A 72,089-nucleotide genomic window follows, 5' to 3' on the forward strand; every position below is an offset into this window, starting at 1 on the left:
ATTATTGGACCCAAATTTTAAACTAATTTTATGTCCAATAATCGGTTTGGCACTCACAATCAGTTGTCATAATCTTCTGTTGTTTCTTGTAGCCTTATTATCAGATGGTCTAGATCTTCATTCGCCATGGGAATTTAGACCAGTAGGGTCAAAATTTCAACAGTTGAGATCAGCTGGTCCGGACAGTCGAACAGAGAAGTTGAGAGGAGGTTACGTTTTTGGAGAAGGAAAAAACCAAAAAGGCTGGGCCGCCCATAATATCTTTGCAACCAACAAATGGCTCCTATTAAATTTTTAGGTTGTTTGATTGATTGGTTTCGTCTGTAAAACATGGGTTTCTTTGTGTTATCTGTGACTCACCACACTCCTCACACTGTGCAGAAAGTGAATGAAGGTGGGGCGGGTGGGGCCCACTTACATTCAATGCCTCCCAACCGTATCCACCCCCCTCTATTAAATGAAAAGGAAGGAAGGAAGGAAAGATTTAAAAAATGAGTAATCGTTTTAACGAAAATAATAATTGTATCTTGGATGGGTAGGTTGTCGTTGGGAGGAAGAGAAGAAAAGTAGTAAGTAGTAGCAGTAGTACTGGTTTCATCTCTTCACACCAAAAGCAAACCTTTCAAAGCTTTCTCTGCATGCACATTTCAGTTTCACCCCATAACCTCTTCATTTAGTCAAACACACCCAAGTACGATTCCTTTTTCTCATACATATCTCCTCCCTCCATTTTCAGTTTCTCACACCTTTCTTCAATCTCCTCTCCTCCCCTGCCTTTTTAATTTGCTTTCTTCTTTGGGTTATACTCATATATATCTATCTGTCTATTTACAGTATGCCACATCTACTTTTCATAGTCCTGTAAAATCTTCTTGGTTTTCCGTTCTCCTTTCTCTCTGTATACTATAAACATTATCAGTTAGTTTCTCGTCTTAGTGTGTTTTGTGGTAAGGAAAGATGAGAAGCTCTCAAGATCACGTTATGATGGAGATAGAGTCGAATAAACCCACAGGGCATGGCATTGTTGTAGGGGGGTTGAGCCCTCTGAGTGAGACCTTGTGGAAGGAGAAGACAAACACAGAGTTCATCGGAGACGTTTCGGCGAGGCTTACGTGGAAGGATCTGACGGTGACTGTTACGCTCAACAATGGAGATATGCAGAGTGTTTTGGAAGGACTAACTGGGTACGCCGAGCCCGGTAGCCTAACCGCGCTCATGGGTCCATCTGGATCCGGCAAATCCACTCTCCTTGACGCCCTCTCTGGTCGCCTCGCCACCAACGCTTTCCTCTCTGGTACCATCCTCCTCAACGGCCGAAAGGCCAAGCTCTCATTCGGGGCGGCTGTGAGTGAAATTTTCTCCAGTATCATATGGAATTCCTCTGTTTTCTTTCTGGATAGCAACACACCTGATGCTTTTTCAAATAGACCTGATATCTGTTTTCTTCTGTTTTCCGGCTTGAATGGTAGCAATCAGAGTAAGCCCTGTGAATTAGCACTCCATTATTCTGTCAACCTGGTTGTTTTGGTTTCTATACTTTTACTCACTATTTTTCTTGGCCCTTTTTCTATCTGGTGTTATATTTCTTTTCCACTATTTTCTGGTATGATATACCTTCCATGCAAACTTCTCTTTTATCTACTTTCCTCTGTTTTTAATTCTTGAATGGGAAATTCATCTGTCATGAATGGGTAGTTTATTGAGAATTTCTGTAACTGCTTTTTTCTACTTGGAGGGTATGCAAATGATATTTACATTTTTGAGAAGCAATATAGCAACAGTAACACTAAATCAGAGGTAAGCTTTGGAGAATGAAGAACTTCAGTGAGCAGATCATTTCATGTTCTAAGACGCCTGCATCATTTTACATCTTATCTTGAAAGCGAATCAGTTTCTTTTTGGCTTAATGTTTGTTTCCAGCAACTGATACACATGATTTGTGCAATTCTCAGGCATATGTGACCCAAGATGATAACTTGATTGGTACTTTAACGGTGAGGGAAACAATATCGTACTCCGCTCGTCTCCGTCTCCCTGACAAGATGCCATGGTCGGAGAAGCAGGATCTGGTGGAGAGCACCATCATTGAAATGGGTCTTCAAGACTGTGCCGATACAGTCATCGGAAACTGGCATTTGCGTGGGATCAGCGGAGGAGAGAAGAGAAGAGTGAGCATTGCTCTTGAGATCCTCATGAGACCCAGACTGCTTTTCCTCGACGAGCCCACGAGTGGTCTCGATAGGTAAACACCAAATTCGTAACCAAGCTTTTCTGTTTTCCCTTTGGAGAAATGGAGGCAACTGCTTAAAGGTTTCACTGCCCTGTTACTCTGCCTTTTAAAACTGCATCAACCGTAATTTATGTTGTTTTTTATATGTTTTCATCCTGTTTTTATGATTTATTTTCTATATCTGGGTTGCCTTTCATTTCTATTCCTCCTCAGTGATTGCTGCTTCTATCGTCTTGTGCCTTTTCAATTAAATTAAATCTGATTTCTTTCGATATGAGACTGGTCTGATGGATCGAGTTTGGTTGTCTGTCATCTGTTTTTTATCATCTTTTGGTGGTTTGAATTTTTTATTACCTTCATGGTTCGAACTTTTCTTCTGCCTTTGGAGATTTTTGGCTATACTCTGATGACAATTGTTTGGATTCTTACCTGTTGTTGTGGGCAGTGCTTCGGCTTTCTTCGTAACTCAGACACTGCGTGCTCTGTCTAGAGATGGGCGGACCGTAATAGCGTCAGTTCACCAGCCCAGCAGTGAGGTCTTTGAGCTGTTTGATCGCTTATACTTGCTTTCTGGAGGCAAAACAGTATACTTTGGGAAAGCTTCAGAAGCATATGAGGTAAGCCAGTGGTCTTGATTTATGCCTCTTGATTTTATAGAAAAGTTACTGACATATGTTGTTATCCATAGTTTTTTGCGCAAGCTGGCTTCCCTTGCCCAGCACTGAGAAACCCATCTGATCATTTCCTGAGGTGCATAAACTCGGATTTTGATAAGGTGAAAGCTACACTGAAAGGCTCCATGAAATTGCGGGTATGAACAATTTCTTATTGTTTTCCATCTGATTACAATACCCCTGCTTGATCTTTGATTAAAAGGTCCAAGGCCTAAAATCTACAAACATGTGAACTTGGCTGCTTTTTTTTCAGTTTGTGATGACTGACGATCCTCTGGAGAAGACCAGTACAGCTGAAGCAATCCGAATGTTGATCAATTTCTATGCTTCTTCTCAATACTATTACACGGCGAAAGAGAGAGTTGAAGAAATTTCCAAAGTTGTAAGTGTTATCCTCTCCAATATTTACTATCTTTTGAGAGGTTTCCATGGGCAAGAGAGAGAGAGAGAGAGAGAGAGAGAGAGAGAGAGAGAGAGAGAGAGAGAGAGAACAGAGAGACATGACATGACTATTACTTAATCTGTTGCAGAAAGGAACTGTGCTCGATTCAGGAGGCAGTCAGGCTAGCTTCCTCATGCAGACCTTCACCTTAACCAAGCGCTCGCTTCTGAACATGTCGAGGGATTTCGGTTATTACTGGTTGAGGCTTTTGATTTACATTCTCCTGACCATCTGCATTGGAACCATCTACTTCGACGTCGGAACCGGCTACAATTCCATTCTGGTATTTCCTAGGTCTCAAGCATGATTTCTTTGGCACCACTTGAATCCATTTGAAGTTTTTTGGAGGCCGCCTGTATTTTTTACTCTCTTGTCTCTATCCCTTCTCACCACCTAGGGGAAATCTCTCTCATTCTATCTCTCTAAACTCAAGGACAAAGTAGAAGCACAACGCTTAAAACTATGTTACTCCTTAACTCCACTCTCTCTTCCCAGTCTTAAACTCGAGCAAAAAGTAGAAGTATAAGAAGGCTTAGAAATAATTCTTCTGAACTGTCAAACGTAGAAACCAAAGTAAGAAGGCATAGTCCTTCTGGTATTGGGGGCGTCCTTAGGGATGACCGGAAATCTGTTAGATGGAAATTTTCAAGACCCATAGGTGTGGCAGATGCGAATGAAGCCGGAGTGATGGCGGTTCACCAAGGAATTAAATTCCTTGAAACATTGATCTTAACAAAGTGGTGGTTGAAGGGGACTCTCTTAATGTGATTGGATGGCTTAAGGGTTCCCACTCGCATCCTTGGCGATTTGCTACCTTCTTTGATGAGATCTAGGATAGTGTGTGAAGCTAATTTATCATTCTGTGATGTCCGTCGATCGGCCAATGCAGTGGCCGGTTCACTAGCTAGAGCTGGGTTGACGAGGGAGGAGGTGGAGCTGTTTGATTTCCCTCCCCTTGATTACCGTTTTTATGTTCCTATATCTGCTCTTGCCCCATTGGGGATTGTCTTTGTACTTTCTCTATTTTTCTCTTTGTTCCTTGCGTAGACCTTCTTGGTCTTTTAAATCATGGAATGAAATCTTCTACCATTCAAAAAAAAAAAGGCATAGTCAAATTTTTTGAATCAACCAAAAGACTAGTCTCATCTTCATAAAAAAAAAATCCTAAATGGCTTAATTTTTTTTTATCTTCTATGGTTATGACAGCCATTGTCAAAAGTGGTCATGAACAAAAAATTCAGTGAAAAAGATGATGCCCTCACATGTGTGTGTGTGTGTCGAGAGAGAGAGAGAGAGAGAGAGAGAGAGAGAGAGAGAGAGAGAGAGAGAGAGAGAGAGAGAGAGAGAGAGAGAGAGAGAGAGAAGTGTTTGTGCGCTCGAGCGCATATAGTTCTTATGCGCTCGAGCACCAAAAACACAAGGGCCCACATTTTTAGGGATGATCCAAAGCATTCATTTGAAAGTCCCTTGCATAGATAGGGTGTGTACCAAAAATCAGCTCCATAGGATCATCTTACGGTGTCCGTGTGGAGGTTAAAATGGACAGACACTGTTTTTCCACAAATATGCCCTCCCTACACAATGGAAGGGTTAGGATGATCCAATGAAGCTGATATTTTGTGGACACCCTATCTATGTAAGAGACTTTCAAATGAATGATTTTGATCATCCAAAAAATGTGGGCCCCATATGTTTTTGAAGCTCAAGCGCATATAAGCTTATATGCGCTCGAGAGCACAAACAGTTTGCTCATATAGAGAAAAATGTTTAAACATAAACTAGTGAATCCAGGAGTGATTATGCACAAAAGATTCAAGACAGCGACACTTTGCCAATCCTAGTTAGAAAACTTGGGAGATGCTTTTAAATTAAATTTTGATGTTGTTCTACTGTTCCTGTGAATAACCTCAGAGATGTTCTAATGTTCCTGTGAACAACCTCAGGGCTCACATAATGATAAAAAAGCATACAATTTATTACTCGCAATCAATTGATCTCCATTTTCTTCTTCACAACTTGAAACAGGCAAGAGGTGCATGTGCTTCTTTTGTCTTTGGCTTTGTAACCTTCATGTCGATCGGAGGATTTCCTTCATTTGTGGAAGATATGAAGGTTTGTGTGAGAATCCATGCATTTAGTTACCATGAATACCACTGCAACTTAAGAAATGATTTGGTTGAATTCCATGATCAATCTGTGCAGGTCTTCCAGAGAGAGAGGCTGAATGGGCACTATGGTGTGACGGCATTTGTCATCAGCAACACCATTTCTGCAATGCCATTTTTAATCATGATTACCTTCATTTCAGGAACCATATGCTACTTCATGGTTAAACTTCACCCAGGATTCACTCATTATCTGTTCTTTGTCATCTGCTTGTATGCAAGTGTTACTGTGGTTGAAAGCTTGATGATGGCCATAGCAAGTGTTATCCCCAACTTTCTCATGGGGATTATCATTGGTGCAGGGATCCAGGTAACCCACATTCAGTCCCGCAACTTCGTTTGATCCTTATCCCTTTCACTTTTTGAGTAGAAAGAAAGCCCTCCTCGAGGACATTGATAGAAGTCACAAGAATGATCTTTCTTGAGTAAGCTGATAAACCTATGTAACATAGGCTCCAATTTAGAAAAAATTACTTCCTTCTTGTATTAGGCATAGGTGAACATGATTACTATGGGAAAACCTTAGTTCACATTTTCCTTTTTATTTGGGTACTATTTCATATATGCTATAATCTTATGCTTTATGTTTAGCTATATAAATGCTATGTCATCATCTGCTTTTCTTAAATAATAAAATCGTATATCTTTCAGTATCACCGTATACGGTCCTGAGTGGGGGCCCGCCTAGGTATGGGACTGGGTGGGACCCAGCCTGGTATGGGACAGGTTTAAAGGGCCTTGCCTAACCCGTTTCATCAGATCTAGAGCTTTTGGCGTATCGGTAAGGTACTTAACAGTGTGATTAAGTGCTACCAACACTTAACCATCTTATTTTTTCTATGGGAATAACAGGAAAGGCATTTGCCCATTGATGAATTTGTAACTACTAACCTTAATCTTGAGAAATTGAATTTGTGGTTGCAACTAGTAGTGTTTACCATCGAAATTGCAGGGGGGAACATATTGTATTCATGAACCCTATCACTTTCTTCAGAGATTCAATGGTGGGTTGTTATGAAAATGTTAGTAGATGACTACATCTTCACTAATCTCAATTTTCCAGAAGATAATGAAAAAGTTCAAATTAAGCATATTCATATGTCCGAGGTCAATTCCTTAAATCATTGAAAAAAACCTTGCTGCTTGACCCAGAAGAAGACAACTTGGTTTAGCGAGGCTCCATGTAGCGAGTCCAAAATCAGATATTTTATAAAATTGGGAAGCCTTTCATTGACTCGGCGAGGTCTAACTTGGACTGAGACCTATGCTAAAATCACAGCGAAGGTTCTGAATTGAATCACAGAAGCAGAATTTTTTGCTGAAATATGTTGAACATCCATTTAGGCAGTAGATCTTTTTCTTTCTTTGGTATTTAGACAGTAATAATGGATTGGGTATCACCTTTTGAATCAATCTATGAATCCTGAAATTTACGTTTTTGTACCTGTAATGGTCAATCTATCATGCATATCAGCATATTTCTTTCTCCATGATTAAGTCAAACTAAATATTTGTGTTTTACGGGCTGATGACTATCTCGTGTTTTGGGCATGGCAGGGAATTTTCATGCTGGTATCTGGCTATTTTAGGCTCCCAAAGGATATCCCGAAACCTGTTTGGCGATATCCAATGTCTTATATCAGTTTCCATTTCTGGGCACTTCAGGTACACAAGAACCAGCTCAACTCGAGTTTCTTTTAAATGAAGGATTAATTTTCCTTAGGTTTATAAAGTTCCTCTGGTGAACCTGACTATCAAGATTGTGATAGAGTTGGAGAGTATTATAAAAAATGGACTGACTCCTAAAAAACTCAAAACTTGAACTACAACATGAGCCTCTAAAACTCAAAAGGCCCGGGCTCAACATCAAGTCCGAGCTGAATTTCAAGTTCTTAAACCTTGAATTTTTATTTTAAGTCGTTTAACATTCAAACTGCTGCTTCTACTCCTCAGGGCCAATACCAAAATGATCTGGATGGTCTACTATTCGATAACCAGTCTCCAGATATGCCCAAGATCCCTGGGGAATATATTCTAGAAAACATATTCCAGATCGATGTGAACCGTTCGAAATGGTGGGATCTGTCAGTATTATTCAGCATGATCATCATCTACCGCATATTATTCTTCCTGATGATCAAGATCAGCGAGGACGTGACTCCATGGGTAAGGGGCTACCTAGCAAGGAGAAGGGTGCAGAAGAAAAACAGCAATCGAGGAACAACCGTAATTCCTGATCGTCTCACCCAATCGCCGTCCCTTAGGAACTATGCAGCAAACTGAGTAGAAGTTGGAATCCTATTCAAATTCAGTTCAATGGCCAGCTGAGAAGAGTTTGCTTATACAGTAATAGTAACAGTTCATTTTATTATAACCAATGCAATGAATGGTGTGTGCATTATTAAGTATTGCAGAAACACTTTATTTTTATCTACACCATTCAAAGAGATGAAGTGGTGGAAAGAAAAAGGCAAAACCTTGAAAAACAGTAGTGATTGAAACGGCTGTAAATTGTCACAGATGCTGTGTGGTAATTAATACCTATAGTAATGATGATAATAATAAAACAAAAGGGGTTTCCTGCAACCTTTTTTATCTCTATGTACATATTGGGTGATGATCAATTATAGGTAGGCATATGTATTTAAGACACATCTGCCACATTTTTATCACTGGAGCTGGATGTCATATGAACGTCTATTCGGAGCAGTTAATTTCTGGTGGGTTGGTTGGTGATCACAGTAATATAGAGAGAGAGAGAGAGAGAGAGAGAGAGATTTTTATAAGTAACTACATATATCTCACAAGCCATTAAACGAAGGCGGTAGTTGTGATTTAGGAGAGGGCACATGCCAAGATCACGTGGGTTGCTTGAAGATGGTCTACAAAAGCAAAGGTACTGACTGCACACACATGTTACCTACTGTTGATTGCTAGTAACATTGTCCCTGTAGTTTGACTTGGACTTGAGACATTCCGGGATAGGACAATAGGGAGTTGGGTTCCATTACAACCTCCTAATATATAATGGAAAGAAAAGATGAACTGTAAAATAAAAAAAATCACAATTTCAAGTCCCTTCCAAAAATTGAAAAACTCTTCTTTTTTGGATTAATATAAAGGAGGTACAGTGGCCTAAAAAACCGAGAAGCAGACAAGCACATACATTGATTTGTTAAAGGGAGATGATAAACTAAACAGTCACTGGGTAACCTTGAAAACTCTGCTAGAATCAGTTTTTGTTGAGCATTTTTGTAGATTAAATGAGGACACCTCTGGATCTTTTTCTGCACTTTTTTGTTCTCAAATCCCTTGTGCCGGTTTTTCTAGAAGATTTCTATAAGAAATAAATCACGTCTCGAGAGGTAGTGCTTTTCCCTTATATCTTTGTGTTACAAGTGTGAAGTTGCTAACATTTCACTCTTCCTAATGAATTCATTGCATAGATCGATGGATGAATTTCATCAAGGTGGGTTTACGAGAAAAAGATCACAATAGTTTAGAAACCACATTTCTCCTGTTTCGAATTTCCAAGCTTTTGGTCAGAGGGTCTCATCAGGAAAAGGTGAAATTTATCATCTGTTTGTTCAATATTTTATATTATGACAACTTCCCCCTAAACAATGATATTACAACAAATCCCCTCGGTCAGACGATTATCAACTGTTTTTTTCTTAATATATATTTCGGAAAATTCCGTTACTTTAATAACCTCATATTTGCACTCGACTGTCTACATGCTTTGAAATAAGGTGCAAACTTGGAAAATTAGATGCCAAAATTTTCACAAAATAACTAGGGAAATGATATCAGCACAGCCATGTTTTAATAGTTGCACGGTCCAGCTCGCCTGTGAGAGCTCTTTGGGAACTGTAATAACCTTTTGACAGCTCTTTTTAAATACTAAAAGACAAGATGCTTTAGTGGAAATATCAAAACATGGTAGTGCTGATATCATTTTTCAGTAACTATGATACCCTTTACTGTGCCTTTGCTCTTATAGGAGCGGCAACAACACAGCCAAGTGCCACTAGTAGCAGACCAGAAACAAGTCCCGGTTTAGCTACTACTCTTGGTTATATATACCAAAAGCAAGAGTCATAGACAACTGCTGATCACCATGGAGGGAGCGAGCGAGGGAGCAGGAACGTTTAAAAATAAACAAGAAATGCAAACATGAATGTCATTTAGAATATGAAAAGGCTCCTTAGTCTAATCCTGGCTGCTGCTTCCGAAGCTCCTCTTGTCATTCTGCCACCCATAAGCCTGACCCTCTGGACCGTTATCGCCAGACCCTGTAAACTTTCCCCATTTGAACTGTGACATCGGAGGTGGTGGTGGCGGCGGAAGGGGAAGAGGAAGTGGCAATGGCAGCGGCAATGGTGCCAAAACACCCTTGCTGCTATCCTTGTGATCTGCACTATTAGTCTCCAACCCTGCCTTACCGGGAGGTGGTGGATTCATAGGTAAACCCCGACTGTAATCACCTTGGAAAAAAGGAGCTCTTCCCTGAGTATCTGACGGGTTACTATAACCTTCTGGAATTCCCTGACCTGCAGTTGGCAAAGACTGTAGTTCATAAGACATCGCTGTGGGTCCCATGCCACCCCATGGTCGAGGGTAACTCTCTGGGAAACTACTAGCCACCCCTCCTGGCGGTGGAAAAACAAGCAAGGAGGCCTGTTCTGGTGCACCCTCTGACACCAATTCTGGTCGTGGCATCTCATAATGAGCAGTGTAGAACGGAGGAGCTCCATCAGCTGGAAAGGGGGGATAGCTGAACGATGGAATGGGAGTCGGCGCCTGGTTCATATTTGCAGGGGGTCCGGGAAAACTCGATGGCTGGTGGAGATGCTGAGGTGGGTAATCAGCAAATGGTGATTCAGGATGAATTCCTGGTGCTTGTTGTTGTTGTTTGTCTGCAAAATTATCAGAATCTCGTCGATATAGTAGGAGGCTGCCCTGGTTCTCGAAGCACTGTTGGTGATGGTGGAACTGGTGATTGTAGGGCCTGTCAAAGACCTGGTGTGGGTTGTTGTCTGACTGCTGCAGCTCAACCGGCGGGTGCAGCTGTCGGCCGTAAAATGGAGGGGGCTTTTGAAGTTGCACTGGCTTGAGGGGTGTTTGTTCCCTGGCCTGATGGCGACGGGATTTATCCTCACGATCGTGGGATTGAGAATTTGAATTCGGTGAAAATACAGGCCTTTGCTGAGCACGGGAAGTGGAAGAATCTACTGCTGGCAATGGTTGTTGTCTAGCTTGTGGCTCGGAGGCGGGCCTCATGATGTTGAAAGCATCTGTTTCATTCTCTTCTCTCTCCGCATTTGTTTGAAGAAGGTCCATATGGGTTTCATTGATATGGGCTTCAAATTCGGATCGCTTGAGGAAGGACTTGAGACAGTGAGGAGCTGCACAGATGAGGATCCCCTCTAGCATCTTAATGGTCTGAATTTTCTGAATACGCTCATCACAACTGCATGATTATTAAAACATCAGGAAAAAAGAAACTTCAATAATTCAATGAATCAATTCATCAACCAGGCAGACTTTCAAAAGATAGCAAGACACGATCGTCATCAATTTCAGAAACCAAACTTGAGATTTAGAGATTGATGAGTCTACACCCAATAAACCTTAAGCAGAAGCAGGTAAGATACCCAGTATGGATCCCCAAAAAGAGCTTCTTGGACATTTTTCGTACAAGCATAATACCATAGTTTCCAAGAGTTCGTACGACCTACCAAGGCAGAGAAGAAACAGTTGGTATGTGGTTTTAGGGTACCGTTGAGGTATGAATTTTGGTGTTCCTAAACCCTCATTGCCGACGACACCCTTATTTTTTTAGAGGAGAAGGCAGAGGGAACCTGAAGCAAATTTTTTGTCGGTTTCAAATGGCTTCAGGGTTGAAAATTAGTTTCTTAAGAAGTCTCTAGTAGAACTGAATGTAAAAAAGGCATTGGTCGCTCGTTATGCGGCTACTCTTGATTGTAGAAGTGGGGAATTACCATTATCGTACCTCGGATTACCGTTGGGACATGGTATTCCCAAAACCTAATAATGGGATCCGCTGATAGAAAGAATGGAGAAGAAAATAGCTACTTGGAAAAGGAACTATTGATCTTTTGGGGGGAGAATTACGCTTATCAAGGCATCCATGAAAAATATGCCAGTTTACTATCTTTTCCTTAATAAAGTCCCATTCAAAGTAGGGGTGTCAACGGATCCACTTCGGATCGGATCCACCTATGTCTTAGTCACGATCCATTCAAATCCCTTATCGGTCGGATCGGATTCGGAGTGTTCTTCGGATCCTACTTCTTGTTTCCCCGTCACGATCCATTTCAAATCGGACAGTCCAACTGAGTGTCCTAGTATGTCCTACTTAAAAAACAGCAAAAAATCTCAGCTTTCTTCATTTGAAATGATCTCCAAAACTTCCTCAATTCATAATAGAATTAGTCACTATATCTAATAATAACCCATGATTTTGATGAAGAATAGGATTTTATTGTTTATTAAAAGAACTCCAATGTTCAAGGGTGCGTGAGGATTTCTAGCAACTAATCCTTGTTGAGGGTGAGTGGCAAGATTACAGGAAGAAAAACCGATTAAGGAAAGGAAGAGAAAAAGATGCATTGAAAAGGGCGGAAGTGGGAAGTCGTAAGCTAAGCATTATTTAGTTCATTTTTTTATGAAAATACCTTCAAGACTTAATATAAGAAATATTTTGAGGGTATTTTAGTAAAAGGACTTCGGATTGTGACTATCCATCGGATTTTTTTGCAATGTCTTGATCACGATCCGAAATTTTTTAGATCTTTTTTTTTTGTTTTGAAAAGTGACAATTGTATTCATACCATGAGAATTACATTGGGGACAGGTCTGATAAAATTGAAGATTTTTCAGGTTTCATGAAAAGGATTCGAGGGAATCTCTAAAACAACCGTTTTGGATCTCCGGCGAATACCTCCGGCAGTGTGAGGGCCCAAGCCCTTCTTGATCCTCTCGTTCTTTTAGGGCCCAAGCCCTTCTCGATTTCCTACTCTAGGACCAAGGTATCAAAGAACAGGATGACGTATAAAGCCAGCCAAGATGAGGGAATTCCAAGGTTGGGGGACTGGACTTTTAAAAGATGCAGGTATATGAACTTTAAATGGAGCGAGGCGTGTAGAAGATGCAATGCGAAAAGGTCTGGTAGATTATCTTTGCCTCCTAAACTTAAAGGTGAACCTCTAAACCACGGCAGCTTGGAGGAGGTAAAGGTTTGGCCAGACTCTGGAAAGACCTCATTTTTTTATAGAAATGGAGCACCGATTATATTAGTAACTGGAGAGGAAATAGATGAGAGGAAGCAGATTTTGCACTCATGCTTAATCGGGAGGCCTAAACAGTATGAGTGGAACCTGGAAGATCTCTGGAGATGGGCCAAATGGTTTTGGGATATCCCATCTCTCCCTAAACCTTCCATACTTGCTTCTAACGAGGTCCTCTTTATGTTTGAAGAGGAGAGGAGAGTATGGCATCCAGATTACTGCAAATGGGGGGAACGCGTGTGGAAGCCAATTTTCATCCCTTAGAGCTTGGAATAAGGACTATCAACCAGGGTCTAAAGCAATATGGGTCAAGTTCCTAGGAATTCCTCTTCACGCATGGGCTGTTTCAACAGTTGAAGCTATGGGGGTGATTTTTGGTGAAGTCCTTGAAACAGACATGAAAGGACACCACTCCGATTGTATGAGATATGCGTCGGCAAAAATTCTTGTACCAAAATGGAAGTTTAGGTTGCCATTCGTGGACCTCCAAGTACAAGATTCGCTGTTCAAAATAGGCGATGAGGTCTTTCTCCCCCAAAGTGTGGACACAGACGAGTTTCGAGATCCTGCTAGGAATGCAGGAGAAGAGCCGGTAGATCCTCCCCTGCCGCAAGAAAACATTCTGCCATCATTACTCCATTTGGAGGTTCCGAATCAAGCTATGGTTTCAAAGGAGCACAAGTCGTCGGCGGTATCTGAGATTTCACCCTTCGATGGCTCGTCGGCTATTGAGAAGATGACCGTTGGTTCTTTGGCCACGCGGCAGCTTGGTAATACGATCCAGGGTGGATCAGATCTTTTGGCCCCTATGTGGGCCCAGAAAGAACTTTTAAATTTCAAATTTCAAAAGCCTCTGACAGGACCGGTTAAAGCGGTCTCTAGACCGGACATCACTAGTAGGGCTTGGAAGGAAACATCGAATACGCCAAGGGGAGCGATTTGACAGTCTTACCCTTACCCTCGGTAAGCCTGCAGGAAAAAGTTGCTAGGGCCCTGCAAATTCTAAAACAGGGAATGAAAATGTCAGGAGGCTCGAGACATTTAGTAAAGGGACAAACACAAAGGTGAAATCCAGCAAATCAGGGGAAGATATCTAATCAAACACTGTGGGAGATACTTATCAAGGAAGCTCCTAAGGAAAAAAGCCATATTCAGTTTGGGGAAAGTGGGTGTTGCTTCTTTGTGCGGCAACCACCGGGGAGTTCTTATCTAAGAGAACGGTGAAGCTTCTGGGAGTCCTGGACCCCGCTCCCAATGAAGCTAGCATTTTGGAACATCAGGGATTTAAGGGAGGATAGGAAGACTCGGGCGGTAAAAAATCTAATTATCCAGAATAAGCTTGACTTAGTGGCTGTCATCGAGTCAAAATTAATGGGGGTAGATGATTCAATTATTAATAAGTCTTGGGGCCGAAATCAGAGAGAATGAGTTGCAAAAGACTCGGTGGGTACAACAGAAGGCATAATTGTAATCTGGAAAGGTCGTTTTCATCGGGAGGCAGTGTGTATGAGGAGATTTTCGATATCGATCACCTTTTCTTCTTCTGACTGGAACGAGAGGTGGATGCTTACAACTGTCAATGGGCCAGCTAGAGCTTCTGAACGAAGTAAACTATGGAGTGAACTAAGGACTATCAGAGAAAATTGGCAGGGTCCGTGGATTATTGGTCGAGACTTTAACACAATTCGTTTCCCATCAGAGAAAAGTTCCCATACCAAAATCACCACTAGCATGAGGAACTTTTCAGCCTTCATCCAAGACCATGAACTGATAGATCTCCCTCTTCACAGAGCTAGATTCACATGGTCTAATAACCAGGATCGGCTAATAATGAGCAGAATCGACAGGGTTATTCTTACTCGAGAATGGGAGGAATGCTTTCCCCTGCTATCCCAGAGGGCGCTTCTAAGAACGGTGTCGGATCATAATGTTGTGGTATTGGATATTTCCGTCTTCTCTGGGGGTCCTCGACCTTTCAGATTTGATTTGGATCTCTTGGAAATACCAGGCTTTGATGATAAAGTCAAACAATGGTGGGAGGAGTTTGAGATCAGGGGATGGAAAGGCTATATACTGTGCCAAAAATTGAAGGGGTTGAAATCTAAAATTAGAGAATGACAAAAGATAGTAGATGAGGAGACCATAAAAAGTAAGGAGGAGATCTCCAACCACCTGATTACTCTAGAAAACAAAGAGGAGAATGGGATGCTAACAGCAGAGGACAGAATGATGCGCCTCAAACTCCTGGAGGAGCATGAGGCAACCTTACGAAGAGAAGAAATCCGGTGAAGACAAAAATCACGAACTTTGTGGCTCAAAGCAGGAGATAAGAATTCAAAATATTTCGACAGAACTGCAAATTTGAGAAGGAGAATAAATTCTATAAATTGTCTAAAAGATGAGAATTCCATTATAGAAGAACAATCAACCATTAAAGCAGCAATTGTGGAGTTCTATTCAAGGTTGTGTACTCTACAGTTTCGGATTGGCGACCTAAGTTGACCGGAATCCAATTCAAGTCCATAACCCTGGCACAAAAAGAACTGTTGGATGGGAATTTCTTGGACAAGGAAGTGAAACAAGCTATTTTTTCAATGGCGGGGGACAGAGCCCCTAGGCCGGATGGCTTCCCAATGGCCTTCTTCCAACGGTTCTAGGATGTCCTCAAGGGGGATATTATGGTCTTCTTTTATGAATTTCAGCAAAGGGGCATCATTAGCGAGGGTGCTAAAGCGACTTTCATTGCCCTAATCCCCAAAAAAGTAGTTATTGGGATTAAGGATTTCTGCCCAATTAGTTTAATGCACAGTGTGGCAAAAATCATTGCAAAATTGTTGGCAAGGAGGGTGAAAAAGGCCATGGATGGGATTATTTCCCATTTCCAAGAAGCCTTTGTTTACTGTTCAAGATAGACATCGAGAAAGCATACGATCATGTGGATTGGGATTTTCTTGACTCTATCCAAGAAAGGATGGGTTTTGGTCCACAATGAAGGATGTGGGTCAGATCACTCATATCCTTCAAGTCATTCTCAGTAATTATCAATGGTGCAGCCGAGGGATATTTCAAGGCTTCCAGGGAATTCGTTAGGGGGACCTCAAGCCCCGTACCTTTTCATTATGGTGGTCGAGGCTCTTAGTCTGTTGTTGACTATGGCAAGTAACTCGGGACTCATTCGGGGCCTTCAAGCAGGACCTAATGCTGAGGAAATCACCCATCTTCAATTTGCGGATGATACACTGGTATTTCTGCAGAATAGCCCTCAAGCTATTCCTAATATTATGAAGATATTCAACTAGTTTGAGGCTACTTCGGGTTTAAAAATCAACTTCAGTAAAAGCATGCTTTTGGGTATAAATATGGATCCGTCTGAGATCCAGAGGCTTGTAAGGACAATTGGTTGTAGTGCTGGTTCTTTCCCGGTGTCATATCTGGGCCTTCCCTTAGGGTTTGGAGTCCCATCTCCTGCCCAATGGGACCCAGTGGTAGAAAGAATTGGGAGAAAACTGGCTACATAGAAGAGGAGATACATTTCATTGGGGGGCAGAATCACTCTAATAAAAGCGGCGTTGTTTAATATGACGTTCTACTTTATGTCCCTTTACAGGATTCCGGTGAAAGTTGCTTTGTGAATTGAACAAATTCAAAGGAATTTCCTTTGGGATGGAGGGGGTGAAACAAAAAAGCTGAGACAGCTGGTTAAGTGGGAGAAGGTGACCCAATCCAAGAGGAGCGGAGGCACTGGGATAGGTAAAATCAGACTGCGGAATAAATCGCTTCTTGGTAAATGGCATTGGAGATATGGGCTAGAAAAATCGGTTGGTAAATGGCTTTGGAGATATGGGCTAGAAAAATCGGCACTATGGCACCAAATAGTAGAGGCAAAATACAGATCTGAATGGGGGGATTGGAATGGTAAAACACCAACTGGAGGGAAAGGATCGGGAGCATGGAAGTCCATATGTTCCGTCAAAGATGCGTTTGATTGTGAAATTAGATATAAAGTGGACACTGGTATGAATGTGAGATTTTGGCTAGATCTCTGGTGTGGGAAATCCCTCCCGAGTATGGAATTCTCGAGATTATTCAGAACTATTGTCAACCCGAATGCAACAGAGTCGGACTATCTAGTGCGCGAAGGTCAATCAGGCAGGGGCTTCTGGGATATAAGATTAAGGAGGAACCTGAGGGAGGAGATTCTCGATTTACAGAGACTCCTTTCATTACTGGAGTCGAAGTACTGTACCCAGTTCAAGGAGGATGAGAGGATACGGATGCCAACACCCAATGGTGACTTTATAGCTAAATCTTTTTTCTCTACCTTAAATGACAATCAATCCTCTCCAATCAGTCGCATATGGAAATCCTTAGCTCCTCCAAGGGTGGTCATGTTTGGACGGACAGTTGTTCATCGGAAATTAAATACTTGTGATCGTTTAAAGAGGAGACACTTTAGCTTGGCCAGCATGTGCGTCCTCAGTACACAACATGAGGAATCACTGGATCATCTTCTGTTACATTGCCCATATTCATACCCTCAAACAATCAGTTCCTTGATTCTGGGCTAGCAAGCTGGCCCCTTTGGAGATATTAATAAAGTTCTATGGTTGAACTTTCCCTATGCTATAATCTGGAATGTGTGGAAGGAAAGAAATAGGAGGATATTTGTGGAAAAAAGTAGAACTTGTGCTCGTCTAGCAGCGGATATTAAAAGTGATCTAATTTCTTGGACAAAAGCCAAGAAACCGTTTACATATGGAATTGATGATCTTGTAAGAAACTGGTGGGTTGTCATCTAGGACTGGGCAATCAGAACCAAACCTAAACCAAAATGGGTCCCACTACCAACGGGGTGGCTAAAATTTAACTTCGACGGGTGCTCCCTAAGTAACCCGGGGAAAGCCGGTATAGCAGGAGTGTTCAGAAACTATGATTCTTCGATAGTTGCTACTTTTTCAGGGCCAGTTGCTATCTGCGATGCTAATGAGACAGAAATCAGAGCTCTTCTATTTGGTTTGCGATGGGCCTTTATGAATAATCAACGCCCCTTAATTATCGAAGGGGATTCTACTAATGCTGTGGGTTGGGCATCTGGATCCTCTAAGGGACCCTGGAGGTTACAGGATCAAGTGGCTGAAATATTGGACCTGATGCGAGTGCTCGTCTCGAGGATCAAACATCGTAGACGATCAGCGAATGACGTGGCAGATATCTTGGCGAAGGCTAGAGCTCAAAGGGAGGAGATGGAAGTAATAGCCTTTCCGTAATTTAGAAGGAAAGCATGAATAGTTTTGGCTACTGTAATCTTTCTTCAATACATTACCCTTGTATTGCCCTTGGGCGTGCCCAGGTCTCCCATAATATGTTGCAATAGCAGGCTGGGACTACTGATCTCGCTTGCTAATTCATTATCAATGAAATATGTTGCCTTTTAAAAAAAAAAACATTGGGGACCAGGAGTCCCAACTTGCATTTACATAGCATGAGAAGTAGGGTTCACTCTAGGCCCAAAGAACTACAGCATAAGAGAAGAACCTATAGTGCTTCAAATAACTATAGATACTATAGATTGACCTGTTCTTTATACAATACAAAAATCTCAATCCCAATCCCAAACGAGGCCATCTGCATCGTGACCCAAGTACATCTGAGATTCATCAAGAGGTGCTTCCGCTACTATAGATCTATGATGCCATCTATCTACCTCCTACACATTCCAAAAACAAATGCCAATTCTAAACTTTGCGATCTTCCCACGAAGATCTTTGAGACCAACTCCAGGAGACCAACCTGCCTCAATGCTTCAATCCACAGCTTAAAATCTTACTAACTCTGACTAAATCAGAAAAAAAGATTATCCATCCCCTCATTTTTAGATCATTTTGAGATCAAAAGGTCTAGCACCCTGGGCTGCAACATACATCGGAGAAAGGTTACAAGTGACCCGATAAGTCAGGCATCTACATCAAACCCAAGGCGGCGAGGAACAAAGCTCCTCAAGCACACAGATAAAGCTTTAGCATTCTCCCAATTGCATACTATGCTGAATCTAACCTCCAGAATCCACTCTAAAAATCAAGAAACATGAAGATGAAAAGAACCAAGGTACACCCTCGACTATCCACACAACCATAAGGATTGCAATCTACCATTGCCCATCATCCAGAAAGGCTCCCAAACTCCGAACTGATTCCTATTCCCCAACATACCTCTGAACCCAACTTACACAATGAAATAGAAACTAAAACACAAAAGCAACTAGAGAGAAGACAAAAACAAACTTAGACCCCCAAACTTCTGAATACCACCAAAATAACTATTTCACCAAAGGGAACTACCATCTAATTGCCGGGAGGCGAAACCATTCGCACCCTTAAGCCCTTTTTCTTCTCTCTCTCATTTTACCTTGAAATTCTTTTCCACCTTGCCCAAACATATTCTTTGCTGCCCCGACGTCATCCTCAAAACCCGTCCCAAAAAATCACCTATTGACATTATTTCATCCAAATCCTCTGACAAATACCCTCTTTCCACAACTACGCTTGAACTCTCTTCCTCAACTTTGTCTTTACCCTTATTTTCTTCTACCTTACCTACACCTTCTCGGACCACTTGGCTTACTTCCAGATTCCGCAATTCTCGAGAGATCTTGGATTCCTCATCCAGACTCATGACCAAAAGCTCCAACCTCTTAATCTCAGACGCCTTCTCCTCTTCCCAGCGAGATCGTCGAACCCGCCTTTCCTCCTCCAAAGCTTCCTTATAATGAGGAAGCTTATGGAGAGGAACGAATAACCCCTTGACGTTTTTTTCCTGTAATCCTTAAAAACTCCTCTGCGTTATCCTTTGCATTTTTTTTTGAATTGTTTCTATTGCTTTTTCCAGTGCCTCATTTGAGATTCTCTCGGTGTAGAAAACTCCTCTGAAGCCATTTGTTCATCGTATTCCAACTCCTTCAATAGCTCCATATCCTCTGCCCCGGTCGAAAAGTCCTGAACTTCCTTCCTTTTCCTCCTGAACACCCTCCATCCTCAGACATGGCGGGAGCGGAAGAGTCTTCCCACGCGATATGAGTTCTAGATATTGGGTTTTTCTTTCTATTCTCCTCTTTACTGAATAGACCTTGAAGCTTTCTTTTAAAGAGGTAGAGACCGCCTTTTGTGGCCAATACATGTGCTTCGAGCCGCGAGAATCGACGTCTAGAACATCTCTTTCTACCAGAGAGACGTTTGCTCTTCCAAAGGATATTGACACAACCACCGTGGTCCTGAGTTCTAAAAGCTTCCAATTTCCTCAGTTTCCTTTTATTCCGTTTGCCCTCAATATTAAATCTATTCTTTCTTTCTACAAACTTTCTGACTTACGCCGACTGTAGATTGATATTATCAGTGGTATCATTTCGAGTCACCTTCCCCTTAATGTCATGTGTCTTGGCATTTAATGATTTCAAAGTTGCCCATTTTCGACGCCATCCATTCTGCCTTCCGGAGATATCTTTCTACTCTCAACCCGCAGGATAACTTTTCAAGGGGCAGTTCAAAAAGTGATTCAAAAATTTTTAACGGCCCTTCTAACGGCTCCCTATTGCTGACAATTTTGCCCTTCTTACTTTCCTTAAGGATTCCATCCCTTTCCAAGGAAACGTTTTTCTCGAGCAATTCTTCACTGGATTCAGAAGTTCGAGGCCACCCATGCAATACTGAGTTTTCCTTACTCCGCTCCCCCACCACCGGCACTTCGTCATTAGTAGTGTTCTCCTCAACTACCGCCTTACCCCCCACAAGATAGATACTGGAATCTACCATCAAATTGATGAGCGTGGGTAAAGAATTCCACTGCAATGTAAGGATCTTGGCAGAGGCGAAAGTCATACAATGGTCATGGTTACCCAAGAGCTGGACCTCCAGAACCTGTCCAACTTTTGAAACTTCAACAAAAGCCATCAGATTAAATCAAAACTCCATTACCCCCATCAGGCACTATACTGAGGGAGAAGTCAATACCCATCTTCTAACCTAGTTACATAAACACCTTCCCCAATCTTCTTTTCAATTTCTTTTTCTCTTACCTTTTTTTCCTCCTTATCTCTTGCCTCCATTGCAAGAAACATGTCTTTGGTTGCCCCCAAGTCTTCATCATATTCAATTCCAAATACATCCCCCATCGATAACAAATCTTTGAATTCTTCCGAGAACGATCCCCGACTCCTTGAACCTTCTGAGCTATCATCAACCTGCTTTGCCTGACCTTTAGAGTCCCCACTAGTCCTCTTGGCCCCCTAGCAAGCAGATCATCAATCCGTCTTGAAGTGACCGATGTAACAGCTACCTCAGGATTCGGGTTGGATCGATTGTTCTCCAGGTATTTGATAACAGACTTTCTTTCCTCCTCCCAGAGGCACTGCCAGGTGCGTCTTTCCTTTTTTAGGACCTTGCTGAACATGGGGAGGTCAAGGAGAGGCAAGTGCAATTCCTTATCACTTGTCGATTCAGAGTTAAGGTCGAAACTAGTGATGCTGGTAGAGTTTTTCTTTAGCTGGCCCAACGCTTTTTTTAACGGGCTAAGAGAAGTCTCACAAGGGGTAGGCGACTCCTTTCTAGCAAGCTTTTCATTATAGCAAAGGTCTTTCAGGAGCTCAATATCTCCAGCTCCATACGAGAAATATTGGGTGGACGGAGAATTTCCACCCTAAGCCGATTCCTTTCCTGACATAGCTGGCAAAACGGAGGTGTCAAACTTTTGAAGGAGTTTCTGAGTGTCAACAACCAATCTCCTCCTCCTTTTCCGGTACGTGGGCGCTTTTCCTTAGGTTTTTTATTTTCACTATTAAATCTAGTTTTTATCTTTAGCGTCTTTTTCTCTTTAGCCGAAGTCAGTATACAACTGTCAGCAACATCTTTTCGAAAGGCTTTTCCTTTCTGGCCACGAGCTGCTGCATATAATGTTTTCCGTGCCGATCAATTTCCAGTCTAACCCCCATTTCCAAGCACAACAGCTTTCCTACTCTCTGACATTCCGGGCGAGTTGCTGACGGGAAGGCTTGGGTGATTCAAAATTCAAATTGGGGCCCACCAACGGCTCCCTGGAAGGTTCGCAGGTATCAAGGTCAACGTCTGTCACCTTTTCCGGTGAGGCAACCGTCGCGGGCAACCGGACGCCGGAGATCTGTTCGGTGCCCTCACAAGCATCCAAATTATCCTTATTGATTGATTCCCCCATAACCGACAACGCCAAACTATTAATGCTATCCTCAGAAATCATCTTAACTCCAACAGAATAAATGCTGGAATCCACTCTTAGATTAATGAATGAGGGGATAGATTTCCAAAGGGGATATATGACCAAGGCTGAGGCAAAAGACATGTAGTGGTCATGATTAACAAAGAGCTGGGACTGGATCACCTGGCCAGGTGCTGCCCAAGAGACTCCACAGTTGACGTTGACCAGGCATGAAGAGGAATATCGTAAAATCTGATCCTGATGGTTTTAGCACGCGTATTATATGCCGGAAACCAAGGCTGAAGGGAAGAGAGAAGCCCTCACAGAGCAACACCTCCACGCCTGAGGATGGTAGTCACCTGTGATTCTGACTCACAACAAAAAAGGATATCCACTGAGTTAATAGAGAAAGGCTTTTGCAAATCCGGCAGGCCCCAACATCTTTTAGCCCACTCCCGTACGTCTTCCAGCAGCCAAGCTCCAGCTTTCAAGCTTCCATTGAGACAACTCCTTAGATATTTCTTTCTTTCCTCTACTAAGGAAACCAGGATCTCAAGGGCTATGGGGTCAACATGTATATTAGCCTGAGAGGGTCCGACTTTAGGCCTCCAAATCATGGCTGGGGCCAAGTTGGTTTTGAGATCTGAACATTTTCTACATGCGTTTCGCGATCCAAAGTTTCTGTATTGACAATTATTACACATCCAATCACTACCATTAGGGGGCAAACGAAGGTTAAATCCAGAGGCTCTACGACCAAGGATTCGTTTGGCCCCGAATTCTAACCGTCTCACTCTGCTGTCTCTATCCTCAATGCTACCCAAGGGCCCCGAGTGGGATCTGAGAGGAGCCCACTGAGACCAATTCACGTTATCACCTTGCCCGAATAAACTGAGAGTGCTCCGACAGCAAATAGTGAGGATCCTCAAAGATTCAAATACTTTCAAAGCATGGTACCCTGCATCAAGGAAATTTTGGAAGTGATCGACCGTGTGGTCAAGGTTAAAGCCACACGAACAAATAAGGGAGTCCACCGAGAATCCAGAAACAACAGCCGCAGTAGGAAGAGGCCGACAGCTTCTGAAAACGTCTCTGATAGTCTTCTGTTCTAACAAAATTATAGTTGATTATAAAGAAAAGTTAAGCTGCATACGGTCATACATGTTCACAAAGCAGAGGTTATCCTTCAGTGTAGAGATCATCGTCTTCCCCTTGAAAAGTCGTCTCTTCTTGATACATGTTGTGCAAGCTAGTTAAAAGTCCTTATTTCTAGCATTTTTCAAAGTTTTATCTTAAAATTTTATCATTTGCATATATTTGTGTAAAAGATATAAACTTCCATCATTTGCATATGTTTCCATAGGTTTCCTTGATTTTACAAGATTTCCACCAAATTTCCACCGAAATCAAAATGTTTCCATTTCCGTGTTGACTGAAACCGAAATTTAAAACCTTGCTTCTCCGACAAGTCCCTCATGCAAGGTGATCCATAGAGCGACCTGCAATTGCGACATTTTCCATAGCCTCACTGCAATTGCGATTGTTGTGCAAGCTAGTTAAAAGTCCTTATTCTAGCATTTTTCAAAGTTTTATCTTAAAATTTTATCATTTGCATATATTTGTGTAAAAGATATAAACTTCCATCATGTGCATATGTTTCCATATGTTTCCGTGATTTTACAAGATTTCCACCAAATTTCCACTAAAATCGAAATGTTTCTATTTCCGTGTTGACCGAAACCGAAATTTAAAACCTTGCTTCTCCGACAAGTCCCTCATGCAAGATGATCTAGAGCGACCTGCAATTGCGACATTTTCCATAGCCTCACCGCATTTGAACATCTAGCTCATCTCTCGAACCCGGAAGACATAATGTCATAATTCAATCTAGTCTCGACGTCCATTTAGCCGCCATTTCCAGCTAAAACTTCATTTCATCGATTTCTAGGTCCATGCATAACGATGAGGGGCAAAACGACGTCACCTTAGCAAATAAACATCCAAACAATCAATTGAAACCATGATAACATGGCCTGTCCATTGAAACGACTTTGCCAAGGCATACCGATCTTAGAGAATGTCTCAATCGTCTAGGCGTGGAGAGGAACCCCCGAATCTCCCACCAAGGCGATTTCGCCTGGACGCCGCAGTACTCGGTCCACTTCATTAGTAGCCTATGCAATGCTAAGACCAAAACCACATCCTAGCTAGCTCCAACAACTACCACTTGTTCGTGGACCCCAACCCACACAAACCATCTCTCCAGGAAGTCAGGAACCCCACTATCGGCAAAAGGTCCAGCAACTCATCGTACCAAGTAAAGGTCAGTCAACCCACTAACACACCAAAAGTGTCATCCACCACCAGTCTCCCATGTTGAACAACTTCCCTGTAAGAGATACCCTCTGCAATACCACTCCCTCTTGACCCTCCAGAGGCCGAGTCGAACCACCTTGGTTTTCCAACAATGTTGGATCCTTTAGAAGCCACCACCATCTCGTTCCTTGATTCCGGCTCCAAGCCTCAGTTGCAAATCCACAGCTCCCTATCTGACAAACTCTAATATTTTCTGCAGTTGACAAGAAATCCTTCGTTTGAGCCAAGTCTCCTAGGTTCCTCTTCTGTCTCTCCACCACATTCATGAAACTCTTCAAATTTCTGCTTCAAATTACATCTCATGATACCTCGACAACATCAACCGAATCGTTATGACGCCCGGTCCGACCGAGTAACCTATGCTTTCTCTGGATCTTGCTCTCTTTCTTCGCCCAGCAACGAGTCTTCGATCATTAGCCCTTGTGGACGATCTCTACTCCTAGTCGGTTGAATCCTATCTCTTGTCGGTCTCTCACGATATCTTCTCCTCCTGCCTCTAAAGCACTCCTATTAGGAGCCACACATATATATTTTCTTGTAATTCTACAATCAAGAAATTGCATTGCCAGGAATGAAAATTAAGCATGACTGCATAACACAATTTCAATAGCTAGAAACATACAAGTAAAGCCTTTAGTTTAAAAGGTTGTGGGTATCAAAAGGTAAGTATGGGTATAAAAGATGAAAAGTAGGCTTACAGATAGCAGCTTGAATCACTTCTTGCACAGGCCAAACAGAAAGCATGCTCGCAAGGGCTCTGAAAATATAACAACATAGTAATAGTCATGAAAGTGGTGATGATAACAACAACAATAAAAAGAAGAAGAATACATAGCTAGATCTCTCTCTCTCTCTCTCTCTCTCTCTCTCTCTCTCTCTCTCTCTCTCTCTCTCTCTCTCTCTCTCTCTCTATATATATATATATATATATATATATATATATATATATATATATATATTATCAAAAGATTATCATCCCAAACATTTCTAATTTTCAGCAAAATTGTGGCTATTAAAGTTTCAGATAAACATATAAAAGAGGGCAAAAGAAACAGAGTTACACAAGACAATCAGTTAAAGCAAAATTAACATGATTATCAAAGGAAGAGAGAGAGAGACACTAAAATTCGTACTTGGTCAAGAATTTCCTCAAGTAATATGTCGGCCAAGTCAATGACCTGGAGAGTTTTTATTGACTCAATAGAGCAAAATGATTTTAACCCAATGCTCAAAAAGAAAAAATAGCATGCACTCATGCAACGAGATGAATAGAAAAAATACAATGGGATGCATTGTAACTGAACCGCAACTTCTCAGAAAGTATTATTCCAATGACCACATCCAGTAACGTAATTCCGGCAAAGCAGCGCATTAACCGAAGGTTATGTTATGGAATGCAAAACAATAGGAGCAAAAAAAAATAAAAATAAACAAGAAGTCCAACTTCAAAGAAATGATGCTCTATTATGGCAGGACACCCACATATACCAAAATAGCAATTCCCGCCACCAACCAGATGGGTGTTGATGGAAGCTCTAAAAGAAATCTGAGGCACGCAGGCATTGGTGGTATTTTTCGTGACTCCAATGGTCGAGCAATTATATCATTTTCAGGTTCAGCTGTTGTGTGTGACTCTAATGAGGTGGAAGCAAGAGCTCTTTTATGGGGTTTGACTGAGATGGTTCGCAAAAAAATTGGATCCAGCTCATTGATAATTGAAGGTGATTCATGAAATGTTATATAGCCTGAGCAAGTAAAAAGGCATCTTGCCCTTGGAAGTTAGCGAACACTAACTCTACCTTTCAAAAAAACCTATTGAAATGTAGACATTTGACAGATGAACCAAAGACTAGAATTTCCTTTTGTCATTTTATAGCATAGGAGAATGAAAAATATTAATACATGTACAAGAGCCAAACTCAACATTAAATATACAATATACAGACAACACTTTAGAGATGAGAAGATTGTAGCTGACTGATTCCCACAGACCCACCGAGACTAGATGTCTAGCAGGGGCATTTGGGCTGGTTGAACGAATGGACAGCATGTAAGTCTGTGACTCTGTCTACAAGCAATTTGACAACTGCTTTAGATAGACATGCTGTTTGAGAGAGAGAGAGAGAGAGAGAGAGAGAGAGAGAGGACAATGCTTTAGAACGTACACCAGAAAAGAACAAAAGTGAAATAGGACTCCTAAAAACAAAAACTGCATAAAAGAAGAACAAACTACAACCGGAAATGATTTAGATCAGCTCTTAGTTTGGGAGGAAATATACATGGCTCTAGCATTGTCATTAATCTTCCTAATAATCTGATAAGGCCCATACTTTCTGCTCTTCAATTTGTCGTAAGTTCCAACTGGGAATCTCTCCTTGCGCAGATACACCATAACTAAATCCCCTTCTTGAAACACTTTCGCTCGTCTATGCTTATCCGATGCTTCCTTGTACTTTGCAATAGACTCTTATAGTCGCTTTCGCACTTCCTTCTGGATCTCCTGAATCCTTTCTGCCATATTCTCCGCAGCAATACTTACTCCAGGTAGCTTTGGTAGTGGTACTAAGTCTAAAGCATGCCTTGGTGTTGTGCAATAGACGATCTCAAATGGTGTCTTTCCTGTCGACCTGTTGACTATGCTGTTAAATGCAAATTCCGCCTGTGGTAATGCAAAGTCCCACTGCTTCGGCTTCTCTCCCGATATACACCGAATGATATTCCCCAAAGTCCGATTCACTGCCTCCGTCTGCCCATCAGTTTGTGGATGGCTTGTACTACTGTAATTCAATGACGTGTCGAAGCGCCTCCACAAGGTCCTCCAAAAGTGACTAAGGAATTTGGTATCACAATCTGAGGTAATGGATTTTGGAACACCATGCAATCGAACAATTTCCTTGAAAAATAAATTAGCCACTTGAGTAGCATCTGAAGTCTTTTTGCAGGGAATGAAGTGTGCCATCTTTGAAAACCTGTCAATCACCACAAAAACAGAATCCAAACCTTGTTGAGTCCGCGGAAGACCCAATATAAAATCCATGGAAAGATCTTCCCAAGAAACTTCTGGAACTGGTAAGGGAAGGTAAAGACCAGTATTTTGGGATTGTCCTTTAGATGTCTGGCAGACTGGACATTTTCAGACATAATTACCCACATCCCTCTTCAACTATGGCCAATAATAACGCTCCTCCAAAAGCGTGATAGTCTTATCACGCCCTAAGTGACCTCCTAATCCGCCTCCATGTAATTCTTGTATTATTTGCTCCCTCAATGAACTCCGCGGGATACACAAACGATTTTCACGAAACAAGTACCCATCATAGATATGCATATCCCCTGTAAATTGATTAGATTGACACTTCATCCATACCTCCTTGAAGTCCTCATCTTCTTCATATAGTTCTTTTAGACATTCAAATCCCACAACTTCAGCTCGCATAGTCACTAACAAATTTTCCCTTCGACTCAAAGCATCTGCAACCCGGTTTTGTCGTCCTGACTTGTGCTTTAGTACAAAAGTGAACCGTTGTAAGAATGAAACCCACCTTGCGTGCATCCTGTTCACGGTGCTTTGGCTATTTATATACTTTAAAGCCTGGTGATCAGTGTATAACACAAATTCCCGTTGTATCAGATAATGCTCCCAGTGTTTCAAAGCCCGCACAACAGCATACAATTCCAGTTCATATGTCGACTATTTCCGGCGTGCTTCGCTAAGCTTTTCACTATGAAAGGCAACTGGGCGCCCCTCTTGGGAAAGTACAGCAGCTATCCCTATGATCGAAGCATCACACTCTACCTCGAACACCTTATCAAAATTAGGTAGCACCAACACTGGTGAAGTGGACAACTTCTCTTTGATCAAGGCAAAACTATTTTCTGCTTCCTCCTCCCAATGAAATTTTCCCTTCTTCATGCACTCAGTAATAGGGGCAACGATGCTACTAAAGTTCTTGACGAATCTTCTATAGAAAGTGGCTAAACCGTGGAAGCTGCGAACATCTCCAACGGTTTTTGGTGTAGGCCACTCCCTAATGGCTCGGACCTTTTCTTCATCAACACGAATACCTTCAGCACATACCACATAGCCCAAAAATAATAAACTATCTGTCATGAAACTGCACTTTTTCAAGTTGACATACAACTTGTTCTTCTGCAATACGGTCAACACCTCTCTCAAGTGTGCAAAATGTTCTTTTTCACTGCGACTATAGATTAAAATATCATCAAAATAAACAACAACGAACTTTCCAATGAAGGGTTTAAGTACCTGATTCATCACTCGCATGAAAGTGCTTGGCACATTTGAAAGGCCGAATGGCATCACAAGCCACTCATATAAGCCCTCCTTGGTCTTGAAGGTCGTCTTCCACTCGTCTCCTGGTTTGATGCGGATTTGATGATACCCGCTCTTCAAGTCGATCTTGGAAAATATTTTTGAACCCTCTAACATGTCTAGCATGTCATCCAGTCGGGGTATGGGAAAACGGTACTTCACAGTGATTTTGTTTATCGCTCTGCTATCCACACACATTCGCCAACTCCCATCTTTCTTCGGTACTAATAGAGCCGGTACTGCACAAGGGCTCATACTCTCAAGTAGTCCTTTTTTGACAAGATCCTCCACCTGCTCTTGTAAAATTTGATTCTCTACTCATACGATAGTGCGGCAGATTTAGCAAGTTAGCTCCAGGTACAAAATCAATTTGATGTTGCACGTCCCGCATTGGCGGTAGTCCATCCGGCAGCTCGCTTTGAATGATTTCCTTGAACTCATCTAGGAGATGTATTTTCTCAGGAAAAATGAGAGAGTTTGCAGTCGCCCCCCTTTTTATCACCATGGCATAAACCTCGCCCATCTCTTTTACCTCCTTTTTAAAGTCCCTACTACTAATAGTGAGAAATGCCTTCCCCTCCACTTGTAAAGCTTTGGGTAGGTCTCTCTCGTTCATAGGCCCAAGGAAAAAATTTCTCCCATTCTTTTCAAAGACATAAACATTATCATTGCCCCTATGAGTTGCATCCACATCATATTGCCAAGGCCTCCCCAATATTATGTGACACGAATCCATATCAACCACGTCACATAATATTTCATCTTTATAATTCTTCCCAATAGAAAAAGGAATCCGACAAATTTCCGTTACCTTGGTTCCAGTGCCTTTCTTAATCCAGCCAATCTTGTAGGGAGACGGATGCTTTTCTGCCTTTAGCTGTAACTTACTCACCATCGACTTTGATACTATGTTCTCGCTGCTTCCGCTGTCTATGATTACATCACAGACCCTTTGATTTACAGTGCACCTCGTCTTAAAGATATTATGCCGCAGAGGATCTTCTTCTTTCCTTGGCGTCAACAACAATCGCCTCACGACAAGGGAAAGGCTATCTCCCTCGTCACCTTCTGTCACCTCAACACCATCATATTCCATCGTTTCACCTTCATCTTCCTGGTATTCTTCATGTTCTGGCTCAACGAAGTTCACTGAGCCTCTTTTGGGCACTCATTGGACCTATGTCCTTGTTGCAGGCACCGAAAGCACTTATCTTGTGTTGGTGGGGCATATGGGTTCTTTGACGAAGGTCCTTCAGTCAGTTTTGTTTGGCCACTAACAGCTGTTGCATTTCGTGTTCCGTCAATGGGTGGTTTAGATTGAGTGGTCACATGCTGCTTCCCTTTATTTACTGTACAGTACGATGAATCGAAGGAAGCACAAGTAGGTGCCTGTGCTCTTCCAATAGGCCTCTCTAATTGCTTCTCAACCCTCATAGCAAGAGCGATGGCGTCCGTCAAGGTAAAGACAGGCTGTGATGAAACCCGATCATGAATTGTTGTCCGCAACCCTCCGATGAATCTGGTGATTTGTTGTTGTTTATATTCCATCAAATCGTTACGCGATGAGAGTCTATGAAATTCTTCTGTATAAACGTGCACTGAACGACCCCCCTGCCTGCACTCTTGATATAGTTGAAACAGTGTTTGCTCATAGTCTGGTGGTAAGAACCTTGCTTTCAACAACTTTTTCATTTTCGTCCACGTCCGCACATGTGCCTTTCTTTGTCGCGTTCGGGAAAGTTGTAATTGATCCCACCATGCCGATGCTCCACCCTCAAGTTTGTAGGCTACAAGCTTAACCCTCTTCTCTTCAGGAATCTCCATATAATAAAAAAATCGCTCGACCTCTGCTAGCCAATCTAGGAAATCTTCAATATGAAGGTGACTGTTGAAAGTGGGAAGGTCAATCTTCATACGAAAATCCCGAGAATCGCGATCTCCACCATTGCGATTACCTCGAACGCCGTCCGGTCTTGCAAAAACTCGTTCGGCATATTCATCATCCTCACTGGATTCCTCCTCATATGCCATAGGTCTATCCATTGTAGGAACGTGACCAAGGAAGCGCCCTCGAACAGACTGTCCGCGAGCCCCTTCGTCGGTACAAGGTCTGTCATTGTCGCGATCCCGATTGGGTTCCACCGTGAGCCTCCCGATTGCCGCCTCTAAACATTGCAACATCTGTTGATTTTCACGTTGGAACTCAAGAAACTCAGCCCTCGTAAGGACTTCCCCACGATCAACATTGTTGAGGTCGTTCTCTCCGTCTTGAGTTGCCATCAGCCCAGGTCAATGAAAGCTTTGATACCAACTAGCGTAGCGGATCAAACGTGAAACCGTAGCCGAAGCGTACGATCCAAATATACCCTAGAATCCACTAGGGAAGAAGAAGAACAAGAGATCAAGAGAGAACAAGAGAGAGAGAGTGAAGAATTTTTTTTATTCCAAAATGCATTAGTCCTTCACGTTCAAACATTCCCCATTAAAATACTAGCATAGTCTGGAAAGGAAACTAAACCTATGACATTGGTAACTACCAAAAATAAGGGATAATAATATAAGAGACTTCCTATTCTACTACTAGCATATAATAGACTTGCCATTTTACAAAAAGTAACTGTTGTTAATTAAAGCTTGCTAAAGTTAAAAGGCTGCATGAAAAGAAACTTGGTAATGTGGATTTGACGTGAATAGCAACTTGCTATTGACTTTTCCAAGTTGCTTATTCTATTCACTGGCATGCTACGTCAAATGTTCACCCAGCCACATGTATAACAACACTAGAAAATGCAATGGGAGGCCCTTGTGGCCGGGGTTTTGCAAAGACATCCTTCAGCTTAACATTCTTCTCTCTTTCTCTCACTATACAAACATAAATACACACACACACACACACACACACACACACACACACATATATATATACAATATACATTTAAAAAAATGCCAACAAATCAGAGACAATAATAAAAGGCTACTGATATTGGCACTACCATGTTTTAATAATTGCACTAATGTAACGTTGTTTTTTATTATTTAACCAGCAGCAAAAGGCTATTACAATTCCCAAAAAGCTCAAAATGCCAATTAAAAAAGAAAAGACAAGGTGAGTTGGTGCAATTATCAAAACATGGCAATCCCAATATCACCCTTAAATGCCAATTAAAAAAGAAAAGACAAAGTGAGTTAGTGCAACTATCAAAACATGACAATTCCAATATCGCTGACCCAATAAAATGCCTCAATAATTATTTTCCATCCAAATTCATTAATTTAAATAGAAACTGTCACGATTAGTTATTCAATATCATAATTCGAATTGTTTGCTTGCAAGCTTATCACACAGTAATCATCTATTTCTCGTCCAAACTATGCATATTGGATAATAACCTTAAAAGTAATTAAAGACGAGTTCATAGCAATTCTCACAGTCTCAAACAATCAAATGAAAAATATCAATTATAAAAAATGAGTAAGTCGTTGTTGTCATTACCCTTGTCTCCCTCCACAATGTATGTAATGCCATCAAGCACATGCAATGTGCTTGACTAAGTGCAGATACCTACATGCTTTACCCGAGGAAGGTGAAAAAAATGAAAAAAGACGTGGCAGTATGAATACTTATCTGTATATTGATTTTTTAATATTAAGTGCACATCCAATATATAAAAAGGAGAAAGTAAGCATGAAAAATAAACAAAGAATTTCGAACATCAAAGTCCCCACCTACTTTTAATCTCTGACAAAGAATGTGACATGTAGTCCCCACTTCTAAGCTCTCCCTAACTGCTTCTAATCTCAGTGATGAAAAACAGAAAAGAAAGGGCCATTAAAAAACCAGAAAAGAAAGGTGGCGTTCGACAACCATTCTCTGCAGTGCTTTTGCGCTTTTTTCATGCAAAGAATTAAAAATTAAAAAACTTTGGCAATCCTGACCCACGATGAATGATTCTTCAAACCTTGCCTTTTGAGTAGAAAAAAGGGTAGTTTTTTCAAAGCGATAAACAGTCATTATGGGCATTCCTATTCTCTTATTCCTGCCAGTTTCTTCTGTTTAGAATGAGGGAGAATGAGAAGAATTGTTGAACGAGGACAAAGTGCATATGCTTAGTTGTAGTCCCCACCTACTTTAATCTCGGTCAAAGGTGGGAAAAAACAAAGAATTTACCCGCTTCCGGTGAAGGCAACTTGTTAAGGCAGAAGGCGACAACGGTCATTAGTTATGTTCTCTTTCTTCTTCGTCTTCTTTGTCGGCTTTTTTTTCTTCTTTATTTGATGGGTTGAAACAATGGAAAAAAAAATTTCAACTAATTCCAATTGGTTTAATTCCATCTTGAAAAAGCAAAGGCATGCAAGCAACACTCTTACTATTGTTTGAATCAATCTACCCAACCAGACCAGAGTACACTTTAATAACTTCACCCGAAGAGCTCCTCAACACAAACCCCACACCCGTGGGCCCGATGTTACCTTGTGAACGTCCATTTAATTGGATAAAGATTACGATGAGGGTGCCATCTTGGCCTTGGTCTTAATGATGAGCTTCTAGAAAAAATAATCAATTTCCAATTCCTCTAAATATCAACTTAGGTAATCCAATTACATTCATTTTTTCGATTGCCTATTTAATTGGTCAATCTGGACTTCTACTACCGATCTGCCCTTGACTTGTATTTCCTTTAAATATTCTATTGTTGCTTTCCCCCAACAGTGTCAAACCACCGGAGATGGTACCTTTTCTCAAGAGTCTTCCCATTATCACCAAAGGGACTGGAGCTCCAATTTCTAAGGATGGATGCAACCAGTTGCTCAAATACCCAAGCTACATCAAAACACTCTAATATAATTGGCCTATATATTATGAGCATGGGGACAATTGAGCATGAGATGATCTAAGATTATAAGGTCTCCTCCTCACACTTACAAAACACACACATACTTGCAAGGTAGCCTTTCTTTTTAAGCCTCTCACAAGAGATAATTTTCCTTGATGCCACTGTCCAAAAGAAAACCACCACTCTAAGCCGTGTTGATGATGCCCATTCTCTTGCTAGTGGGGAAACAAAATCGCGATTAGGTATGCACTTGGAAAAAGGTATTACCTTGAATGCATCTTATGGACCTGGAGTGGGTTTACTTAGTGACATGCCCAATGACTCGAGCCTTCTAATGGGAAGTATGAAGACAAATGTAATGCCTTTTTTGTCCTTTTGGGGAAAAAAGATATTATCATGAATGCATCTTATGGACCCAGAGTGGGTTTATTTAATGACATCCCCAATGACCCAAGCCTTCTAACGGGAAGTATGAAGACAAATGTAACGCCTTTTTGTTCTTCAGGGGAAAAAAGAGACTGCACTAATGGGGAGTATGGAGACAAATGTAACGCCTTTTTGTTCTTCAGGGGAAAAAAGATATTATTGTGAATGCACCTTATGGACCCGTAGTGGATTTACTGAGTGACATACACAATGACTCAAGCCTTTTAACGGGAAGTATGAAGACAAATGTAACGCTTTTTTGTTCTTCAGGGGGGTTGTTGAGCACATTTATGTGTGAATCTTAGGTAGTAAAGCATGCATTTTTTATACTTAGAACAGTGCTACTTAAGGTATTTTCTGTGTTTTATGTGTTTCAGGATTATTCCAGAAATTTCAAGGAAAATGGAGCTAAGGAGAGGGAACTTTGAAGAAAAATCAAAACTAGGAAAATCAAGTTGAACCAAGCTGAAGTGATTAAGTAAAAAGTACAACATGTTAGATTGTAGGCCAAAAAAGATTGCGGATGAGTTATCTCAAGAAGGGATTTCTGGAGGAGCTATGTCTCTCTGATTTATATCCTCTAGATGCATCTTTTTGAGTAACCGTCTTTGGTTGCACTCATTTGTTGTTTTCTCCTATGAGACCATTTTGGTCTTGTAATTGTTTCCTTTTGTATTTTCTTAATAAAACTCACCATTAAAAAAAGAAGTGTGAAGATATCTCTCTTCTTTTTTAAGGTTTCTTCCAAGGAATGCTATATTCAGAAGGGGTGGGACGGATAAAAGTAAAAGAAATTCAATTAGGGCAAGTAAGATAAGAAAGAGTGAATTAGGTAAACAAAAGGCAAGAATCAGAGTATACTCCATATGCTGTCTATAAAATAAATCATAGGAAGTATGGTTGGAATGGAAGAAGGGAAAGGGGTTGAGTTACCAGGCGACCATAGATGGCGATGGGGAAATCACAGCGGACGCAGAAATGGACTCTCTCTCCGAGATGGCGGCGTGACCTGCGGCCTACGGTCTTGATCACTAGAGAAGAAGAAGACGAAGAAGAAGAAGGGCCGAGGCTCTTGGCCACGGGAAGATCAGCAAGGACCAGATGGTCGGGGCAGGCCACCCTCACCGTCTCCTCCGCCAAAACTTTTCCCGCTCCTCCCCCGCCTTCCGAGGGCCTGCTCAGACGGATCTGAAGCATCTCGCTCTCTCCTTTCTCCTGGATACAGATATTGGGGACCGGCAGTTTCTCGCCTCTAACTCCCTAGTCCCTAGTCCCTGCCACAACTATATATGTTTTAGGAGAATTTATACGATGGGTGGCCGTGAAAACACGTGACGTCTAAAAACATAGGTACGGCCCACTTTTTTTTAATGATCCAAACCGTTCATCTGTTTGGGCACAACATATTAAAAATCAGTTCCATAGGATGATCCTAACCCTCCGATCTGAACTGATCTGAATATGGAGATTTCCAAAAATCATTTATGGAATCTTCTACAGATCGGAGGGTTAGAATCATCCTATGGAACTGATATTTGGGGCACAACCTATTTACGTTGTGCCCAAACAGATGAACGGTTTGGATCATCAAAAAAAGTGGGCCGTACCTACTTTTTTTAGACTTCATGTATTTTCACGGCCACCCATCATATAAATTCTCATGATCGAGAGAGAGAAATGATATATTCTGCCTCATTTTACTTGGGACAGCCCCCAAAGGTAACCCACCCACACTAGTTTTAGTTTTAGGCATCGACGTGGAGACTATATACTAGGCCCACTTCCTTCGAAATCCAAACCATTGATTTATTTTTAGCCCATTAAAAATCATCTCCATAGGATGATCCTAACCCTCCTATCTAAATGTCTATGGTTTGAACTTTGAAGAGTTAGGATCATCTTATGGAAATAATTTTATCGAAAAGGCCTATTTGCATCGAGGCCCAACACATATGAACGTTTGGATTTTTGAACAAGGAGGGTCCCAATGAATTTTATAATGTCTACACATTATGTAGTGTATGTAAGTAGGTGCACATATTTTTTTTTTTTTAAAACAGTGTTGCCTACCTTTTTCAATTGGGCCTATCCAGATGTTCTTTGGAGAAAGGCCTATCTCATACGAAGGTGCACGTATTTTTTAAAATATGGCTCATATCGGGGCCGGTTGGTTCAAATATCTAAACCATCCAGTTGTTAGGCCCAACGTAAATAGACAGTACTAAAAAATCATTATCCATAAGATGATCAACTTTTTAATGAGAAGAATTTTCTAATGATATTCTAACTTTTCAAGCCAAAGTGATATTTTTTAATAGCACGTACACCACCGATGTATGAGCACCATATATAATGGGTATTTATTAAAAAATTAGGCCTATTTACATAGGGGGCCAACAAATGAACGGTTTGGATTTTCGAACAACACGAGCCCCACTGAATTTTCTAATAAATGCACATTATATTTGGCTCGTACTAATAAATACGCATTATATTTGGCTCGTAGGAAGATGCACGTATTTTTTAAAAATAGAGTAGGCCCACTTTGTTCAAATGTCTAAAAGGATTATCCTAACTTTCCAACTCCTCGATCTGTTATGTAATGTCTTTCCATCTATAGATAGGATGGTTAGGATAATCCTTTGGAGATGATTTTTAGTGTAAAATCTAAAACTTATTTACATCGAGGGCCTATCAGATCAACAGTTTGGATCTTAGACCAAGTTGGGCGTAATTAGTTTTTTAAAATACAATTTATGCGGCGTGTGCGTGCAGGGAGAGAGAGTACCACCGTTAAGCTCACAACCGGTATAAAGAAAAATCTGACTCCGATGGTGATGGATGGCATCTGGTTAAGAAGAAGAAAGAAAAATCCGGGGCACTGCTGCTTAGACCCTCTCCCTCTTGCATTCTCCCATCCCTATCGAAAGCTCCACCAAAATTAGGCTAGGGCTGCGTGGTTGGTTCCTCCTAGGGTTGGCAGCAGTCATTAGCTTGGTCCCTCTCTCCTAGCTTCTCTTTCGAGAGATGGACTCTCCAGCTGTTTTGCTCTATGTTGCTGCTTTGCGGTTTTTGGCTGTTCTATTTGGCTTTACCTGTGGTTGGTTGTTGCTTGTTGTTTCTTGTTTTGTATTTCCTTTTCGTTTGAACCATGTCTATCGTTGTGGGGTTGCTCCTCGAGCACCTCTTATTGGGCTTCATTTAGCCCGCCCTTTCTTTAGTTTGTTGAGGTTGCTGTCCTCTTTTAGGTTTTAGTTTTTGTAGTTCTTGTTTGGTCCTTGCTTTTGTTTGCTTTCTTGTTGTTCCCCCAATATGTTGAGGGGTTGTTACCTTAAGCTTCATGTATATCTTTTTCTTCTTTAATATATCTGGTAGGGGTCCCGCCTAACCCCAGTTTACCCATCCAAAAAAAAAAAACACAAACCGGTATAAAGGTTAAAAGGGGGCGGATAGGTTCTGGCAGGGGCGAATTCATCAGCGCCCCGAACTTTCTTTGTAAATACCAATTCGTTATCCGATGAAATAATGGAACAAATGGCGACGAGAATCGGCTGTGTCAATCGTCGTCCGAATTTAGGGGGCCTCTTAATCAACTACCTCTATCTCATACGTACTAACCTTAACCCATCACGAAACCCCAATTGGGGTGCAGTTGTTTTAGGTCTTCTCAATTAGAGGACATACAACTGCGGGTCCCTGTATGTAGGGAAAAGACTGTTCAAGGCACTAAAGACCCGTCGTACGGAACCCAACATTCGAATCGGGCAACGAAAGAATGATCCAAGGGTTGTATCAAAGACGTAAAATACGGGGTTTGAAGGGCATTGAAATGTATTTTTATTGACCAATCAGAATTGCCTCCCAGAACTTATAATTGTCTAATCAAGTAGGCAAATGCATGCATCTTCTGATCCACAATTTTTTGTTTTTTGATGGGCAAGTTGGGGTTAGGCATGACCCTACCATAATTTAATGAAAAAAAAAATTACAATTGAGTAAGAGAATTCCACTAGAGTCCTTACACACAATATCTAAGACAGATGGAATAGATACCAGATCAATATCCATCCCTTTACACGGACAATCAATCTTAGACAAAAATCGGCAGCTTCGTTTGCTTCTCTCCATGTGTGGGATGCTTTCCATTGCAAGAATGAGTCTAGGAGGCCTCTGATCTTTGCCCATAAGGTCGAGCACGCCATGGGCACCCAAATTCTCCGATGATGATCTTTACCGCCAGCATGCAATCTAATTCAATCCAAATGTCATTAATATTTTTCTTCTTTGTCCCTTGGTAAATGGTTTCCATTTCCAGCATATATATGGGAGCAAGATGAGTAGTTATAAAAAACAAGCCAACTATGTTGCTTTGATGATCACGATCTTCTGATCCACAATTGGTATGCAGTCATATGAAAGGAATCATAGCCTTTCGGAATTAAATGCCATTGAAAGTGTTTCCTGACTTGGCAGATGTTCTGATACATATCTAAATACATCTCTCTGGATATAGATAATAATATCTGTTTCAAGGAGGCAATGTCTCCGTGGCTGATGATGATCGAAAACTTGTTCCAGTCCAACACATTGGCAAAGGGAAGGTCGTAGTGGTTAGAAATAATAACAGGTATGTGTGGACCCCGATCCGAGGACGAGTGAGGGAACGGGTCCCTAACACCCTCCTCTAGATCTCCACAACGTGAAGGAGAGCTCTGCCAAGGAACTCTCGAAACTGATGCCACCCTCACAGCATAGCATGAGTGGCGATATAAAAAGAAAGAGATGCATCCTGATCCGGAGCCAGGGCTCGAAACCAAGATATATCTAAAAATAACTTAGAGTCGCCATCCATGGACACGCCATGGAACCAAAACAAATGCTCTGTTTGCAATGGATAACCAGAGATACAAAAGGTCCGTGCCTAATGACGAATGGAGAAGGTCCGAAGAGTGCCCCCAATTCGCCCGAGTGCGAACACTTGGTCTCTTATGCCATTTATTATTAACCTCGAAGAGTTTTGGGCAAAAATCATGTGAAATGGGAACAATCCTCAGGAGTCGTCTATCTAAACATGTATTTCCTGAGAATAGAAATAATAAACACATAAAGAATGAATGAAAGAGGTGCCACCTAAATATTGCTAGGTTGTGAGTGACATACCTAACTGGTGTCTAAGTTCTGGTGGACAAACACATGCATGCTACAGCTACAGGTATAAGGTTTGCGCATGAAAGTAAGAAAACATAGCAAAACACACAACATAACAAAACAACAAATCCTAAGACTCTAAACGATTTAGCCCGAGTCCTCGGATGGTCTGATGTTCATCCAAAGAAGCCTACGTATCCCCGCCTCCACGAGAATCAAGGCAACGTAGTTCTTCGCGCCTATTCTAAACTAGGATGCCTAAGACACCTAGACCTCTATCTTAGACTCGATCTAAAAGACCGGACTAGTTATTAAAGCTTCTTGAACGTTTATTTAAATTCCAGTGAATTGTAGATTTTAGGACACCATATATGCCCTAACTAAATGCAGGTTAGCCCTAAGCTAATGCAGGTGGTTCATACAATCTATGTGTAACTAGGCTGTATTTCCTAAGGAAAACAATGGGATCACTAGCGCATTCTAGACCTAGTAATCAGTCAGCGATGTGAATCGCCAACTGACCGGACGGAGGCGCTCCTATAACTCTAGGACAAACCCCTAACTCTAAAACAAGCACACAATAACCACAACAAATCAAAGACAAACCCCCTAACTCTAGGAGAAACTCCTAACTCTAAAGGAAGAGCTTTTTTGAAAAACACGGTTTTAAAGAAAAAAGGTTAAAATATATTTATTTACAAAGTTTGGCTGGACCTGAGATAAGAATCTCAAGCTGCACTACGTACCTCGTGGAAGAGGATCAAGCCAACGTAGTTCGAAAATCGAACTCTCATAACTAAAACCTAACACTTCAAATGATTTAACGGTTTTAATGTTTTTCAAATGTTTTTGATATTTTTAAAGTTTTTTAAATATTTTTTGAGTTTCAAATTTCTAATGTTTTTGGATTTTAAAGCTTTTCCAATGCTCTGGACCTTGAAATATTTTCAATCTTAAAGGGAACACGCAAGCATAACCACAAACTAGGGCAAAGCCCTGAAGCAAAAGGGCCGAATAAGCAACGAGTGTCAAAGACACACGAATAAACCACAAACAAATAAAGAAGTGTCCCAAGAACAGAGAAAACAATCTAAGATCCCAAGCAGGGAAGGCTCTATTTGACTGAGTTAGTCTCTAATGGAAAAACTCCTAACTAATAACACCAGGGAGGGAGTACAAATGAGTCAGAGACTCTTTAATAACACTAACAAGTCAAAGACTCGATCTAAAATAGGAGGCCACTCTAACATGAGGCTAGGTAAGCCTCCTAAAGGGGAAACTCTCTATATGAGACAAGGCTTGTCTCCGAGACACAAATGACGTAAACAAAGGTTCTGATGAGACTAGGCAAGTTTCCTATATACAAAGGAGGGGAGCTCTACTCGGACCGAGCAAGTCCCCTGAGGATGGGCTTGGGCTAGCGCCTTCATCGCCCCTTGTCTTACGACGACAAGGGAATCTAATACTTAAAAGGATATCTAAAAAAAAACCTAGAAAGTCTCCTAAATGAAAGAGAGGGACTCTATTAGGACTAAGCAAGTCCTCTAAGGATGGGCTTGGGCTAGCACCTCCATCGCCCAACCCGAGGAAGATGACGAAGAGCCTCCAAAATCGATGGAATCTCGAAAAATCAAAAGGATTCCAAGGAGCGTGCAAAGAATAATCCCGAAAAGAAAAGAAACCCCTCAAACCCTATGAAGACCCTAAGATAGGAAAACTGATAAGAAGGGCAAAGGGGTTGGTTAAAGAAATATTCCATCATCGCCTGAATATCATGGAGAATGTAAATATGAGTGAATGTCAATGATAGGATTTTTCAAAACAAACATCGACTCAAAGATACTAAATGCATGGGCGTCGGACCTCGAAAGCTATTCTAGAATTACAACATGATCATCGACAAGACATTTGAGGGTGCAAACTGAATAGATATAGTGGAAAACAGCGGCAAGATGCTTAAAACCACCATGAAACGAGCAGCTTCAATATACAAAGGGATGAGATATGAGAGACTAAAAAATCATGTACTCAGTAGAATCCACAGATGAACGCTCTAGGTTAAGACAAAAATAACATGTTAGGTGGTCTAACCATCATGATTGGCTTGTTTCATACGAAACGAAACATATCCAATAAAAGTAAAAGAAGTTAACTGCGCCATGAAGCTTGTTTTATACGAAACTATGCTGATTCGGATACGATAAGAGAATGGGCCAACCCCACACATACCCAATAAAATAGCCATGCTGCCAATACCATTCACAAAGGGGCAAGAGGAAACAAGCAGCAAAAACCACTGGTACAAATGAAAAGATTGAGTACTAACACAAGCCCCACGCTTAAATGAAGACAAATAGCTATCATCTATCACACCATATATAGAAAAGAAAAATCAACTCTCAGAGAAGGAAATCGACGAGGATATGCAATGTTCAAAGCATGAAGATACAACAGGGTTTAATTGGAATTACCTGTGTAGGACTAAAATGATGGCGACGATCGGAGCCGATGATCGAAACCGCGTGATGATGAAATTTGCCGGATACCGACAAGATTACCGGAGTAGATGGTACTCTTCTTGATTTCTCAGCCTTTCTCTCTTCAATATCTCCTCTTCAGCCCTCTCTGCCGAATTTTAAAACAAGAGTAGAAGAGGGTTTGGCTGAAAATGGTATTCATGGAGGTTGGGATGAGTTTAAATGAGAAAGGGTTTGAGATGAGGGGAATGATCGGATTTTAGGGAGGGTTAGCTATTGGGGGAAATGGAGGTCTGAGAAGAGGGTTTGGAAATTATGAAATGAAATGGGTTTCATCGAGGGAGATGGGGTTATATTGGGCACAGAAGAGTTCTGGTGCCGGATTTCGGAGAGTTGCCGGAGGAGAAAATTGCAGAGGTGAATAAATGGGTTTTGAAGTGAGTTTCAATAAAATGGAGGTTGGTGGGTAGAGGTGGTACGGCCGGAGAAGATGGTGGTGCCGGTGGTGGTTGGAAGAACAAGAAGAAGAAGCAGAAAATCCCCAAACCCTCTCTCTCTCTGTTTCTCCTCTCCACCTCTCTGTTTTTCCGATGAAAAAAAAACAAGAAGATGAAGCCTCTTTTCTCCCTGATCTCTGGGTTGATGGAGATGGAGGCTGCTAGGGAGGGTTTTCGATGGAGATGATGGTGCCGGATTTAATGGTGGATGGTCGGATTCCGGCTAGAATCCGACCGGAGAAGAAGGGGGTGGTGCGGCTCAGATGGTGGTGACGGTGGATGTGGAGAATGAGAAGGGTGGTGGTGGAAATGGGAGTTCTTCCCTCTCTATCTCCCTCTCTTGTGCGGCTCTCCAAAACGAGTTCCTCCCCTCCAAAATGAGAAAAATTTCCTCCTCCTCTAAGCCCTAGTTTGTTGGCTTATATAGGGAGGTGATAAATTCGACCCCCCCTCTTCTTCCAAGACAGCCCCCCTTGGTGTATTTATAACTATTTTTTTATTCTAGCAGGGGGGGGCTAAGCAGAAAAATGGGGTGAAGATTCCTTTGTCTTTGCACAATCCTACCCTTCTGATTTAATCCAATGGCCCTTACTCATTGCTTGTAGAGGAAGCAATAGAAATTTCCAAGAATGCCCTCTTGTACATGGGAAATGACATATTTCACCCCCCCTGAACTTGCACCACGACAATGTCTTAGCTCGTTCGCTTGGCAAACGTGCTCGGATCCTGACGAAATTTTACAGGGACCCTAGTGGGACCCTAGTGGGACCCTAACCTGCTCTAAGGTAGAATTTGGGCTTCCAATTTAATGATTTGATGGGGTTGTGCTCAAACAGGGAGGGATTAGGGTACGGTCAAAATGGGGTGTCTACAGTATGCAACCATAATGTAAGGAATCTGAGATCCTCGCAGTGTTTACCTCATATCCCTTCACATGTAGGCAGGATCTGCTCCTCCTAAACCCTTCCTCATATGAGGTGGGTGGATTTCCAGAGAAAATGTCCATAGAAGTGTCATTCCCCCACATGGATATCAGCTCCTCACGAACCAGGGAATTCTGTGTTCGTCCAGCAAAGAAGGCCAGTCTAGTCCTGTAACAAATGGATACCTATCATAATCTGTTCAAAATAGAACTTGTTGTCATACACAGAGCTGAAGGTACTATGAACTTCCACAAGTCTGTACTTTGGACCTGAACCCTTTCTATGATATTATAGCATCTAGAAACATTATTTCTGGAAAAAAACAAAAAACAAAAACAAACACAAATAAAACAAAACCAAAATAATAATATTTTGCTAATCCTTCAATTTATACATTTCATTGATAATTTTTCTAGACAAATATAATTAGTTATATCATCAGCATCTACAATCAAAGCAAATCATACCCTGCTCAGACCTTTTTCTTCATTCTACTTTACAGGGATATTTAAGTAAGTGGGTACTTCTCATATAGATAGCATAAGAATAAAAAGAAGAGAATAGCATTCAATATATTCGTAGTTTTAGATTGAAATTGCAGGTTAAAAGAAACTCTAATCTCTATCATTTACGAATAACAACTTTGGCAAAAGAAATCTGGCCTCTTTTTTTCACTATTATCTCTATATCAACATGAAAATGGAGCTTAGATTTTAGTTTAGTATGCCTAGTTCTAAACAAGGTTTTAAATTTCGGTTTAGGCATCAGCCACCACGGAAATGGAAACATTTTGGTTTTGGCTGGAAATTTTGGGAGAAATCATGTAAAATCAAGGAAAAGCTATGCAAATGAAAGAAATTTAAGATGAAACTTCAGGAAATGCTAGAATTAACATAAATACACACTTAGAAACCATCACATGAGCAAGACAACCATCCATAATGGTTTAATAACATCATACACCTAATAACATGCCCGATAATTCATTACATATCACATTTCACATGTAATTCTTTTTTTTTCTTTTTTTTGAGTAGTAGCAAAATTATATTAATAAAACACACGAGATGGTCAATTACAAGAGGAAGCGGAAGATAAAGGGGAAAAGGAAAGGAACATCAACGAGAATAAAAGCAAAGTAGACAATCAATCGAGAATCATGGCGGAAGATCGCCCAAAAGGGCTAGAGCATCCTTAGAGACCCCCTCTCTAGCAAGCCGGTTAGCAATATCGTTAGCTAATCTGCGAACATGCCGAAAAACCACAGTGGCATCACCAATACAGTCCTTGATTTCATCAAAATAATGATCAAACCTCCAGGGATGTGAATAAGTTCCCTTCAACCACCGAATGACATTGAGGGAGTCCCCTTCTACTACTAGATTCTCGAGTATCTCCTGGCCCAACAAAATCATTCCCTGATGAATGGCCCGGACTTCCGTCTCCAATGCATCCGCCACACCAATCGGCCCTGCAAAAGCCCACACCACCTCACCGTTCTCATTATGCAAAACCCCTCCAATCCTAGAGGGATCTGGGTTTCCGAGGCTAGGGCTGTCAAAGTTGAGGTTAATGAAGCCTACAGGTGGAGACTCCCATTTTAGCACTGCTTTTTGTCTTCTTTCTTCACTATAGCAAATTTCCTTCCAACCATGCCATAGGTCATATGATGAGATAAATCTGAAAGAGGGAACGGATTTTGCCCAGGATATAGTTAAAGCCACTACACATATAATATTTGTATAGTTCATACACGGCATTTCACATGAAAATAATATAAATATAATCATGTAACACACATCGATATAGTATACCACTAATGCACCTACGATTTTGATTTCGATACGAATATCGATTTCGGTATCGTTTTGGTGGGGATGGAAATGGAAACATTTCGATCGTTTCGTGTCGGTTGGTTTTGGTGGAAATTAAAAACTGTGGTCCTTAATTCTAATTGTAAAGAAATGAACTGACAGAATCAAACAAGAAGAAAATTCTCAAGTATTCTTAGCTGCAAGAATGTCAACAAACATTTCTTTGAATCCCAATGAACATAATCTTTAGCCAAGTGAAATGCATGTGATAAACCGAGGATTGTGGACCCTTGCTTGTGTCATCGAGAAATTATAAAATCAAGCCTTTTATGTTTCTGATGTATGATAGTTGGTACATTGTGGTACATTAAAGTGATAAAAACACCTCAAACTCTATGCAGAGAGAGCCCTTTCCGATATTGTGGATGCAAAGTATCATAAACCGTACTACTAATTTTAGCCAGTAGAATCAACCAATTGAGCTTCTTCGCATTGGAGTCATACGAAAACTTAAACCATCCACAAGTTTTCAACTTGTCTTCAACATAAGCATCCATCTATTTAATCATAGCAGCCAACTTTGAATGCCTTGATTCATATGGTCAATTGATTACTTCATATAAATAGATGCTTTCACGAGTATTAAATCCATGTACAACATCCACAGATTTAGCCCAGGCTTAACTGCCACTATACACCTGTATAAGAGGCCTCCCATTTGAAAGTTATGCCATAATGTGGTTGATATGTTTATTGGTTCCCTACCATGAAGGAATGAGCCAATTCCTCAGCCACATGTTGATGTAGGACCAGGAAGAGAAATAGAAGAAAAAGAGGAGAGAAGAAGATTAGGAGAAGAGAAGGAGAAGGAGAAGAATAGACGAGGAATAGGGGAAGATGAGAAAGAAATTAGGGGACAAGAGAAGAGGGAAGAAGAAGAGAACTAGAAATAGAAGAGAATATTAGAGGGGAGAAATCTCAATCAATATTCAATTCATCAAAACCTAAAAATCCCTAATACATGAGGCCTATTTATAGGCAATTGAAATAATATTCCATGGAAAAAAACTAAATTCTCTATCTCTAAATAACATGAAAAATAAATGCCCCAAAAACTAAAAACAAGGAAATATAAATCCTAAAAACTAAATACCATGGAAATAAATCCCCTAAAAGTGCTAATGGGCAAATATGCCACTTATTGGGCTTGCAATCCACATCATTCTCCCCCTTTTGAAAAGAACTCACCCTCAAGTTCTAGTCTGCCTGGATCAAATATGTAGAAGAATTGGGGAAGAAGAGAAGCGAAAGAATAGAGGAGAAAGAGGGAAATTGGGGGAGAAACTCTCAATCAATTAATTAATCATCAAAACCAATTAAAGTTCCATACATGAGGCCTATGTATAAAAGCCCTAAAACTAAAACATAAAAATAAAAATCCTAGAAACTAAATAATATGGAAAATAAATCTCTAAAATCCTGATGGGAATATATGCCTCTTATCCTCATTGAATTACATATGAGTCTGAGAATGACCAGAAATCAGTTTTTTTCCTCTTTTTCAGATAAATAAAAGTTACAAAAGAAACGAAAAGAGATAAGTTTCACAAGGGTCCACGATTTTGAGATTTTGAAATCTAGCCTAAAATACCTTCTCCAAGTACATCATCTGCAACCATACTGGCTCCACTTGTAATATGTCTGGGATACAACATTTGTTGTAAATTCCTGAACTCATCAATGAGGTGCTCTAATCTTCGTGGAGCAATAGAATATTCAAAGCCAATTAACTGCATTCTAAGAGGCTCTTTCCACAATCAACTTCCATTCAAATCTTGAAATAAAAAAGCGCCCAAGATCTGCTTTTTACAGTTTCTCACCTATTGGATCCAAATAGCATAACCTCAAACCTGTAGACTAAGGATACTTTTCTCTCACTTTGCAATTGATGGAAGATTTTGAGAAAGATTGTAATAAATCTTGTTTTAATTTTTCATTCTCTTAAAACCTAGAATATAAACTAGTTATCAACATTTAAGTTTATATCCATTTACAACCACTGCGCTGGAAACCAAGCTGTCCCCAATCCACATTTATAAGATACAGAGAGTTAAGAAACCCCAAAGTAGCTGTTTACACGGCAACATAAATGGTTGATACATCATTTCCCAAAATATCATAAAATAGGGAACTAATTCAGACCAACTAATGTGGGATGTGTATTTACAAATATATCTCCCTAATGCATAAAGGAGGAAGAAAAATCAAAATATTCTGACTCTGACTGAGAGGGTGGAAAAAAGCATTCTCCATAGAAGAAGAGTTCTTTACTTGGGGGGAGGATCATGGTTATCAAAGTGGTGCTCGCCAACCTCTCTCTGTAGTTCATGTCTCTTTGTCGATGTCCTTGGGTGTGATTGATAGGCCCGAACAGCTCCAAGCAGGCATGTGGCAACCAAACAGGCCCTAAGTAATTGTTGCATGTCTGCTGAGGTGGAATTCCTAACCTCTCCTTATAACTTTCAAACTAAATTCCACTGAAAATGTGGAGTTTTTTTTTTTTTTTGAATGATACAAAAAATGTGGAGTTTGGCTTGAAAAATCTTGAGAATAGTGCTTTTTCTCTTTTTTCTCTCCCCCCTTTCTCTCTCCTCTCTATATTGGTAATAGCACCCCCTACCTATTCTCCTACTCTCCGAGTCTATGCCGCACAACCAAACACTACTAACCACTATTCTCCGAGGTAATTCTTGGCGAATCCAATGCTTGTATCCTCCGTGTTGACTTTTGATGTAGGGTAATTGCAGGGCAAGTTCAATACGTGTGGATACTCAGGTCTTGCTTAATGAAGTTACTTGGTAAGCAAGAGAGCTGTGGAAAATCAGTCACTGTGGCCATTAAAAAAAAAACTCTGTCATTATGAACTAAATTTCTACACTGGTGTGACTGCCGGTCAAAAGAAAGGCCTGTTACTTTTTTTTGAATGGTCAAGAATTGCATTAATAAAAGACCGAGATGGTCCAATAGAAATACAAAGATACGAATAAACATAAAATACAATAGATATATACAGGTAATAAAAACGCCAAGACAATAAGAAGCTCAAGGTGGAAGGAAATCATAATGTTCCAAAGCCTCCAACTGAACTCCTCTCTTAGCTAGATTATCTGCCATCCCATTTGCAGATCTTCTAATGTTGTGGAAACAAATCATTGAGGAACCTGCAATAGCACGGATCTGATAAAAAAAACATAGCGAACCACCATGGAAAAACTTGAGAACCACAACCAATGGATCACATTAAGGGAGTGCACTTCCTCCATTTTATCTAAATTTTCTCCCACCAACAATTTTAAGCCTTGGTGAACCACACTAACCTCCGCTACAATAGAGTCGGCCACGCCTAAGGGGCCAGCAAACGCCCATCTAACTGAACCCGAATCATCTCTAAGAACACCCCCAATCCCGGCCGGTCCGGGGTTTCCCAAACTAGATCCATCAAAATTAAACTTCAAGAAACCCAAGGCCGAAGGTTCCCAACTTTGCAATATTGAGGATCACATTTCTGAACTAAAGTACACCTTCTTCCACCCATTTCAAAGATTAAAGACGGACACGAACTTGAAGCAAGGGATCGTCTTAACCCAAGAAATTGTTAAAGCGATCACCTTTAGGAATGAATGAGGAGAACTCTTAGCATGACCCTTGAAAACCCGGGCATTTCTCCCCTTCCAAAGATCCCAGATATCCGTAACGAATGAAACATTCCACAAAATCCAACCTTTCTTCTTCCAAGGAACCAACTGCCAACTTTCCAATAAATCAATGAGGTGCAATGGAAAAACCCAAGAAATGTCGAATCTGCCCAAAATTCCACTCCATATTTCCTGAGCTACCTTGCAATGAATCAATAGATGATTCACGGATTTTCCAGCCTCTAGACATAGAGAACAATGATCTATAATTATCATGTCACGCTTTCGCAGGAAGTCCACCAACAGAATCCGCCCAACAAAAAACGACCCCGGGTGGGGCTTGGATAGACCAAGGTTGCCAGAGTGGGAAGCAAAAGAGGGAGGCGAAGCGGGAGGCAAAGACTTTCAGGAAGGTGGGAAGCGGGAAAGCGGGAAGCGTGAAGGGTTGAAGGGTCGGAGAATTTTTTTTAATAGTTAAATATTTTTTAAAAATTTAAAAATAAAAAATTATTAAAAATATATAAGAAATAATTCTATGAACCAAATATTAAAAAAAACACTTTTTATTAAAAGATCAAAAATTTACTTAAAGGAAAATCACTATCATCTGAAATGCTGATAGCTCAAAAAAAAACTATGAAATGTAGACACCCCCATTTTGCTCCGCCTTAGTCAACAAAGAAGTTAATGTTTTCTATCAGTTTTTTCAGTGTTTCCCATTCCCGTGTCCGTCTCTTATATTTTCTCAATCTTTCCGATCGTTTCCGCAATGTTCTGCATTTTTCTTTTCGTTAAGTGTTGAGAAGGGTTATTCACAAAAATCGAAGCAAGAGAGAGTTTGGATCCACTCGGTGGGCCCGCATCGAATATTTTGGTTAAATTTGGATCAAGCAGGTTGGCTCATGTAAGAAACATTCAAGTCATTTATCGGGTTCGCTATAGTTTTCAAAGATCAAATTTTTCAAGAAAAAATAAATTCGTCTAACATAGAATGGGGTTCACTAAGTTGAATCAGGCGGACCCGCCAAAAAGATTTTATGAATGGATCTCATGAAAATTCGGTCAAGGAATGGGCCTAGCATTTGGTTGTGAGATTCAAAATAGAGTGGCCCACTAAACATGCGTGGGGCCCACTCAAGGTGATTCAATTATATTCTCCTGGGTCCATATTTAAGTCCATCAAAAAAGATTTATGGGGCACCAATTAAATAATATGGGGGGCCAGTTGAAGGGTATGATCTATTTGCATTGAGGCCCGTTAGTTGAATGGTTAAGATCATCTCATTGAAATGATTTTTAGGCGCGACTATTCTGCGTCTTTAGTTTAGCAATTTACTTACCTACCTCCGATTGATTGACCTTAACTCACTCAATTCAACTCGTAATTCATTGAAATTAGTTTCATTTCGAAGGAATCGAAGTGTAGTTTAAAACGAAAGAAACGGAGATGAAAAACTCCAAGTATTTTTAGAGTTATGATGGAAATAGTTAGACTCGCGCTTTGGTTTAGCAATTTACTGACCTACCTCCGATTGATTGACCATAACTCACTCAATTTAACTCGTAATTCATTGAAATTAGTTCCATTTCGAAGGAATCGAAGTGTAGTTTAAAACGAAAGAAACGGAGATGAAAAACTCCAAGTATTTTGAGAGTTATGATGGAAATAGTTAGACTCGCGCTTTGGTTTAGCAATTTACTGACCTACCTCCGATTGATTGACCGTAACTCACTCAATTCAACTCGTAATTCATTCAAATTAGTTCCATTTCGAAGGAATCAAAGTGTAGTTTAAAACGAAAGAAACGGAGATGAAAAATTCTAAGTATTTTGAGAGTTATGATGGAAATAGTTAGACTCGCGCTTTGGTTTAGCAATTTACTTACCTACCTCCGATTGATTGACCATAACTCACTCAATTCAACTCGTAATTCATTGAAATTAGTTTCATTTCGAATGAATCGAAGTGTAGTTTAAAACGAAAGAAACGGAGATTAAAAACTCCAAGTATTTTTAGAGTTATGATGGAAATAGTTAGACTCGCGCTTTGGTTTAGCAATTTACTAACCTATCTCCGATTGATTGACCATAACTCACTCAATTTAACTCGTAATTCATTGAAATTAGTTCCATATCGAAGGAATCGAAGGGTAGTTTAAAACGAAAGAAACGGAGATGAAAAACTCCAAGTATTTTGAGAGTTATGACGGAAATAGTAAGACTCGCGCTTAGCTTTAGCAATTAGTGACCAACCTCCGATTGATTGACCATAACTCATTCAATTCAACTCGTAATTCATTGAAATTAGTTCCATTTCGAAGGAATCGAAGTGTAGTTTAAAACGAAAGAAACGGAGATAAAAAATTCCAAGTATTTTGAGAGTTATGATGGAAATAGTTAGACTCGCGCTTTGTTTTGCAATTTACTGACCTACCTCCGATTGATTGACATAACTCACTCAATTTTACTCGTAATTCATCGAAATTAGTTCCATTTCAAAGGAATCGAAGTGTAGTTTAAAACGAAAGAAACGGAGATGAAAAACTCCAAGTATTTTAAGAGTTATGATGGAAATAGTAAGACTTGCGCTTAGGTTTAGCAATTAGTGACCCACCTCCGATTGATTGACCATAACTCACTCAATTCAACTCGTAATTCATTGAAATTAGTTCCATTTCGATGGAATCGAAGTGTAGTTTAAAACAAAAGAAACGGAGATGAAAAACTCTAAGTATTTTGAGAGTTATTATGGAAATAGTTAGACTCGCGCTTAGGTTTAGCAATATACTGACCTACCTCCGATTGATTGACCGTAACTCACTCAATTCAACTCGTAATTCATTGAAATTAGTTACATTTCGAAGGAATCGAAGTGTAGTTTAAAACGAAACAAACGGAGATGAAAAACTTCAAGTATTTTGAGAGTTATGATGGAAATAGTTAGACTCGCGCTTTGGTTTAGCAATTTACTGACGTACCTCCGATTGATTGACCATTACTCACTCAATTTAGCTCGTAATTCATTGAAATTAGTTCCATTTTGAAGGAATCGAAGTGTAGTTTAAAACGAAAGAAACGGAGATGAAAAACTCCAAGTATTTTGAGAGTTATGATGGAAATAGTTAGACTCGCGCTTTGGTTTAGCAATTTACTGACCTACCTCCGATTGATTGACCATAACTCACTCAATTTAACTCGTAATTCATTGAAATTAGTTACATTTCGAAGGAATCAAAGTGTAGTTTAAAACGAAAGAAACGGAGATGAAAAATTATAAGTATTTTGAGAGTTATGATGGAAATAGTTAGACTCGCGCTTTGGTTTAGCAATTTACTTACCTACCTCCGATTGATTGACCATAACTCACTCAATTCAACTCGTAATTCATTGAAATTAGTTTTATTTCGAAGGAATCGAAGTGTAGTTTAAAACGAAAGAAACGGAGATGAAAAACTCCAAGTATTTTTAGAGTTATGTTGGAAATAGTTAGACTCGCGCTTTGGTTTAGCAATTTACTGACCTACCTCCGATTGATTGACCATAACTTACTCAATTTAACTCGTAATTCATTGAAATTAGTTCAATTTCGAAGGAATCGAAGTGTAGTTTAAAACGAAAGAAACGGAGATGAAAAACTCCAAGTATTTTGAGAGTTATGATGGAAATAGTTAGACTCGCACTTTGGTTTAGCAATTTACTGACCTACCTCCGATTGATTGACCGTAACTCACTCAATTCAACTCGTAATTCATTGAAATTAGTTCCATTTCGAAGGAATCGAAGTGTAGTTTAAAACGAAAGAAACGGAGATTAAAAACTCCAAGTATTTTTAGAGTTATGATGAAAATAGTTAGACTCGCGCTTTGGTTTAGCAATTTACTAACCTATCTCCGATTGATTGACCATAACTCACTCAATTTAACTCGTAATTCATTGAAATTAGTTCCATATCGAAGGAATCGAAGGGTAGTTTAAAACGAAAGAAACGGAGATGAAAAACTCCAAGTATTTTGAGAGTTATGACGGAAATAGTAAGACTCGCGCTTAGCTTTAGCAATTAGTGACCAACCTCCGATTGATTGACCATAACTCATTCAATTCAACTCGTAATTCATTGAAATTAGTTCCATTTCGAAGGAATCGAAGTGTAGTTTAAAACGAAAGAAACGGAGATAAAAAATTCCAAGTATTTTGAGAGTTATGATGGAAATAGTTAGACTCGCGCTTTGTTTTGCAATTTACTGACCTACCTCCGATTGATTGACATAACTCACTCAATTTTACTCGTAATTCATCGAAATTAGTTCCATTTCAAAGGAATCGAAGTGTAGTTTAAAACGAAAGAAACGGAGATGAAAAACTCCAAGTATTTTAAGAGTTATGATGGAAATAGTAAGACTTGCGCTTAGGTTTAGCAATTAGTGACCCACCTCCGATTGATTGACCATAACTCACTCAATTCAACTCGTAATTCATTGAAATTAGTTCCATTTCGATGGAATCGAAGTGTAGTTTAAAACAAAAGAAACGGAGATGAAAAACTCTAAGTATTTTGAGAGTTATTATGGAAATAGTTAGACTCGCGCTTAGGTTTAGCAATATACTGACCTACCTCCGATTGATTGACCGTAACTCACTCAATTCAACTCGTAATTCATTGAAATTAGTTACATTTCGAAGGAATCGAAGTGTAGTTTAAAACGAAACAAACGGAGATGAAAAACTTCAAGTATTTTGAGAGTTATGATGGAAATAGTTAGACTCGCGCTTTGGTTTAGCAATTTACTGACGTACCTCCGATTGATTGACCATTACTCACTCAATTTAGCTCGTAATTCATTGAAATTAGTTCCATTTTGAAGGAATCGAAGTGTAGTTTAAAACGAAAGAAACGGAGATGAAAAACTCCAAGTATTTTGAGAGTTATGATGGAAATAGTTAGACTCGCGCTTTGGTTTAGCAATTTACTGACCTACCTCCGATTGATTGACCATAACTCACTCAATTTAACTCGTAATTCATTGAAATTAGTTACATTTCGAAGGAATCAAAGTGTAGTTTAAAACGAAAGAAACGGAGATGAAAAATTCTAAGTATTTTGAGAGTTATGATGGAAATAGTTAGACTCGCGCTTTGGTTTAGCAATTTACTTACCTACCTCCGATTGATTGACCATAACTCACTCAATTCAACTCGTAATTCATTGAAATTAGTTTTATTTCGAAGGAATCGAAGTGTAGTTTAAAACGAAAGAAACGGAGATGAAAAACTCCAAGTATTTTTAGAGTTATGTTGGAAATAGTTAGACTCGCGCTTTGGTTTAGCAATTTACTGACCTACCTCCGATTGATTGACCATAACTTACTCAATTTAACTCGTAATTCATTGAAATTAGTTCAATTTCGAAGGAATCGAAGTGTAGTTTAAAACGAAAGAAACGGAGATGAAAAACTCCAAGTATTTTGAGAGTTATGATGGAAATAGTTAGACTCGCACTTTGGTTTAGCAATTTACTGACCTACCTCCGATTGATTGACCGTAACTCACTCAATTCAACTCGTAATTCATTGAAATTAGTTCCATTTCGAAGGAATCGAAGTGTAGTTTAAAACGAAAGAAACGGAGATTAAAAACTCCAAGTATTTTTAGAGTTATGATGAAAATAGTTAGACTCGCGCTTTGGTTTAGCAATTTACTGACCTACCTCCGATTGATTGACCATAACTCACTCAATTTAACTTGTAATTCATTGAAATTAGTTACATTTCGAAGGAATCGAAGTGTAGTTTAAAACGAAAGAAACGGAGATGAAAAATTCTAAGTATTTTGAGAGTTATGATGGGAATAGTTAGAGTCGCGCTTTGGTTTAGCAATTTACTGACCTATCTCCGATTGATTGACCATAACTCACTTAATTTAACTCGTAATTCATTGAAATTAGTTCCATTTCGAAGGAATCGAAGTGTAGTTTAAAACGAAAGAAACGGAGATGAAAAACTCCAAGTATTTTGAGAGTTATGATGGAAATAGTTAGACTCGCGCTTTGGTTTAGCAATTTACTGACCTACCTCCGATTAATTGACCATAACTCACTCAATTTAACTCGTAATTCATTGAAATTAGTTACATTTCGAATGAATCGAAGTGTAGTTTAAAACGAAAGAAACGGAGATGAAAAATTCTAAGAATTTTGAGAGTTATGATGGAAATAGTTAGACTCGCGCTTTAGTTTAACAATTTACTTACCTACCTCCGATTGATTGACCATAACTCACTTAATTCAACTCGTAATTCATTGAAATTAGCTTCATTTCAAAGGAATCGAAGTGTAGTTTAAAACGAAAGAAACGGAGATGAAAAACTCTAAGTATTTTTAGAGTTATGATAGAAATAGTTAGACTCGCGCTTTGGTTTAGCAATTTACTGACCTACCTCCGATTGATTGACCATAACTCACTCAATTCAACTCGTAATTCATTGAAATTAGTTCAATTTCGAAGGAATCGAAGTGTAGTTTAAAATGAAAGAAACGGAGATGAAAAACTCCAATTATTTTGAGAGTTATTATGGAAATAGTTAGACTCGTGCTTTGGTTTATCAATTTACTGACCTACCTACGATTGATTGACCATAACTCACTCAATTTTACTCGTAATTCATTGAAATTAGTTTCATTTCGAAGGAATCAAAGTGTAGTTCAAAACGAAAGAAACGGAGATGAAAAACTCCAAGTATTTTGAGAGTTATGATGAAAATAGTTAGACTCGCGCTTTGGTTTAGCAATTTACTTACCTACCTCCGATTGATTGACCTTAACTCACTCAATTCAACTCGTAATTCATTAAAATTAGTTTCATTTCGAAGGAATCGAAGTGTAGTTTAAAACGAAAGAAACGGAGATGAAAAACTCCAAATATTTTTAGAGTTATGATGGAAATAGTTAGACTCGCGCTTTGGTTTAGCAATTTACTGACCTACCTCCGATTGATTGATCATAACTCACTCAATTTAACTCGTAATTCAATGAAATTAGTTCCATTTCAAAAGAATCGAAGTATAGTTGTGGAACCCGATCCGAGAGAGGCGGGGGGACGTGCCCCCACGCGAGTCTCGGGATCATCCACGTGAAGGAGAGCTCCGCCAAGGAACTCTCGAAAGAGTGTCCCTCACAGCATGAGCGGCGATGTAAAGAGAGATACCTCTCGATTCGGGAACCAGCCCGAATTCGAGACGCACCTTAAACAAAGAAAGAGTCGCCATCCAAGGAAGTGGGCCCTGGATCCCATGCTGTGCTCTGTCGCAACAGATAACCAGAGATATAAAAGGTCCGTGCCTGATGACGAATGGGGAAGGGATTAGGCGCCCCCGATTCGCCCAAGTGCGAGCACCTGGTCTCTTATGCCATTTATTATTAACTTTGAAGAGTTTTGGGTAAAAATCATGTGAAATGGGAACGAATATCCCCGAGATACCGTCTAGCTAATCATGCATATCTCGGAGATGAATAAGAAGCACACACAAAAAGAAATGAAAGATATGACACCTAAGAATAGCTAGGTTATGAGTGTCATGCCTAATTGGTGTCTATGTTCTGGTGGACAAACACATGCTACAGCTAAAAATATAGGATCTGTACATGAAAGTAAGAAAACACAGCAAAACATACAATATGACAAACCCTAGACTCTAATGTGATAATTAACTCGGACCAAGATGGCCATCCATCTTAACTGCACTACGTATCCCGGCCTCGGGAAGAATCAGAGCCAACGTAGTTCGGCGACCTATGCTAAACTACAATGCCTAACCTTCTAGGACCGCTATCCTAGACTCGATCAACTAGACCTGTCTAGTTTTTAAAGCTTTTTGCGCCATTACTTAAGTTCAAGTGAATGGTAATTTTTAGGACTCCCTATATGCCCTAACTAATGCAAGTGGACCCTACACCCTATGTGCGACTAGGCTGTGCGTCCTAAGGAAAATCATGGGCTATCTAAGCGCATTCTAATCTAGTCATCGGCTCGACTAAGTGTCTAACCGACCACGACCTGAGGCCTCCTAACTCTAGGGACACTCACACGACCTGGCATGACAAATCCACAAGATCAGGACAGACTCCTAGCTCTAAGACACCCCAAACGCCTAGGACAGACTCCTAACTCTATGGGAAGATCTTTTGAAAATTGTTTGCAAGGTTATCTTGAAGATTTTTTGTATTTTGGGAAGATTTGAAAGCTTATGGAAGTTTTTGAAATTTATGAAAGTTGTGAAGTTGTGAAGTTGTGGAAATTGCGGAAATTGTGGAAATTGTGAGAAATATTTACAAAAATGGTGTGTGAAAATAGTGTAAAAAGAAAGGGTGACTGGACTCAGGATGCCAGCAGCACGCCTGAGCTGCCTACGTACCCCTCAGCTAGGGATCAAGCCATCCGTAGTTCGGACCAAATTTTCCTAACTACAATCCTAATGACTCGAGATTTTGAGATTTTTGATTTTTAGATGTTTTTGATTTTTTCGACACAAGAGGACACAACCCTATCATCAAAAGGGGAGGACAGACTCCTGATATCCCCACAAAGGTTGGACAGCATCCTATGCTTTGCGGGGGGGGGGGGGAATGAACAGAATCACGACTCTGCAAGGGTTGGACAGCATCCTATACCTTGCAGGAGCGGATGAAAATCACATGACTTGATGAGGGGATGGACAGAATCCTAACCCCTATGACGACAGGACAGACTCCTGAAAGACTGAAGGACTGACTCCTATGCTGAAGACTGACTATGAAAGATGGGAGGACAGACTCCTAGACTCTCTATGTCAGACTCTAAAGAGGAAGAAATCCCTTAACCTGCGAAAACTCTAAGGCAGGAAGGGAAGGGGTTGGCTCAAGAAGCATTCCGTCATAGCCGCCGCCGGGGAAGTTTTTCGAAAATCGACGAAGATATCGAATGTTAACGACAATCTCAAACTCCTCTGAAGACTCCAAAACAAAAGGAAACTCTAGAAGACGAAACGCAAGCATCAATACAAACCTCAAAAGAATGAGTGAGAAGGGAAGGGTAGGCTCCGAGATTCCTACGATTCAATTAGAAGTACACAAAGAAAGCCCAATTAGCAGGGAGAAGAAAAATGGTCTTAGGGTAACACCACACAACCGGCTAGTCAGACAAAATGACCAAGAATTACCGATGCCCTGAGTGAATATATCAATATTGGCCAAGAGCATCTGAAGGGAAGAATACCCCATAGGCCAACTGGATGGTCCAATCTATTGGGAATCATAAGCCTGACATCATTAACAGGTGGCAAGGATAATCAAAGAGTAATACAACTAAATTCGATTTGTAAGCACAGAGGTATCCAAAACAAGTTAGAATTGCAGAGTGCATTAAACAAGCAAGACCAACTTGCGAGGACCGAGCAGTCCCAAATTAGTTTGTAATCAAAGTATAATACAACTGAAGTTTATTTGCAAACCCCAATCATAGCCCAATCTATCTGCAATTTCAGGACATTCAAATATATATATCAAAGCCACAACTACAGAGGACCGACGATCACAATCATTACTCGATGCTCAGGGCCAAAATAGATCCTCCTATTGAAATCAAATCAGGCAATAGACACCATTCGATCGAAAGAAACGGAGCAAGGATAAACATCTAGTGCGATCAATATTAGCAATAAATGGAAATGTTACCTGAGCCGTTAGAGGAGGAGGAATGACATACCTGAAGATCGCTACGAACCCAGGTCTGATGGCGGGATGCCAAAATGGGATGATTGGTGGGAATGGGTGCGATTGGCGGACGTGCAGAGGCCGGCTGGAGGAGACGAAGTTGGGGGTCGAGCTCCCCCTCCTCTCTCTCTCTCTCTCTTTTTCTTTTCCTTTCGCGACAGATATCGCAAAATCTGAGAGGGAGGTGCGGTGGAGACTTGGAAAAAGGGGGTTTGGAGAGCTCCCTCTCTCTCTCTCTCTTTTCTTTTTCTTTTGCGACAAATATCGCAAAAAAACAGAGAGGGAGGTGCGGTGGTGGTTTTAAAAAAAAAAGGGTTTGGAGGGGTGATCGGAGGAGGTGGTGGTGGTCGGCAGTGGAGAGAAGTTTGGGTGCGGTCGCGGCTTGGAGGTGGGCGGCTGTGAAGGAGGTTTTCGAAGTGGGTTTTCGAAGTGGGTTTGGAGATGGGTTTTCGAAGTGGGTTTCGATTTTTGGAGGTGGGGAAATGGGTTTCGGGTTTCGGGTTTTGAGGAAGGTGAAGGTGGAGGAAGGTGGGGGATTTTCGAAGGGTTGGGTGGTGGTCGAGGTGGAGGTGGAGGATGGTGGAGGATTTTGGGTTTCGGGTTTCGGGTTTCGGGTTTGAGAGGATGGTGGTGGGTTTTGGGTTTGGGAATTTCGGGTTTGAGAGGATGGTGGTGGTGGATGACAGTGGTGGCGGAAGAGGGTTTGTAAATAAAAAAAGAAAAATGGGTTGTGGAGGAGGATGGTCGTCGGTGGAGGTGGCGATGGGGGGTGGGAAGATGGCGATGGTGGCAGCAGGGTTGCCGGAGGTGGGGATTTAGTTGGAGAAGGTGGGAGTGGTGGTTCGGTGGAGATTGGCTGAGGGTGGAGGTTGCGGCTGTGGAGGAGGAGGGTGGTTTCGGTGGTGGAGAAAGGGGAGGTGCGATTGAAATCCGGCAAGCTTGCCGGAGAAGACGATTTTTTTTTGCTCTCCTCTGCTCTTTTTTTTTTTCTGTGAATGGTTTGAAGATGGTGAGGTTGTGGAGGTGGAGGTGATTCGGCCGGAATCCGGCAAGGTTGCCGGAGAAGGAGGAACGACCGGAGGTTGTGGGAAGAGGGTTCCACAGATGTGGGTTTAATGGAGGTTGGGGATGGCAGGAAATGGAGGGTTTGGGTAAAATGGGTTTTGGGGTGGAGGAGCTGCAGAGGTGGTGGTTTGGGGTGAAGGAGCTGCAGAGGTGGTGGTTTGGGGTGGGGTTCGGTGGTGGAGAAAAGAAGAAGAAGAAGAATAAAGCCAGGTGGAGGAGGTACGGCCGAAATCCGGCAAGTTGCCGGAGAAGATGAGATGGTCTTCTTCCTTTTTTTGATTTTTTTTCTCTCTTGTTCTCCTCTGTTCTTGATTTTTTCTTTTCTTTCCAAAGGATCCCCCTCTTTCATGCAAGAACTCTCTTTGTTTTTTATACCTAGGGTTAAATCCCTACCTCTAATCTTAACCATCTATGTGGCATCTTCCTTTCCTTGGTTGTTCTCAACCCTTGATCCTCTCCCTTGCGTTTACAAACCCTAGAAAATCTCTTTCTCACCTCATCCTACCCACACACTTTCCTTGTTGATCCTATGGCTTAGAATTATTGCTTCTCAAGCAAGCAATGTGAACATCCAAGAATACCCTTGAAGATGGGTTGATTCCCTTCTTGCCCAAACCCCTATTTTGAAGAATGATATGGTTGACCCCCCCTTTTTTGCTCTAGACAGCCCTATCTAGTGTATTTTAACTACTCTTATCTTTACAGGGGGGGTGGCTCGGGTAGAAAAAGGGGGCGGAATAAAATTAAAATTTTTTTTCCCTTTGATTTGCCTATGGTAAGCTAGTATTGGCACACCCATGCCCTGCTAGTTCACCCTCCCCTTTCATATTTCTTTAAACTATGCCCAGCTCGAGCTCGAGACACGGGTTGGGATGCGACTTGGGTCGATTCATGAAATTCGGGTTGAGACTTTCAACTGCCAATCGGGTTAGGCTCGGATTAATTCCATTCGTTTTCCGCCTGACCTCGGGATTTCATTCGAATACGCGGGTTTAGGGCCCTGTCGAAATGGGGTGTCTACAGATGCCCCTCTTTGGCAGAGGCGCTTGTCGCGCGAATGCCAAAGCCGAATAGACAACACATTTTGATTGGCCCAAAGCTTCAAACAAAAGGGATGCAAGAGGATAACAAGGTTGATTGACGAGACAGATTCTCATCGGATCAACCAAGAAAGAAATGATAAGATGGATCGACGAGACAGATTCTCGAAAAGAAAACTGAGATGGACTCTCAAGGGATAGTGAGACAGACTCTCACAAATTGCAGAATGGAATAATTAGACAGCCTCCAATTAAGCCACTCAGGGATTTGGAGAATATAAAGCAGAATGATTAGACAGCATCTTGATCAAACCTGAATTAGGATCTGAGAAGACAGCATCTTGATAGATCGACAAAGCGGAATGATTAGACAGCATCATGATCAAACCTGAATTAGGATCTGAGAAGACAGCATCTTGACAGATCAACAAAGCGGAATGATTAGACAGCATCATGATCAAACCTGAATTAGGATCTGAGAAGACAACATCTTGACAGATCGACAAAGCGGAATGATTAGACAGCATCATGATCAAACCTAAATTGGGATCTGAGAAGACAGCATCTTGACAGATCGACAAAGCGGAATGATTAGACAGCATCATGATCAAACCTGAATTAGGATCTGAGAAGACAGCATCTCGACAGATCGACAAAGCGGAATGATTAGACAGCATCATGATCAAACCTAAATTAGGATCTGAGAAGACAGCATCTCGACAGATCGACAAAGCGGAATGATTAGACAGCATCATGATCAAACCTAAATTAGGATCTGAGAAGGCAGCATCTTGACAGATCAACAAAGCGGAATGATTAGACAGCATCATGATCAAACCTGAATCAGGATCTGAGAAGATAGCATCTTGACAGATCGACAAAGCGGAATGATTAGACAGCATCATGATCAAACCTAAATTAGGATCTGAGAAGACAGCATCTTGATTAGGATCTGAGAAGACAGCATCTCGACAGATCGACAAAGCGGAATGATTAGACAGCATCATGATCAAACCTAAATTAGGATATGAGAAGGCAGCATCTTGACAGATCAACAAAGCGGAATGATTAGACAGCATCATGATCAAACCTGAATTAGGATCTGAGAAGACAGCATCTTGACAGATCGACACAGCGGAATGATTAGACAGCATCATGATCAAACCTAAATTAGGATCTGAGAAGACAGCATCTTGACAGATCGACAAAGCGGAATGATTAGACAGCATCATGATCAAACCTAAATTAGGATCTGAGAAGACAACATCTTGACAGATCGACAAAGCGGAATGATTAGACAGCATCATGATCAAACCTAAATTAGGATCTGAGAAGACAGCATCTTGACAGATCGACAAAGCGGAATGATTAGACAGCATCATGATCAAACCTAAATTAGGATCTGAGAAGACAGCATCTTGACAGATCGGCAAAGCGGAATGATTAGATAGCAGCATGATCATTCCTAAATTGGAAATTTGATTTGAAAAACGCGCTGAAGTTTCTCGAATTTTGGTTTGTTAAGACTGCTATCTCAACTATCAATGCAAGCTAGGTATCTTTTATGGTCTGACTTTCATCAGAACATAAAAGATGCCCCTAGTATAATTTCGCTTCCAATTCAGGAACCTTAACAAAACTCGAATGGATTCAAGCTTTCTTTCATGAAATTTGGGTTACAAAGATTTTGAAGGAACAAGAGACTGACTCTTGCTGAAAGGTCTACCACTTTTATGCCAATAGCAGGGCTCCGAGCCTCAAAGGCTTTCAAAATGCACAAGAGACTGATTCTGTCTGAAACACTTTCAATTTTCTATCAACCGTCAGAACTTCAGGTTGCAACGGTTTCCAACTTCCAAGCAGACTGATTCTGCCTGACACATCTTCAACCTCCTGCCTGCTGCAGAAATTTCAAATGGGCCTGAGAGCTTGCCGCGCTTCTAGACCATGTATAGGTCATTTCGCCTTTTGGAGATGCGACTTTATTTTCTGGTACCCATTACCCCAGCTTTTGAAATGATACTGGACCAAACAGGTCATTTTGGGGCACACCTGACTCGACTGAGTACATGACTTTGACTTGACAAAGAATGACCTTGACAACTGCTTGACAAAGGACTTTTGGTGAGTACCCAACCGAGTTACAAGACTGACTTTCAGGAAAGACTGAATCTGCTTCTTAATTTGATAATTGTTTTAAGAGGGTACAGCTTACCACTCTTGGAACTCTTCGAATACCGCATTTTAAGGTGATTTCGCCTCATTCTGGTATTTAGTCATGGTTATTATACCCTTTGGATTGTTCGGTTTTAACCCCTAGCCTAGAGGAATATCAAATGAAGCCTTGCTGGCACTATTCAGACCTTGAAGTGATGCCGATACCGGTATGAAGGTCTTGCTAGCTTCTGAAATTTAGTCCTTTACGAGAAGTCGCTGCCACGACCAGATTGCCCTTTAGGGTTTTCAATCTAGCGGACCGCTTGCCTTAATTTTGCCTGGACTGCCTGCCCTTGCAGGTTTTCCATCCAGCAGGCTCTGCACCCTGATTTTTGCATAAGCCGCCCTTTCGGGTTTTCAGCTTAGCGGGCGAATGACCCTAACTTTTGCCTAGACCGCCCTTTCGGGTTTTCAGTCTAACAGGTCTAAGACTCCATTATTATTTTTTCTTTTTCTGTTTCTCCACAAACCTTTGCCTTATCACACCAGGAGGACTTCTAGGTGGGTTAGGGTTTGAAAGAACTGGATCAAGGTGTTTGCATTGACTGGACCGAATCTGGACCCTTCCAGATAGCCTACGTACCTCCAAAGAGTGAGGATCAGGTCCGCGTAGTTCGCCCATTGGGGACTTTGGGTTGAGATTGTTTTGATTTGACTTCTTTTTTTTTCTTTTTGAAAGCTCTCTCCTTTGTTTTTTTTCTTCTTTTCAACCGTTTTGAAAGATTTGACCGAACCCGACGTTGTCAAGTTGCCTACGTACCCTGTGGAAAGGGATCAGGTCATGGCGTAGTTCAGGCTTTGCATCTTTTATGGCGTAAGTCATAAAAGATGCCCCTAGTTTGAGGGTGACAAAGAAATTTTGATTTTGCTTATTGGCTCAAAGGGTTTGCAAACGGTCTTTGACTTTTCTCTTTCTTTTTTTTTCAATTGGATTTTTGGATTTGAAGCTTAGATCGACCAAGGACGGCCTCTGGTGTCTTAGGCATAATACTTTTTAAGTTGATCAAGGTTTGTGGGTTCTGTTAGTTTTTCACCATTTTGATCAAGGAGTCTGACGGCTTTTTCAGGCAGGACTTCATCGACAATGTAAGGACCCGACCAGTTTGGTCTGAACTTCCCCCGGGGATCATGGACCGGTGCCCTGTAGGATTTCAAAACGAGGTCACCTTTCTGGAGATCTCTGATCTTCACCTTCTTGTTAAAGGCTTTCTCAATTCGACGCTGATATCCCTGGACATGATACAGAGCTCTGAGCCTCTTCTCATCAATCATCTGCAACTCCTGATACCGGGCCCTTGCCCATTCTGATTCTGGCAAACCAGCTTCCATCATTACCCTTAACGAAGGAATTCTCAGCTCAACTGGTAGGACCGCTTCCATCCCATACACTAGTGAATATGGCGTAGCTCCCGTAGATGCCCTGATCGACGTTCTGTAAGCCCACAAAGCATATGGTAGCTTATTTGACCAGTCCCTGTACGTCTCTGTCATCTTGCTGATGATGGTTTTGATGTTCTTGTTTGCAGCTTCGACGGCTCCATTTGTCTGGGGCCTGTATGGTGAGGACTTGTGATGCTTAATCTTGAACTCCTCACATAGGCGTACCACTTCTTTCTTGAAGTGCGATCCATTGTCTGAGATCAGCTCATGCGGTACCCCATATCTGCAGATGATGTTCGTTCGAATGAATTTGGCAACTGAGGCTGAAGTCAGCGATGCGAACGATGCGGCTTCGATCCACTTAGTGAAGTAATCGATGGCTACCAGGATGTACTCATGCCCACTTGAAGATTTCGGAAGCACCTTTCCGATAATATCGATTCCCCAGACTGAAAACGGCCACGGCGAAGTCAGAGAATGTAACTCAGAAGGCGGCACATGAATGAGGTTCGCATAAACCTGACATTTATGACACTTCTTCACGAATGCGAAGCAGTCAGCTTCCATGGTTGGCCAGTAGTACCCAAGTCTCAGGATCTTTCTCGACAGCATCTTCCCGTTCATGTGAGGCCCACAGACTCCTTCATGCGTCTGTTCTACGAGATTAGCTGCTCGATCTTCATCCACACAAAGAAGCTGGATTCCATCAAATGACCTCCTGAAGAGCTCATTGCCGCAGATAATGAAGTTAGCCGCCAACTTCTGGAGGGACCTCCGCTCTTTTCCTGACGCTTCAGGGGGGTGCCCTTGGCCTAGAATGAGATTCTTTATATCAGTGTACCAAGGCTTTCCATCTGGACATCGGGCTGCTATCTCTATAGCGTTCACATGCGCTGGAGCCCATTGTAACTGCACTACTAGAGGCTGAACCTCCATTGATGCAGAGATATCTAACATTGAGGCCAGTGTAGCCAAAGCGTCCGCGAAATGATTTCTTATCCTCGACAGATGAGTGAATGTAACATTCTTGAATCTCTTGACCAGGGAATCCAGATGCGTGTGATACGGGATCAATCTATCCTCCTTTGTTTTCCATTGACCATTGATCTGACAAATGATCAAGATTGAGTCCCCGAAAACATCTATCTCTTGAATATGCAAAGCTAAGGCTGCTTCGAGACCAGCAATGCACGCCTCATATTCGGCCTCATTGTTGGTACACTTGAACTGCAATTTGATGGATACAGGGATGTACTCTTTCTTCGGAGATATCAACACTGCCCCAACCCCTTGACCTCGGTTGTTCACAGCACCATCGAAATACATCAACCACCTGGTGCCTGGGACCTCATCTTCTATAGTCATGATCTCCTCATCAGGGAAATCTGCTGTCAGAACTGCATTCTCACCCACAGGCGCATCAGCCAACTGCTCAGCTATCACACGCCCTTTAACTGATTTCTGGGTTACATAGGCGATATCAAATTCAGACAATAGCAGCAACCATCTGGATGTTCTCCCAGTGAGGGCGGGCTTCTCGAACAAGTATTTCAACGGATCCATCCGTGAGAGTAAGAGAACCTTGTTCGATAACAGGTAATGCCTAAGCCTCTGAGTTGCCCAAACCAGCGCCAGACAAGTCTTTTCCAAGATAGAATATTTGATTTCGTACTCCAGCATCTTCTTGCTGATGTAGTAGATAGGCTATTCTTTCTTCGACTCAGGGTCTTGCTGGGCTAACATGCAACCCATAGCTGTGTCAGTGACGGATAGGTACAGCAACAGTGGCTGGTCCGGAATAACTGGTGACAGGACAGGGGGCAAAGTTAGACACTGCTTGACTTTCTCGAATGCTTCCTGACACTCATCATTCCACTTCTTTGGAGAATTTTTCTTCAATAGCTTGAAGATGGGTTCGCACGTCATTGTCAACTGATTTATGAACCTTCTGAGGTACTGAACCTTTCCCAGGAAACCACGGATCTGCCTCTCGGTCCTCGGTGGCTCCATCTCTTGGATTGCTTTGATCTTTTGAGGATTTACCTCGATCCCTCTTTCGCTGACCATGAATCCCAACAACTTCCCTGAGGTGACCCCGAATACACACTTGCTTGGGTTCAAGCGAAGCTTATACTTCCAGATCCTTTCAAAAAACTTCCCCAGTACTATGGCGTGCTCTGGTCGAGTCTTGGATTTAACAATCATGTCATCGACGTAAACTTCGACCTCTTTGTGAATCATGTCATGCAATAAGGTGGTAGCCGCCCTCTGATAGGTTGCCCCTGCATTCTTCAGCCCAAACGGCATCACTTTGTAGCAATATGTTCCCCATGGAGTGGTGAACGCAGTTTTTATCATGTCCTCAGGGGCCATCTTGATCTGATTATATCCGGAAAACCCATCCATAAAGGATAGCAAAGCATGGCCAGCTGTATTATCCACCAGGAGATCGATGCTCGGCAAAGGAAAATCATCCTTGGGACTCGCCTTGTTCAAATCTCTGAAATCCACGCACATTCTGACTTTTCCGTCCTTCTTGAGCACCGGTACTATGTTAGCCAGCCATTCCGGATATTCAACCACTTGAATGAAGCCCGCATCTAACAGCTTCTTGACTTCATCATGGACTTTCAATTCCCATTCTGGTTTTAATTTTCGAAGTTTTTGCTTTTTCGGCTTGGCACCTGGGATTAGGGGAAGACGATGCTGGACAATGTCTTCGCTTAATCCCGGCATGTCATCATAGGACCAAGCAAAAACTTCTTTGTATTCCTTAAGCAAAGTGATTAATTCTTCACGCTCCTCCGGGGATAACGTTTTGCCAATCCGTATTTCCCGGATTAAGGTTTCGTCACCTATGTTGACGATTTCAATTTCTTCTTCAAGTGATTTAGCGCGACGCTCCTCCTCCTGAGTAATCATGTGTTTGATCTCAGGGGGAGTTTCGTCGGCATCCTCATAAGAGGGGGAGTCTTGATCATTGTTATTAGTTTTATCAATTTGAGAAGCAGAAACAGAGACAGAGACAGGAAGATACTGAAATGAGTCTTTCATTTCATTCATAGAATCAAAATTTACATCATTGATCAATTGGCCCACAGCAGGCTTTACAGTATGCTCAAAAGAAAAGTTTGTATCGTCAACTGAAATGTTGACACCTGACCCAACTGGACTATGTATGGACTTTGTGGTATATTCTATAACAGACTCATCTTCATAGACAGCATCTATACCGGAGGACTCGCCACCCACACCAGGAATGTCTAAGCTTCCTAAGGTACCTGCATCCAAAGAATTGTTAGAAATAACAGACTTTATATTTGACTCGGAAACAGACACATACTTAGAAACTTTAGACTCTTTTGGAGGAACGTGACTATGCTGAAGGACTAATTGAGGAATGACCTGAGAGGTCCAGTTATCAAGGGGTACCTCAGCTGGGGTAATTCGGCCCTTAGGGTTCAGGATGTGCGCATCTTCTCTGATCATGGCAATGACCGGTGCCTCAACCTCGAAGAGGGAGTCTAGAAGGCGCGGTTCTAAGTTCTCCGCCCAATCAAATTCCTGTTTTTCGACAGCTGTAATCTGCCCATGGAAGTACTCATCCGGCAATTCATCAGCGAAAAAGATTTCAAAACCTGGCAGCTCTTTCCCAGACTCATCCAACCACGGCTCGGAGAAACCACAGAACGGGCGATCAGCTCCTTCTTTCCTGTACCTACCATTCATCAACAGACTGAACGGTCCCATAGGCAGCTCTAGGCCCCGACGACGCAGCTCTGCCCACTTCAGCATATACTGCTTTCTTTCCCTGATCTCTTTCTTGGTGGGTTCATATCTTAACCCAAACAGATTGTTTGTGACCTTCAGCTCAAGCCACTCAGTCAAACCTTGCAGACTTCTCCCCAGACCAGTTCCAGGAATATACCCATATCGGCGCATTATTCGGGCTACCTGTGCATTTGCACTGGACATAAACAGAATTTCTTCACTCATAGCTTCTTCCGTAGTAATGGTCGAAACTTCGAGTGAAAACCCAGTCAGACTGACATCTATGGTGCTTGAACCGATCTGCTCTTGGGAAATCTGTCCAACCTCTGGTTCTGGATCCCCTCTAACGGTGATAATTCTGTTATTCTTGACGAACTTGAGCTTCTGATGGACAGTGGAAGGAACCACTCCGACTTTGTGAAGCCAAGGTCGGCCGAGAAGGAGAAAGAAGGAGGTCTTGATATCCAGAACTTGGAATTCTATGTCAAACATTTCACCTCCAATCTCGATTTCGGTGACCAAAGTTCCAATGACATCCCTTCTGGTCCCATCGTAAGCCAATATCCCCTGCTCCGACGGAATGTAGTCATTTGGCCCAAACCCCAAGGCAGTAGCGGTGCTCAAAGGACACACATTCAGAGCTGACCCGTTGTCAACCAAAACCTCTGGTACCTTCTTCTTATTGCAAACGACGGTAACTCTGAGGGATTTTGTATGATTCTTACCTTCCGGAGTCAGATCTTCATCAGAAAAAGATACGGTCATAGCTGCTCTGGACATAGATACGAGCCCAACCAGCTCGTCAGGGGTTATATTCACAGACACCTGTGCTGTATTCAGTTCGCGAAGTATAACCTGACGATGCTTAGGTGATGAGATCAACAGACCCCAGATAGAAACATTAGCTTGGGTCTTTCTAAGCTGCTTCAACAAAACGTCTTCATCTTCTTCAGGACGCAACCTCTGATTCTGATTTTCAACCGCTCTGGCAATCTCAGCGGGATTCTCTGCTCTCAGCTCGGGAGGCTTAAAGACGCGTCCACCACGAGTAACATGGCGAACCTCATCACAGGGATCGTTCAACAGAAGCAAATCATCATCCTCAAGCTTAAGGACATACGGGACTTCACCTTTCTCTTCCTCCCCCTCGAATCTGAGGACATAAGGGCATCCAGAGGATTCCCCAACTTCTTGCGTGGAGGACAAGACATAAGGCTCTTCACATTTAACTTCCTCATCATCGGATTCCCATCTCAGGATATACGGCTCATCAGAAATAACGGCACATATACGGGAATGATCCAGGACAACCTCTTCAGTGAGAATAGCATAGACATTTGGAGGAGGCATAGTATGCGTTGGCAATGGATTCCTAGTGACATTAGGGAGAGCTTCCACCGCAATTTCTTTTGCCTCGATCTTATCCTGGATCCTATGCCTTAGCGCCATACATCTGTCAGTCAAATGCCCAACACTCTGGTGATATTCGCAGTACTGATCCTTTCTCCAATATTTCGGGAGAGGATTTGGGGCTTCCCGGGGTTCTAGTAGAGTGATCTTCTTGTCCCTCAATAGCTTTTTGAGAGCCACAGATAAGGAATATGGTAGAGGAGTGAATTGTCTGGGCTCATTTCTTTCCGGACGAACGCCTCCGGGACCTTCTCTCCTAACTGGACGAGCAGTATTCACATTGTTAACTTCCTTCGGAGGCGCCATAGGCCTTTTTCCCTCTCTGACATCTGAGGTGGAGGTCCTAGTTCTCAGGCCGCCCTTAGCCAATATGTCTTCGATTCTCGTCCCGGTCTTGATCAGGTGATCAAAGTCATTGAAGTACTGGATTGACATATGAGGAAAGTAAAAGGGGGAAAGATTCTTGACGGCAATCTTGATAAGATCGTCATCCGGTAACTTGTGGGTCATTTGGGCTGCCTTTCTCCTCCATCGCCGAATGAAGGAAGTAAAGGTCTCATTGGGTCCCTGCTTCAGCGATTTCAGATCCCTTTTTGTCACGTCAATCCCCTCTTCCATGGAGAATTGCTGGACGAATTTGTTAGCCACACCTTCAAGGGTCCTGCTTTCTTCTGGCTTCAGATGCAAAAACCACTTCTTGGCTGTCCCAGTCAAAGTCCTAGGGAACACTAAAGCAATCTGCTCTTGGGATAAACTGTGCTGTTGCAACAGAGGAATGACTGACTTGAGATGGCTACGAGGGCACCCCATTCCGTCGTATTTGTCAAAGTCTGGCATTTTGAACTTGGGCGGAAGTACGACCCCTGGAGCTATCATGAATTCAGACATATCCAAATTTTTGGGACCTTGGCACTTCATGGTTTCCATATCCCGGGTCAGCTTCTCAATTTGGTCAGCCAATTCCTGTGCTTTATCAGGGTTTCCCAGGTTAGGAAGACAGTTCTCTGCTGTGTATTGGCACTCATCAAAGTCTTCGATTTCAGGCAATACAGCTGGCCTGGGAGAAACAAGAGGAACGGAAGGTATAACTGGGGATTGCTGATTGGCCGGGTCTTTAGAGGTAGAAAGACGATCATTTTTCAGGAGGGCTATATCATCCTTCATGGCACTCAACTGAAGGAGAATAGCCTTCATCATTTCATTCGTATCAGGACTGTTGTTTCCGGTCCCTTCCATTGATTCAGATGCCAGTGGAGAGGATGAAAGAATTTCTGGACGACCAAGGGGAAGCGGCGCAGGAGAAGTAAAGGATTCCGGGGAAAAAGAAAGCCTATTCAGCCTGGAATCTGAAGACTGACGGGACCAGGCCGATTTTGAGTTGACTTTCTTAGGAGCGATGATGTCCCGCTAAGACTCCTGAATGGAAGTTAATAAGTTAGATTGCACATTTGATAATTGAAATCAGGTAGCTTGCACAAATAGAGAGAAAGAAAAGAAACACACTTTGCATTGATTATATCGAGACAGGTTACAATGACGACGATTGGCAACGTAAAAATTGATGAAACTTTGAATCGCCAACTGCTTATAACATGTATCAAGTAAAACTCTTTTCTCTATATTTTCATCTATAATGAGACCGGGATTACAATCTTTGACTTTGATTATGTCCAAGTAAAACAAGTGAAGACAGTAAAGAAATGATAATCGCATGCCGAAAATATTCATGGTTCACCAATCCGAGCTTTTCGGCTTGCAGGCCTTCCGGACATTCCTTCCTTCCGAAGTTTAGACACGAAAGCAGATCTCCTCTCCGTGATTTTGTCTCTCCAAGCAGCTACTATGGATGCAATGAGATCAGGAGTAAGGTCTTCAAGGTTAGGTGGTGTGATAACCTTAGGAGCACAAGAGCTTGCATTAATATGGCAAGGGAAACACAAAGGTGCATAGAAAGATGATTTTTCTAAACCCATAAGATAGACAAATGAGTATGGGTAGGTGCTGGTGATCATTTTTGGACAGGACTGACTCACCCAATGAAATTGGTCTTCCCCTACATTCTGCAGCCAATGGTGCCACTCATTAAGCTGGGGTTGCTTAATCTTTGTCTTCCAAGAATGAAAACCCTTGAGGGTGTACTCAATGCTGTTTTGTGGCTGAAGGATAGTGAGTTTCTCACATAGCCACACATATAACAGCTTAGCACATCCGAAAAAATTATCCTGCACCTTTTTACTAGCAATAAGGTCTAAGCCATAAAAGGTTTCGGTTAGCATTGTAGGGACAGGATTTCTCCCCTCATTTATCTGATCTACTATCGTCAACAAAGTGAAAGGGGCGGCACTAGAGTCTCTGCGAAGGACATGGCGTGCAAAGACAGCAAAGACTAGGGCATTACGTCGACATTCCTGAAAACGGGAGTCAGTTGGATCGACGTTTTTGGAAAACAACTCAATGAGGGTCTGAAATTGCACATTTTTCTCTGCTAAGCAATGCAGGGTTTTCACAATCTTATTTTCGAATAATCTGCAAAAAAGATCATGAGGGGAGTCTACGCTAGAAGGTCGGATCCAAAGTCCCCCAGGAGGAAGTCCTAACAAGACACACCAATCTTCGAATATAGGGCAAAGTTCAAAAGACCCAAATCGAAAGACATGGAAAACAGGGTCCCAAAATCCAGCAGCTGCTTGAAGAAACTTCCAATCTATACCGCGACTGTTTAGATGAGTAAATGAACCGATGAAATGCTCAACCACACTCCTTTCTTCGCATCTTAACGGAAAAGATTTAACAGTCTCCGCTATCCATTTATCTAACAAATTATTCGCCATGATCAGACCTATCATTCAAATAAGACAAAGATCAGGAAAGAATAGGAATAACTGTGCGCAGACAAA

At 41.4% G+C, this 72,089-nt stretch overlaps 3 protein-coding genes across 3 annotated transcripts; 1 reads left to right on the top strand and 2 right to left on the bottom strand.

Annotated features, from left to right (window-relative positions):
• The first annotated feature begins 496 nt into the window (after positions 1 to 496).
• Positions 497 to 8,110, top strand: ABCG11 (white-brown complex-like protein). Its single transcript, XM_077391091.1, has 10 exons — positions 497 to 1,344; positions 1,953 to 2,242; positions 2,676 to 2,847; positions 2,919 to 3,041; positions 3,158 to 3,286; positions 3,435 to 3,629; positions 5,372 to 5,458; positions 5,549 to 5,821; positions 7,069 to 7,176; positions 7,465 to 8,110. Exons 1-10 carry the CDS (start codon positions 958 to 960, stop codon positions 7,792 to 7,794), a joined length of 2,094 nt encoding a protein of 697 aa, XP_077247206.1. The 5' UTR covers positions 497 to 957; the 3' UTR covers positions 7,795 to 8,110.
• Positions 8,111 to 9,536: 1,426 nt separating this feature from the next.
• Positions 9,537 to 35,286, bottom strand: LOC143886915 (E3 ubiquitin-protein ligase HAKAI homolog). Its single transcript, XM_077391092.1, has 3 exons — positions 34,947 to 35,286; positions 25,118 to 25,176; positions 9,537 to 10,984 (listed from the first exon to the last, which is right to left on the bottom strand). The coding sequence occupies exons 1-3, from the start codon at positions 35,208 to 35,210 to the stop codon at positions 9,724 to 9,726; spliced, it is 1,584 nt and encodes a 527-aa protein (XP_077247207.1). The 5' UTR covers positions 35,211 to 35,286; the 3' UTR covers positions 9,537 to 9,723.
• On the bottom strand, positions 27,457 to 31,564 carry LOC143886916 (uncharacterized). Its single transcript, XM_077391093.1, has 2 exons — positions 28,687 to 31,564; positions 27,457 to 28,624 (listed from the first exon to the last, which is right to left on the bottom strand). The coding sequence occupies exon 1, from the start codon at positions 31,030 to 31,032 to the stop codon at positions 29,899 to 29,901; it is 1,134 nt and encodes a 377-aa protein (XP_077247208.1). The 5' UTR covers positions 31,033 to 31,564; the 3' UTR covers positions 27,457 to 28,624; positions 28,687 to 29,898.
• Positions 35,287 to 72,089: the final 36,803 nt, after the last annotated feature.

Source organism: Tasmannia lanceolata, unplaced genomic scaffold (genome assembly GCF_043159265.1).
Source record: "Tasmannia lanceolata isolate RefF3 unplaced genomic scaffold, GAP_Taslan_0.1 ptg000011l, whole genome shotgun sequence".
Lineage (NCBI taxonomy): Eukaryota > Viridiplantae > Streptophyta > Magnoliopsida > Canellales > Winteraceae > Tasmannia > Tasmannia lanceolata.

Excerpts from the sequence above, each read along its gene's own strand:
- LOC143886916 (XM_077391093.1), bottom strand. The coding sequence starts at position 31,032 with ATGGCAACTCAAGACGGAGAGAACGACCTCAACAATGTTGATCGTGGG.
- ABCG11 (XM_077391091.1), top strand. The coding sequence starts at position 958 with ATGAGAAGCTCTCAAGATCACGTTATGATGGAGATAGAGTCGAATAAA. Across the intron at positions 2,243-2,675 it reads CCCACGAGTGGTCTCGATAG|TGCTTCGGCTTTCTTCGTAA; the intron begins GTAAACACCAAA and ends TGTTGTGGGCAG. Across the intron at positions 5,459-5,548 it reads CATTTGTGGAAGATATGAAG|GTCTTCCAGAGAGAGAGGCT; the intron begins GTTTGTGTGAGA and ends CAATCTGTGCAG.
- LOC143886915 (XM_077391092.1), bottom strand. The coding sequence starts at position 35,210 with ATGCTTCAGATCCGTCTGAGCAGGCCCTCGGAAGGCGGGGGAGGAGCG. Across the intron at positions 25,177-34,946 it reads TCGCCATCTATGGTCGCCTG|AGCCCTTGCGAGCATGCTTT; the intron begins GTAACTCAACCC and ends TTATATTTTCAG. Across the intron at positions 10,985-25,117 it reads AGTGATTCAAGCTGCTATCT|TTGTGATGAGCGTATTCAGA; the intron begins GTAAGCCTACTT and ends ATAATCATGCAG.